Source organism: Theropithecus gelada, chromosome 19 (assembly GCF_003255815.1).
Source record: "Theropithecus gelada isolate Dixy chromosome 19, Tgel_1.0, whole genome shotgun sequence".
Classification (NCBI taxonomy): domain Eukaryota; kingdom Metazoa; phylum Chordata; class Mammalia; order Primates; family Cercopithecidae; genus Theropithecus; species Theropithecus gelada.
Window position 1 is genome coordinate 30364032 of NC_037687.1, and position 71663 is coordinate 30435694.

Here is a 71663-nt window from a genome sequence, read left to right on the forward strand (position 1 = left end):
TCAGGAGTTTGAGACCGGCCTGGCCAATATAGTGAACCCACGTACAAATATATAAAAATTAGACGGGCATGGTGGCACGCACATGTAATAGCAGCTACTCCGGAGGCTCAGGCAGGGGAATTGCTTGAACCCAGGAGGCAGAGGCTGCAGTGACCCCAGATCCCGCCACTGCACTCCAGCCTGGGTGACAGACAAATATTCTGTCTCAAAACAAAAGAAAAGAACTAAGTACATAAATAAGTAAAAGAAGGTAATAGATCTCTTCCACAAATGTGCTGGGACAACTAACTGGATATCCACATGGAATACTGTTGGATCTGTATCTCACACCACCAAAATTGTATTTTAAAACGTTAAAAGAAAACGAAGGGAAAAAAAAGAGAGACGAGGAAGGGGGCCCTGCCGGAGGGAGTGTTACTTTGTCGCCCAGGCTGGCCTGGACGCCCAGACTCAGTGATCCTCCCACCGCTGCTTCCTGAGTAGCTGGGACCTCAGGCTCCCGCCCCCGCCCCAGCATCCTTGCTGTGTTTATCCAACAAGCTGTAACCTCACACCTCTCTGGCCTGAGCACTCCGTCCTGCATCCCAAGCGGTGGCTTTAGGGAAATCTCTGAAGCTGAGCACAGGATGGACTCTCCCTCCCGAGTGAATGGAGAATAGAAAGGGAGAGGATTTCTATTCTGTTCTATGGGCCCTCAGCATGAAATCCTACCTTCCGCCCAGGCCAGGCCTTGCGTTTTACATTCTAGTTTGCATCCCCGTTCCAGACAATTCCAGGGCTTTTGAATCATGCCTCAGCCTTCCCGGCTGGTCTCGCCTCCAAAACCCGGAAACAGAGGTGCTGGGAACAAGGCTGAGAGGCGCACAGGTCCCGCCCCGGCCCCGCCCGCTGCGGGTTCTAAAGCGCAAGGTCTCTCCGCCTCGCGCCCCGCCCCTACCTCGCCCAGGCCCCGCCCACCTCCTCGCGGGTCCCGCCCAGGCCTGGCTTCTGTCCTGCGCGCGCAGATTCGCGCAGACCAGGAAGCGGATCTCGTGGAGTGACGGTTCCAACGCGGCGCGTGAGTTTCGCCCTGACTTCTATTGTCTGCGTTTCCCAGGTCCCCGGCGCTTCCGCAGCTGGGACCTGGGATCCCCACAAACCTGGAAATTCTCAGCCGTCGTCCTTCACCCAGAGCAAATTGAGACATCCCCGTGTGAGGCCGGGGGTCGCTTCCTTTTGGGTTTTAGGTCGCCCTGAGGCTGGTCCCATCCCGGGTCTTTCTGCTATAGAGCAACGTATACACTTTCTACGCGTAGTTTTCCTGCTCTAAACCTTTTTCTGACTCCTCCCGCCCCGCGCTTTTTAAAGTCCTCACCAGAGTGGTGGATTCTCACCCTTGTAGGCCCCTGGAGCGCAGCGCCGCTGCCCCAGTCCTGGGAAGGCCGCGTCCTCTGCCTTGTCCTGGGATCCTGCAGACCCCACCCCACATCTGTCTTAAGGCGCCATCGCCCCTTCACCCCCGTCCTCGTGCGGGGCCCTGCTGCTCCACAGGTCTCCGCTCCACAGTCACCGCTTCTCCTGAGCCCGCGTTGGGGAGGTGCCCGGGGCCTGTCCTGTGACACGGGGTGTTCTTGCCTGCCGAGCTCCAGCCCCTGGAAAATGTGCTCCACCGGGATGCAGGCGTCTTACTGCAAACCCTCCTGTGATTGTGTGGGCCAAAGGGATCAGGAGACAGAGCAGTAGAAAACCAGAGAGAGAGAAAAGAAGAATGAGAAAGACCCACAACAGATGGCAAAGTAGAGGATGGGTGAGGGATTTGCCGAGAGGCAGCAAAAGTGAAAAGAAAACGGTAAGAAAGCAGGAGGAGAAAAGCAGCTGGAGAAATGTAGAGAAAAGCTAGATGTACAGAGAGATGAAGGACAGAAAGGTAGGGAGAGGGGCAGCAAAGAGGGAGGCTCATCAGAGTGAGGGAGAGGAGGAGGGATTTGGAGCCGGGGCAGACAGAGTGGTGCTGGTGGCAAAGAGAACAGAAGGAGAACCACAGCAGGGAGGACACCTGGGGATCTAGGCTGCTAGAACCTAGGGTCAGGGCGGTATAACAGGGAAGAGAGAATGTAATGGAGACAGCAGAGAAGGCGCAGAGATGGTGTTGTGGGAAACTGAGAAGAGACTGATATGGGGGAGACAGGATGATGTTCATTTAAGGTACGCACCGGCTCCGTGGGTTTACATCAAAAAAGCTGAGCATTTCAACAAGCACAGAGTGGGGGTTTTTTGCTTTCAGAAGCTGAATACAAGCAGTTAATCATATATTGATAGGTCAGGTAATCTATAGCATAGCGTAACTTGTGTCCTTCCATCGCTGGTGGCCTTGTAGCTGCGTTGAAAGAAAAACAAGAACAGCTAAATACACAGATTTGTCCTTTTTTTTTTTTTTTTTCACCCTTGTTCTGAGAAGGTGGGGGGCTGTCTGGAGCCCGTTCCTTTGCCTTCGACTTCGCAAACAGTGTTATCTTATAACAGTTCTTGAAGTGAGCTTGCTAGGCAGAGGAAAACTGGTTCTTCTTTTCTTTTTAACCTTTGCCTTGCCCTTTACTTTTCTTGGAGTGAATGAATGCATATTTATTTTTTAATTGTCTGCCTCAGTTTCCTCCCTTAGATGCTTGTTATAAACAAGATTTTAACAGAAAGCATCACTGTTACTGGATTCTTCATGAAAGAGCAGGTTTTCTTCTTTAGGCACAGGCTGATATTCACATAGAGCTATTAGTTGAGTCGTAGTCTGCCTGGTTACAATTGCTTCTATCGTTGATTGAATGTTCTTAACAAGGAGAGGTAAGAGGCAAGGGAGTATTAAACAAATTCTTAGCATGGCTAGAACTACTCTTATTAAGGTTTTGAATATACTGAAGGAGGAAAACCAGCCTCTAAAGAGGGACTCAGGAGCCTACTTTTTCTAAGTGTGGACTGGAACTTGGGCTAATTTTTTCATTCTGGCAGTTCTTTTTTTTTTTTTTTTTTTTTGAGACGGAGTCTCGCTCTGCCGCCCAGGCTGGAGTGCAGTGGCCGGATCTCAGCTCACTGCAAGCTCCGCCTCCCGGGTTCACGCCATTCTCCTGCCTCAGCCTCCCGAGTAGTTGGGACTACAGGCGCCCGCCACCGCGCCCGGCTAGTTTTTTGTATTTCTTAGTAGAGACGGGGTTTCACCGTGTTAGCCAGGATGGTCTCGATCTCTTGACCTCGTGATCCGCCCGTCTCGGCCTCCCAAAGTGCTGGGATTACAGGCTTGAGCCACCGCGCCCAGCCAATGGCAGTTCTTTCTCTTTTTTTTTTTTTTTTTGTGAGACGGAGTCTCCCTCTGTCGCCCAGGCTGGAGTGCAGTGGCCGGATCTCAGCTCACTGCAAGCTCCGCCTCCCGGGTTTACACCATTCTCCTGCCTCAGCCTCCAGAGTAGCTGGGACTATACGCGCCCGCCACCTCGCCCGGCTAGTTTTTTTTGTATTTTTTAGTAGAGACGGGGTTTCACCGTGTCAGCTAGGATGGTCTCGATCTCCTGACCTCGTGATCCACCCGACTCGGCCTCCCAAAGTGCTGGGATTACAGGCTTGAGCCACCGCGCCCGGCCTCTGGCAGTTATTTCTATAATAGCCTTCCTATTGTCATGGATTTCTAGGCAGCAATTAGTTAGATTAAACTTTCTACATACTCCTCCTTCCTGGGCTAGGAGGTAGTCTAAAGTTAATCTATTTTGGTAGATGGCATTGCTCATTTTCGTGGCTTGCTGGGCCGGTAAGTCGAATGCATTTTCTGTTTCATTAGTGATGATTTCAGGTGCTGCTTGCAACTTTAGGATACGGTGAAGCGTGTAAATTGGGGTGTGGAAGGCTGCTTTCTCTTTTCACCACCCTGTCCTCCCCTGCGTCTTTTTTCTCAAACTCTTTCTGCCTCTTCCTGGAGATTCCAGCTGGGCTAGAGGCTGAGCAGCTTTGGAAACAATATTTAAGGGAATGTGAGCTTAATGCATAATGCCTTTAAAAAGCATGTTGTGCTTTTTAAAAGGCACTGTCCCTTTTCTCCTCGTTCAGGTCTAGGCTCAGAGCTGTCTCCCATGCCCTCCCACCACTATCTGAAGTTCACTCTGCCCATCAGTCTCTATCACGTTACTCAGGTTTTATTATCCCTGCATCAATCACATCAGAAACTTTTTTTTTTTTTTTTTTTTTTGAGACAGAGTCTCTGTTGTCCAGGCTGTGAGTGCAGTCTGATGATCTTGGCTCACTGCAACCTCTGTTTCCTGGGTTCAAATGATTCTTGTGCCTCAGCAACCCATGTAGCTGAGATTGCAGGTGTGTGCCACCACACCCAGCTAATTATTGTAGTTTTATTTTTATTTTATTTTATTTTATTTTATTTTTGAGTCTCACACTGTCACCTAGGCTGAAGTTCAGTGGCATGATCTTGGTTCAGTGCAACTGCCACCTCCTGGGTTCAAGCGATTCTCCTGCCTCTGCCTTCTGAGTAGCTGGGATTACAGACACCCACCAAGCCCACTTACTTTTTTTATATTTAGTAGAGATGGGGTTTCTCTACCATGTTGGCCAGGCTGGTCTTGAACTTCTGACCTCAAGTAATCCACCCTCCTCGGCCTTCCAGAGTGCTAGTACTACAGACATGAGCCACCATGCCTGCTCAGTTTTTCTATTTTTAGTAGAGACAGTATATCACCGTGTTGGCCAGACTGGTCTTGGACTCCTGAGCCCAAGTGATCCTCAGGGTCTGGGCTGAGGATTGGTCAGGGCTGGGTCTGTACCCTGAAGGGGAGCTCATTCCAGCCCAGCTCCCCACTGCAGGAGCGTGTGTGTGGGCTCCTCCAGGAGAGAAGTGGGAGTTTTCCTATAGGAGTTTATTGTCCCTTCTGCAGTGGGCAGTAGAGGGGACCACATTTCCTCAGGGTGAGGTCTCCTTTGTATGTTTCATTGTGTTACAGGGAGGGGGATGTGTTGATTCTGAGCAATAAACAACGTATTTTTAACTTTCAGGATTGACTGCTAAACACTCTTGATACATGAGGAAGAAACCCAGAAGAGGAAGAGGAAAGCAAAGGAGTCAGGGATGGCTCTTCCTCAGGTGAGATGATATTCTCGGTGGATTGTTCTGTCTCCTTCCTTTCAGAAATGCTGCTGGGCCTTGGAGTTGGGAATCTTCTCTGAGTCTGAAGCGTTCTGCCTGACAAGTTTGCTCACATTCACCCATGCCTTCCCTCAGTCCCTCTCATTGCGCTTAGATTTTATCTCTCGTGACCCAGTGACATGAACTTGGGAAGAGGCAGCACTGGGCATGGGCCTGGGAAGGGCTCACACCCAGACATGGATGGAGACGGGGTGAGGGTCCCGTGGTGTCAGTGCTGTTGGGCAGCAGGGATTGTTCAGGGGCCACATCTGGATGCTCTTGTCACCTCTCTGTGGACCAGGATTAGAGCAACTGCTGATGGAAGTCTATCAGGGGAACCTGGCCCCCAATATTTCAACGTGGGTTCTTTTCTATTTTCCTTAAGTGTCGGCCAGTCTGAGAAATAAAGGGAAAGAGTACAAAGAGAGAAAGTTTAAAGCTGTGTGTCTGGGAGACACATCACATGTTGGCAGGTTCTGTGATGCCCCCCAAGCTGCAAAACCAGCAAGTTTTTATTAGTGATTTTCAAAGGGGAGGGAGTGTACGAATAGGATATGCGTCAGAGAGATCAAATGCTTCACAAGGTAATCAAATATTACAAGGCAAATGGAGGCAGGGTGAGATCACAGGACCAGGGTGAAATTAAAATTGCTATTAAAGTTTCAGGCATGCATTGTCGTTGATAACATCTTATCAGGCGACAGGGTTTGAGAGCAGACAACCACTTTCACTAAAAATTTACTAGGTGGGAATTTCCTCATCCTGATAGACCTGGGAGCAGACGGGTGACCAGGGTTTACTTCATCCCTTATCTGCAACCGTAAAAGACAGACATTCCTACAGTGGCCATTTTAGAGGCCTACCCCTAGGAACGCATTCTCTTTCTCAGAGCTGTTCCTTACTGAGCAAAAGAATTCAGCGATATTTCTCCTATTTGCTTTTGAAAGAAGAGAAATATGGCTCTGTTCCACCCGGCTCTCAGGCATTCAGACCTAATGGTTATCTCCCTTGTTCCCTGAACATCACTATTATCCTGTTTTCTTTTCAAGGTGCCCAGATTTTATATTGTTTAAACACACATGGTTTAGGAACAATTAGTGTAGTTAACTCAATCATCACAGGGTCCTGAAGCAACATACATCCTCAGATTATGAAGATGATGGGATTAAAGAGATTAAAGTAAAGACAGGCATAGGAAATCACAAGAGTATTGACTGGGGAAATGATAAATGTCCATGAAATCTTCACAGTTTATGTTCAGAGATTGCAGTAAAGACAGGTGTAAGAAATTATAAAAGTATTAATTTGGGGAACTAATAAACGTCCATGAAATCTTCACAATTCATGTTCTTCTGCCGCAGCTTCAGCCGGTCCCTCCATTCGGGATCCCTGACTTCTTGCAACAGAAGTCATGTATTAATATGCACAAAGTATGTGGTAAATTCTAGAAAAGGCGACCAATATGGAGAAATGTTTCTGCCTGATTTTATACTACATTTTTAGGTAATTCAGTGAGTTGCTGTGTTTCTGACTCCAAAAATCTTACTAATTAGAATGGAAAGTTCATACATAGACATGAATGATAGATGATGTTTTATTCCATCATTATTTTAAGAATATGAAATCAACCTAAAAGCAGGAGATTCATTAAACCATTCTTAGCACATTAAGCTCATGGAGACTGTAGTGTTACTGTGGAGAGGCTTGTAAAACAGGTGTTTTCAGTAAAAATGGTGATAATTTTTATTATTATCATTATTATTATATTATGATAATATTATATTTCGAATATATGAAGTCTTGCTCTGTTGCCCAGGCTGAAGTGCAGTGGCATGATCTTGGCTCAAGGCAACCTCCATCTTCCGGGTCCAAGTAATTCTCATGCCTCAGCCTCCCGTGTAGCTGGGATTACAGGCACGTGTCACCATGCCCAGCTAATTTTGTTATATTTTTATTAGTGACGGGTATCACCATGTTGGCCAGGCTGGTCTCAAACTACTCACCTCAGGTGATCTGCCCACCTCAGCCTCCTGGAGGGCTGGGTTTACAGGTGCAAGCCACTGTGCCCAGCCCCAACAATATTATTAAATACATATTTTTATATTTAAACATCACATGTTGAATGTATTTATTTTGTGGTAAAACACCAAGCAAAACTGAAGCTTAGACCCTTGGCCATAAGGCATCTCCGTTCCCTGTCACATCCTCCACCCTCCTTCCAGCCTCACTGGGGAGTCACTACTGTCAGTTCCATGTCAGCTGTCAGAGCAAGTCTCGTACTTGTGTATTTCTGCATCATTATGAGACTTTAGAAAAAGGTCGGCAGTAAATTAAAAGAAGAAAAATCTTTTTACAAAAATTAGCTGGGTGTGATGGCATATGCCTGTAATCCAAGCTACTCAGGAAGCTGAGGCAAGAGAATCCCTTGAACCTGGGAGGCGGAGGTTACAGTGATCTGAGATTGTGTAACTGCACTGCATCCTGGGCACAGAGCAAGACTCGTCTCAAAAAAATAAAAAAGTTTGTATATTTCTGTTTTCACTTTAGATTTGGGGCTACATGTGAAGGTTTGTTACACAGGTAAACGAGTGTCTTCAGGGTTTGTTGTACAGATTATTTCATCACTCTGGTGTTAAGCCCCTTACCCAATAGTTATTTTTTATCTATTTATTTGTTTGAGACTGAGTTTTGCTCTTGTTGCCCAGGCTGGAGTATAATGGCATGATGTGAACTCGCTGCAACCTCTGCCTCCCAGGTCCAAGCAATTCTTCTGCCTCAGCTTCCCGAGTAGCTGGAATTACAGGGGCCTGCTACCACGCCTTGCTAATTTTTTTTTTTTTTTTTTTTTGAGACGGAGTCTCGCTCTGTCGCCCAGGCTGGAGTGCAGTGGCACGATCTCCGCTCACTGCAAGCTCCGTTGCCTCCCGGGTTCACGCCATTCTCCTGCCTCAGCCTCCCTAGAAGCTGGGACTACAGGCGCCCGCCACCACGCCCGGCTAATTTTTTTATATTTTTAGTAGAGACGGGGTTTCACCGTGTTCGCCAGGATGGTCTCGATCTCCTGACCTCGCGATCCACCCACCTCGGCCTCCCAAAGTGCTGGGATTACAGGTGTGAGCCACCGCGCCCGGCAACGCCTTGCTAATTTTTGTAGTTTCAGTGGAGACAGGGTTTCACCATGTTGGCCAGGCTGATCTTGAACCCCTGACAGGTGATCCACCTGCCTCGGCCTCCCAAAGTGGTGGGATTACAGGCGTGAGCCACCGCATCTGGCCCCCTATAATTATTATTTCTGCTCATCTCCTTCCTCCCACCCTCCACCCTCAAGTAGACCCCAGTGTCTGTTGTTTTCTTCTTTGTGTTCCAGGAAATATTTTACTTTGAGACTTGATCCTGCTGGTTGTGAACATTTACATGTTGTCTTGTTAGTAAACGTGGAGAGCTTGCTCTTTGCCATCTGCATTGGAAATTGGCTGAATGATAAGTGGGTTCTTTGCAATTTTTCTCTGTATAAAGAGTGCCATAGTGGCTGCCTCTGCGCACGCCTGCATTCCTACACATATCTGAAGCTTCCTCCAGGTCAGGCAGGTGAAAGGGTGATTGCTTCCTCTAGGATGGGGCATTTCCTGTTTTCTTAAATCCCACAAGATTCCCCCCTGCCCCCAACTGCCAAAGTGTCCTTTTCCAGCAAGATGAGATTCCTCTTCAGGTCAACAAAACTTGCTACTTTTTATATTTTTAAAGCCTTTATATATATATACACCCACACACACAATATACACGCACACATATACATATACATACATATATACACACACAAATGTATATATTTTGAACAGCTTTTCCATTTTGAAAATCTGGGGAAAATGACAAATCTTTGTATTAACATCTGGTTTTTTGTGTGTGTAGGTTTCATTATTTTGTTGACATACATATATATATGTATATATATGATTTTCATACTTTGAGTAATCTAGTTTTCATGCATTTTATTTTATTTTGAGACTAGGTCTCACTGTTTTGCCCAGGCTGGAGCACAGTGGCGCAATGTTAGCTCACTGCAACTTCTACTCTCAGTCTCAAGCCATCCTCCTACCTCAGGCTCCCAAGTAGCTGGAACCACAGGTGCCTGCCACCGTGCCCGGCTAATATATTAAAAAAATATATAAATAATATGTTATATATTTATATATATGTGTGTGTGTATATATATGTAATTTTTTTTTTTTTTTTTTTTTTTTTTTTGAGATGGGGTCTCTGTTGCCCAGGCTGGATTGGTGTGATTTCAGATCATTGCAACCTCTACCTCCCGGGATCAAGCAATTCTCCTTTGTCAGCCTCCCAGGTAGCTGGGATAACAGGCATGTGCCACTGCTCTCAGGCAGATATTAGTTTCTGATCTTTCACTGTGAACGTTGTCATCTCTGAAGACATCACTCATACTCTGTCATATCTAGATACTGAATGTCACTTGGTGTGTCAATAAAAGTTTCTGGGCTGGGCACAGTGGATCATGCATGTAATTCCAGAACTTGGAGAGGCTGAGGCAGGCGAATCAGGAGGTCAGGGGTTTGAGACCAACCTGGTGAATACGGTGAAAACCCATTTCTGCTAAAAATACAAAATTAACCGGTCCTGGTGGCACATGCCTGTAATTTCAGCTGCTCAGGAAGCTAAGGCAGGAGAATCGCTTGATCCTGGGAGGTGGAGATCCAGAGAGTGGAGACTGTGCCTTTGCACTCCACCCTGGGCAACAGAGTGAGACTCCACCTCAGGAAAAAAAAAAAAAGTTTGGTAAAACACAACTGGGAAGACAAAATGTGGTGAGAAATCCCTTACTCAGATTTGTTAGAATATTCACTGCATTTAAATCCATGCTTTCACCTCTCTTTTCTTCTCATTTTCTGTAAAGATAAGAACTCCGCCCATAACCATTTGGTTAAAATGTGTTTTCATTTCAGGGTCTGTTGACATTCAGGGATGTGGCCATAGAATTCTCTCAGGAGGAGTGGAAATGCCTGGACCCTGCTCAGAGGACTCTATACAGGGCTGTGATGTTGGAGAATTATAGGAACCTGGTCTCCCTGGGTGAGGATACCTTCCCTCCTGGGGATGTGCCCTTGCATATCTTTTTATTTGCTCTTCTTTTTTAGATACAGTGTCTCTCTCTGTCACCCAGGGTGGAGTGAAGTGGTGGGATCATGGTTCACTGCAGTCTTGAATTCCTGGGCTGATGTGATTGTCCCACCTCAGCCTCCCCTGGTAGCTGGTACAGGCACATGCCAGCATGTCGGGCAACTTTTTTAGTTTGTTTTTTTTCCACACAGGGTCTTGCTGTGTTGTTGAAATTCATCTTGATCTCCTGTGCTCAAGAGATCTTCCACAGTCTCCTGAGCAACTGGGATTACAGGCGCCAACCCCATACCTAATTATTGGCTTTTATTTTTAAAATTTTTGCATATGTGTGGCCAGGCATGGTGGCTTACGCCTGTAATCCCAGCACTTTGGGAGGCTGAGGTGGGTGGATCACAAGGTCAGAAGATTGAGACCAGTTTGGCCTACATGGTGAAACCCCGTCTCTACAAAAAATACAAAAATTAGCAGGGTTTGATGGCACATGCCTATAATCCCAGCTACTCCAGAGGCTGAGGCAGGAAAATCACATAAACCCAGGAATCAGAGGTTGCAGTGAGCCAAGATCACCGCTGCACTCCAGCCTGGCAACACAGCAAGACTCCATCTCAAAAACAAAACAAAAAAACAAACAAACAAACAAAAAACTTTGCATATGTGTGTCCTTTAGGCTAATATGAGTCTATGAGTCTCTTGTAGACAACATATAGTTGGTTCTTGTTGATTCAGCCAGTCTTTGCCTTCTGAGTGCAGAGTTAAGTACTTACAGCTGAAGTATTACTGATGGAGAAGACCTTATCTTTGTGATTTTGTTACATATTATCTGTATTTCTTGTAGGTTTTTTTTTGGTTCTTCATTTCTGATTTCCTACTTTTTGTGTTTAATTGCTTTTTTGTGTAGACATGCTTTGACCCCCTTATTTCCTTTTTTGTTTGTTTGTTTGTTTATGATGGAGTCTCACTCTGTCACCAAGGCTACAGTGCAGTGGGGATATTTGGCTCACCACAGCCAACTCCGCCTCTTGGGCTCAAATGATTCTTGTGACCCGTGCCTGTAATTCCAGAACTATGAGAGCCAAGGCAGGCAAATCACCTGAGGTCAGGAGTTCAAAACCAGCCTGGCTAACATGGCGAAACTCCATCTCTACCAAAAATACAAAAATTAGCTGGACACCATGGTGGGCGCCTGTAGTCCTGCTACTCAAGAGGCTAATGCAGGAGAGTCGCTTGAACCTGGGAGGTGGAGGTTGCAGTGAGCTGAGATTGCACCACTGCACTCCAGCCTGGGTGGCACACGAGACTGCCTGAAAAGAAAAAATTCATAACCTGCAGAAACTACTCTTTCTCCACTGGAATTCTTTATTTATGTCAGAATTATTTCTGTGTATGTTGCATTTTCATAAACATTTATGTACAATGTTTTTTCATGTTTTTTTCTTCTAAATAACAGAAAAAAAGTTGATTTATGGAGAAAATGTACACTAAACCAGTTTCTGTATCAGTCCTCTTATTTACCTATTCATGTATTTATTTATTTATTTGTTGATGAGATGAAGTTTTGTTCTTGTCGCCCATGCTGGAGTGCAATGGCACAATCTCGGGACACTCCAACCTCCCACGCCCGGGTTTAAGTGATTCTCCTGCCTCAGTGTCCCGAGTAGCTGGGATTACAGGCATGTGCCACCACGCCTGGCTAATTTCATATCTTAATAGACACAGGGTTTCTCCTTTTTGGTCAGGCTGGTCTTGAACCCCTGCGCTCTAGTGATCCACCAACCTCGGCCTTCTAAACTTCTGTGATTACAGGTGTGAACACCAGACAGACCCAGCCTGTCTGTCTTTTTAGATACCTTTACTGGAGAACTTTATATATATTTGTGGGTTGGAATTACTCTTTAGACTTCTTTCATTTCTTTCTTTTTTTTTTCTTTTCTTTCTTCTTCTTTTTTTTTTTAATACAGAGTCTCCTTCTCTCACCCAGGCTGGAGTGTGGTGGTGCAATCCTGGCTCACTGCAATCTCTACCTCCCAAGTTCAAGTGATTTTCCTGCTTCAGTTTCCCAAGCAGCTGGGACTACAGGCACATGCCACTGCACCCAGCTAATTTTTTTTTTTTTTTTTTTGGGTAGAAACAGGTTTCACCCTATTAGCCAGGATGGTCTCGATCTCCTGACCTTGTGTTCCTCCTGCCTCAGCCTCCCAAAGTGCTGGGATTACAGGCGTGAACCACCATGCCTGGCCAGCTTTAAAATTTTTAAAACATGTTATTGCTCTAGATGGCTTCAAGTATTGTGAGATTTATAGTACAGTCTCTAAACTTCCTTTGTTTAATCAGATCTGTCAGCCTTTGGTGATGTTGATAATGAGATGCTCCTTTTCCTGTCTCAGTCATTTCACTGACAGAAATAGCTTAGACTGGCCGGCCGAGGTGGCTCACGCCTCTAATCTCAGCAGTTTGGGATGCCAAGGTGGGCGGATCACTTGAAGTCAGGAGTTTGAGACCAGTCTGGCCAACATGGTGAAACCTCAAATCTACTAAATACAAGAAATTGACCAGGCGTGGTGGCTCAAGCCTATAATCCCAGCACTTTGGGAGGCCGAGAGGGGCAGATCACCTGAGTTCAGGAGTTCAAGGCCAGCCTGGCCAACATGGTGAAACCCTGTCTCTACTAACAATACAAAAATTAGCTGGACGTGGTGGCATACGGTTGTTATCCCAAGTACTTGAGAGGCTGAGGCAGGAGAATCACTTGAACATGGGAGGTGGAGGTTGCAGTGAGCCAAGATTGCCCCACTGCACTCCAGTCCAGGTGACAAAGTGAGACTCCGGGCTGAGGTAGGAGAATCTCTTGAGGCAGGAGAATCCTGCCACTACACTCCAGCCTGGGTGATAGAGCTTGAATTGGTCTCAAAAACAAACAAAAAAAGAAATAGCTTAAAGTGGGAGGCTTCAGACATAGACATTTATTTCTCATGAATTTGGAAAGTGGGAAACCCAAGAGCAAGATGCCAGCCAAATTGGTTCCTAGTGAGAGCCTTCTTTAGGGTTTAGCCCAGCCATCTTCCTGCTGTGTCCTGACATGGGAGAAAGAGGAACAGAAAACGAGCTCTTTTGTATCTCTTTTTATGAAAGCACTAGTCCTATTCATGAGTAGTCAACACCCATGACCAAATGCTCTCAAAGGCCCCATCTGCAGGAACATCCCATTGGAGAATAAAAACTCTGAACATGGCTTTTGGCCAATAAGAACATTCACACCAGGGAGGCTGCATCATATTGTTTATGTTTTTATTGTGCAATTTGAATGATAAAATGTTTTCTCTGATCTCAGTTTAAACATTTTCCCAGTACACATTCTGTGTTTTGTATTTTGTGCATAGTGAACTAGATAATTAAGGCCAACAATGCATATGTATCTATAGAATTGCTGTATTGCCTGGCTGTTTCATAAATGTAGTTGTGACATCATAATTGCACCCTCTGGCACTGTTAGTCAATTCTTTTTTTTTTTTTTTTTTTCGAGATGAAGTCTCACCCTCTCAATCAGGTTGGAATGCAGTGGTGCGATCTCAGCTCACTACAACCTCCACCTCCCAGGTTGAAATGATTCTCCTGCCTCAGCCTTCCAAGTAGCTGAGATTACAGGCACCCACCACCATACCCAGTTAATTTTTTTGTATTTTTAGTAGAGTTGGGATTTCACCATGTTGGCCAGGCTACTCTTGAACTCCTGACGTCATGATCCACCCGCCTCAGCCTCCCAAAGTGCTGGGATTACAGACCTGAGCCACCGTGCCTGGCCGTTAGTCAATTCTTATTCCTTATAATGCTGTGTACATTTTTGACTTCATAAATCAGAAGGTAGTGATCTTAACATGTATTTCCTTTCTTACATTGTACGCTGGTGGTAAGTAAAAGTTGTGGATTTTTTCTTAGCAGCGAATTGTTTAGAATTTTGCAGGTTGTATAAAGGTACTTATTTGCTTCCTGGTTTTGTGCATTACAATATTTTACTAATTAATTTTTATGATTGTACATAAGGCTTTTCGGTATGTATGCGGTATGCAGTATAACTGACACAGTCCACTAGTTAATGTCACAAAGTGCCACCGGATGCTGTGGCTCATGCATGCCATCCCAGGACTTTGGGAGGCTGAAGCAGGTAGAACACTTGAAGTTAACAGTTTAAGGCCAGCCTGGCCAACATGTTGAAACCCTGTCTCTACTAAAAATACAAAAATTAGCCAAGCATGGTGACGTGTACCTGTAATCCCAGGTACTCAGGAGGCTGAGGCAGGAGAATCGCTTGAACCCAAAAGGCGGAGGTTGCAGTGAGCCGAGATCAGGCCATTTAATTCCAGCCGGTTGCGAGAGAGTGAAACTTAACCTCAAAAATGTAAAAATAAAAAAATTATTTAAAATGTCACGAAGTGCCTTTTCTGCATGGATATAGGTAATTTTATGACAGTTATTCAGAAAAACATTGTATTAACTTTTTTTGTTTTTTGAGATGGAGTCTCACTTTGTCACCCAGGCTAAAGTACAGTGCAATCTTGGCTCACTGCTACCTCTGCCTCTCGGGTTCAAATGATTCTTGTGACTCACCCTCCCAAGTAGCTGGGACTACAGATGTGGGCCACCACGCCTGGCTAAATTTTGTAGTCTTTTCTTATCTTCTCAGTGCTGTGATTGTTTGACAATACAGAATTTCCATTGATTTTGGTTATCCTTACATAAGCTTGTTGTGGATTATTTACCAATATAGTATTTCCTGTGATCCTTTAGCATTTATTTCTATATAGCAAATATGAAGAATATATACTTTTCATTGATGTGACAGTGATATTTTTTGGAAACTGTTAGACACTTTAGGGTCCCAGTGGAAAAATATTCCTTACTTTAGGTGACACACAGTTGTGCCCTATCATTGTTTTGTCACAATATTGGAAATAGGCTTCTGTAAAAGTAATTTGAAGCACATGTAATAGCCCATTATTTGTTAAAGAATCTTACGCTTTTCTGTTCCTAAGCTTTGAGGGTCATTTTGGAAAGTTTAAAATAAGTATTGTTTTTTGTGTCATAGTTACACATTTCAGCATTGTTTACCATCTGTACTTAACTTGAAAATTTTGGTGTTTATATTTTGTAGCTATTTCTTCCAAGTGCATGATGAAGGAGTTCTCATCAACAGCGCAAGGCAATAGAGAAGTGCTCCACACAGGGACTTTGCAAAGACATGAAAGTCATCACATTGGAGATTTTTGCTTCCACGATATTGATGAAGATATTCATAACTTTGAGTTTCAGTGGCAAGAAGATGAAAGAAATGGCCATGAAGCACCCATTACAAAAATCAACAACTTGACAGGTAGTAGAGACCGATATGATCATAGTCATGCTGGAAACAAGCCTATTAAAGATCAGCTTGGATTAAGCTTTCATTCACATCTGCCCGAACTGCACATATTTCACACCAAAGGGAAAATTGATAATCAAGTTGAGAAGTCTATCAACGATGCTTCCTCATTTTCAACAGCCCAAAGAATTTCTTGTAGGCCCAAAACCCATATATCTAATAACTATGGGAATGATTTCCGGAATTCTTCATTACTCACACAAAAACAGGAAGTACACATGAGAGAAAAATCTTTCCCGTGTAATGAGAGTGGCAAAGCCTTTAATTATAGCTCACTCTTAAGGAAACGTCAGATAATCTATTTGGGACAGAAACAATATAAATGTGATGTGTGTGGCAAGGTCTTTAATCAGAAGCAATACCTTGCAGGCCATCATAGATGTCACACTGGTGAGAAACCTTACAGGTGTAATGAGTGTGGCAAGACTTTCAGTCAGATGTCATCCCTTACATGCCATTGTAGATTTCATACTGTTGAGAAACCTTACAAATGTGAGGAATGTGACAAAGCTTTCAGTTTCAAATCAATCCTTGAAAGACATAGGAGAATTCATAGTGCAGAGAAACCATACAAGTGTAATGAGTGTGGCAAGACCTTTAGTCAGGAGTTAACCCTTACATACCATCGTAGACTTCATACTGGAGAGAAACTTTACAAATGTGAAGAATGTCACAAAGCTTTCTGTTTCAAATCAAACTTTGAAACACATAGGAGAATTCATACTGGAGAGAAACCGTACAAGTGTAATGAGTGTGACAAGACCTTCAGTTCGAAGTCATACCTTACATGCCATCGTAGACTTCATACTGGAGAGAAACCTTACAAGTGTAATGAGTGTGGCAAGACCTTTAGTCAGAAGTCATCCCTTACATGGCATCGTAGACGTCATACTGGAGAGAAACTTTACAAGTGCAATGAGTGTGGCAAGACCTTCAGTCAGCAGTTAACCCTTAAATGCCATCGTAGACTTCATAGTAGAGAGAAACCTTACAAATGTGAAGAATGTGACAAAGCTTACAGTTTCAAATCAAACCTTGAAATACATCGGAAAATTCACACTGAAGAGAATCTTTACAAGTGTACTGAGTGTGGCAAGACCTTCAGCCGGATATCATCCCTTACGTGGCATCGTAGACTTCATACTGGAGAGAAACCGTACAAATGTGAAGAATGTGACAAAGCTTTCGGTTTGAAATCAAACCTTGAAAGACATAGGAGAGTTCATACTGGAGAGAAACTGTATAAGTGTAAGGAGTGTGGCAAGATCTTTAGTCAGAAGTCATCGCTTACATGCCATCGTAGACTTCATCCTGAAAAGAAACCTTACAAATGTGAAGGATGTGACAAAGCTTTCAGTTTCAAATCAAAGCTTGAAAGACACAGGAGAATTCACACTGGAGAGAAACCTTACAAGTGTAATGAGTGTGGCAAGACGTTTAGTCGGAAGTCATCCCTTACATACCATCGTAGACTTCACACTGGAGAGAAACCTTACAAATGTGAAGAATGTGACAAAGCTTTCGGTAGGAAATCAAACCTTGAAAGACATAGGAGAATTCATACTGGACAGAAACCATACAACTGTAATGAATGTGGCAAGACCTTTATTCAGAAGTCATCCCTTATATGCCATCGTACACTTCATACTGGAGAGAAACCTTACAAGTGTAATGAGTGTGACAAGACCTTCCGTCACAAGTCATCCCTCACATGCCATCGTAGACTTCATACTGGAGAGAAACCTTGCAAGTGTAATGAGGGTGGCAAGAACTTCAATCAACAGTTAACCCTTAAATGCTATTGTAGACTTCATACTGGAGAGAAACCTTACAAATGTGAAGAATGTGACAAAGCTTACAGTTTCAAATCAAACCTTGAAATACATCGGAAAAGTCATACTGGAGAGAATCTTTGCAAGTGTAATGAATGTGGCAAGACCTTTAGCCGGACATCATCCCTTACATACCATCGTAGAGTTCATACTGGAGAGAAACCTTACAAATGTGAAGAATGTGACAAAGCTTTCCGTTTCAAATCAAGCCTTGTAATACATAGGGGAATTCATACTGGAGAGAAACTGTACAAGTGTAATGAGTGTGGCAAGACCTTTAGTCAGAAGTCGTACCTTAGACGCCATCATAGTCTTCATACTGGAGAGAAACCTTACAAGTGTAATGAGTGTGGCAAAACGTTTAATCAGAAGTCATACCTTGCATACCATCGTAGACTTCATACTGGAGAGAAACCTTACAAGTGTAATGACTGTGGCAAGACCTTTGGTCAGAAGTCACACCTTACATGCCATCGTAGACTTCATACTGGAGAGAAACCTTACAAGTGTAATGAGTGTGGTAAGATGTTTAGTCGGAAGTCATACCTTACACGCCATCGTAGACTTCATACTGGAGAGAAACCTTACAAATGTAATGAGTGTGGCAAAGCCTTTCATGGGCAGTCAGCACTTCACAAATGTAGTGATTGTCACCATGTCTTCAGTAATGCTACAACTATTGCAAATCATTGGAGAATCCATAATGAAGAGAGATCTTAGAAGTGTGATAAAACCGGCAAACTTTTCAGACATCATTCATACCTTGAACTCATACTAGAGAGAAACCTTACAAATGTGAAGAATGTGATGAAGCTTTCAGATTCAAATCAAACGTTGATAGTCCTAGAAATCATATTAGAAAGAAACCTTACAAGTGTAGTGATTGTGAAAGGGTTTTGAATCGAAAAGCAAAGCTTGCACGTCATCATACAATTTATCCTGGAGATAAACCTTAGAAATGTAAATCATGAAAAAAGTTTGGTCACAAATCAAGCCTTGAAAGACAAGAAAATTCATATTGGAGAGAAACTTTACAAGTGGAATGAATATGGTGTGGTTTTTAATCAACAGGCACACCATGCACGTCATCACAGAATTCATACTGGAGAGAAACCTTAGAAATGTGAAGCACGTGACAAAGTTTACAGTTGCCAATCAAGCCTCGAGAGACAGGAGAATTCATACTGGAGAGAAAGCTTACAAATGTGAAGAATGTCACAAAGTTTTCAGTTGCACATCAAACCTTGAAAGACCTAGGTGAATTCATACTAGAGATAAACCATAAAAATGTAAGTTTGTGACAAGGCTTTCAGGTATGATTCGCACCTGGCACAACATCCTAGAATTCACACTGGAGAGAAACCTTACGAGTGTAACGAGTGTGACAGTCTTTAGTGGGCAGTCAACACCTGTTTACCATCAGGCAATTCATGTTGTAGGGAAACTTTACTGATGTAATGATTGTCACAAAGTCTTCAGTAATGCTACAACCATTGCAAATCATTGGAGAATCCATAATGAAGAGAGATCATACTAGTGTAATAAATTTGGGAGATTTTTTCAGACATCATTCATACCTTGCAGTTCATTGGTGAACTCATGCTGCAGAGAAACCTTACAAATGTCACGATTGTGGCAAGGTCTTCAGTCAAGTTTCATTCTATGCGAAACATAGGAGAGAAACCTCACAAGTGTGATGATTGTGGCAAAGCCTTTACTTCACGTTCACACATCATTAGGCATCAGAGAATGCATACTGGACAGAAATCTTACAAATGTCATCAATGTGCCAAGGTCTTCAGTCTGAGTTCACTCCTTGAAGAACATCAGAACATTTATTTTGGAGGTAGTTGTTCCAAATGCAATGAGTAGAGCAAACCGTTAAGCATTAATTAACATTACAGTCAATTCAGCATTGAGTTGAGTTGATTTAACATTGAGTTCAAGCATTAAGTGAAATTAAAGTGTTTATGTTAAAAGGATTAGGCTGGGCACTGGCTCCTGCCTGTACTCTCAGCATTTTGTGAGGCCAAGGGAGGTATATCACTTGAGGTCAGGAATTTGAGATCAACCTGGCCAACTGACGTGAGCCATTTTCCCAGCCTGTTTTCTCTTTCTTTAAAAAAAAAAAACTGATAGGGAGTTTTATGGGTATTGTGTTGAATCTAAATCACATTGGGTTATATAATCATTTAACAATATTTTTCCAAAACATCAATATGGGTTGTAGCTCTGTTTTTAATCATTTTGATCAATGTTTGTAGATTTCAAGGTACGAACTTCTGAGCTTTTTAAGTTTATTTCTAAGTATTTCTTACTTTACATTCTCCAGCAAATGGAAGTGTTTAAAAATTTTTAAATTTTTTATTGTTAAAGTATGGAAATTCAACTAATTTTTGGTGCTGATACTGTATTGTGCAAATCCACTGAATATGTTACTTAGTTCCAGTAGTATTTTGGTTGACTCTTTGTGATTTTCTACACAGAAGATCATTTCATCTATAAACAAATATAATTTTACTTCTTTCTTTCTGATTTGGATGAGTTTTATTTCTTCTGCTATTTCACTGCTCTGGCTAGGACAGCCAGTATTGATTGAATAGAAGGGGTGAGAGCATTCTTGCAGCATGTGAGATCCTACAGGAAAAGCATTCCATTTTCCCTGCTTGACTATTTACTCATTGGTCATTTCATAGATGGTCTTTCTATTGTTGAGGTACATTTCCTTTTCTATCTATTTTGTTTAGGATTTCTATGATGACTGGATTTTGAATTTTCTGAAATGCTTTTTCTCCATCTATTAAGATGATGTGGTTTTTATCTTTCTTTCTGTTCAAGTGGCATATCACATTGATTTGCTTGAATATGTTGAACCATCCTTGCATCCCAGAAATAAGTGTCACGTGAATATCTACATTTTTTTTTAATGTCCTCTTGAATACAGTTTTCTAGTGCAAGCAATCTTGGAGAAATTCATGGAAAAATAAGTATTTTGAGAAAATTGTGCATGAATTTCCCAGTTTTTGCACCAAAATAAACTGGTACAAATCTGTTATGACATGTCTGAACAGGTTCTAGTTTAAGGCACTCAGAAGGATAAGACATGAGTTTGAAAAGAGATTCTATCAAAGCAATATAAATTCTGCTAAAATGGAAACAAGAAGAAACATCAAATTTATGATGAGATCAGATGCAGTGTCTCAGGCCTGTAATCCCAGCACTTTCAGAGGCCAAGACAGGTGGGTCACGTGAGCCCAGGTATTTAAGACCAGCCTGGGCAACATGGTGAAACCACCTTGTCTACAGAAAATACAAAAATTAGCTGGTCATGGTGGCATATGACTGCAGGGCCAGCTACTGTGGAGTCTGTGGTGGGAGGATGGCTTCAGCCTGGGAGGTTGAGGCTGCAGTGAGCTGTGGTCATGCCACTGCACTCCAGCATGGGTGACGAGCAAGATACTGTCTCAATAAAGGAATAATTATGGGAAAGTTTGGGAAGAGGAATAATATAATCATTGACGCTTTATGAAAAGGTTATGGAGACGATGCCCAAAAGAAGTAAACAGTTTTTAAATCGATAACTCATTTGAATCGGGACAAGACAGTGTTGAAGGTGATGCAAGGAGCAGCAGGCACACCATCCACATCAGGTTTTTGTTTTCTTTTGTTTCTTTGTTTGTTTTGAGACAGTGTCTTGATCTGTTGACCAGGCTGGGGTGCAGTGGTGTGATCTCGGCTCACTGCAACCTCTGCTTCCTGGATTGAAGTGATTCTCCTGTCTCTACCTCCCTAGTGGGTTGGGAGTACAGGGGCACGCCACCACACACGGCTAATTTTTGTGTTTTTAGTAGAGATGGGGTTTCACCACATTGGCCAGATTGATCTTGAACTCCTGACCTTGTGATCCACCCACCTTGGCCTCCCAAAGTGCTGGGATTACAGGCATGAGCCACCACATCTGGCCCACATCAGTTTAAAAATAAAAATTAAAATTAAGCTTGTGTGTGCTGCAATGAAGAGGACTGACAGGTAACAGCAGAAATAGTATTCAGGAGTTCAAGAACAGGCTGGTTAAAATGGTGAAACCCCGTCTCTACTAAAAATACAAAAATTAGCTGGGTATGGTGGCAGGTGCCAGTAATCCCACTTACTCAGCAGGCTGAGGCTGGAGAATCGCTGGAACCTGGGTGGCGGAGGTTGCAGTGAGCTGAGATGGCACCATTGCACTCCAGCCTGGGCAACAAGAGCGAAATTTTGTCTCAAAAAGAAAAAAAAAAAAGATATCAAGCCCCTTCTCTTCCTCTCTCCTCTCGTGGTGTGTGTACTTGACTCTGCTTCTCACCAGATCTTCTTGTAAGACTTTCAGGATTAAGCGATTCCTGACCAAGAAACAAAAGCAAAATCGTTCCATGCCCCAGTGGATTCAGATCAAAACTGGTAAGAAAACAGGTACAACTTTAAAAGGAGACATTGGAGAAGAACCAAGCTAGGTCTATAAGGAATTGCATATGAGATGGCACACATATTTATGCTGTCTGAGTGTCTCAATCACGTTACCATATCAAGCCGAAAATGTCACCACCATCTGGAGAGTTGGACATGTTTTATTGGGAATATATTTTTTCTCTCTGAATCTGTTATGACATTGTTTGACTGGGGTCAGTAATGAATATATGAGACTTTTCATTTCAAAAAAAAGTCAAATAATGTAATTCCATAGAGTACCTTAATTTGTGTGTTGCTTTTTTTTTTTTTTTTTTTTTTTAAACTCCACTGGGTTCAGTGGATCACACCTGTGGTCCTCGCACTTTGGGAGGCTGAGGTGGGAGGATTGGTTGAGACCAGGAGTCTCCTGGGAATCTTCTCGTCTCCCATAACCCAGTTCATGACAGACCCTTGGACTTTACTAGTTTGGAAAAATCTAAACAAAACAATATCTGTGTCAGAGCATTATGTCAGTCACAAGCATGTGAAAGCAAAATAAAAATTACTAAGCCAAAGAGAAAAGTCAAGCTGGGAACTGTGTCAGAAATACCTGCCTTCCATTTTATTCCTAAATGAGATAGCTACAAGGATTTTTACAAAGCTACATAGAGGCCGGGCGCTGCGGCTCATGCCTCTAATCCCAGCACTTTGGGAGGCTGAGGTGGGCGAATCACCTGAGGTTGGGACTTTGAGACCAGGCTGACTAACGCAGAGATATCCCATCTTTACTAAAAATACAAAACTTTACAAGGCACGGTGGCGCATGCCTGTAATCCCAGCTACTCCTGAGGCCGAGGCAGGAGAATCGCTTGAGCCCGAGAGGCAGAAGTTGCAGTGAGCCGAGATCGCGCTACTGCACTCCATCCTGGGGGACAGAGTGAGACTCCGTCTCAAAAAAAAAAAACCCAAAAAACTTCCAGCAAACATCATATTTTATAATAATCCTTTGCCACAGGAGAGAATCAGGTATGAGAAGTTCCCACATGGAGAACAAAATGTGAGTTTCTACTCTGTCTTCAGGTGCCTTCCCAGAGATGCCCCCAGATTTTCCTACAGCAGTGGGGATATAGGGTGTACTGACCCCTCCCCAACACACACCCCCCTAACCACCCCATACCACCCTAACCCCGCAAAAAACCCAAATACGTTCCCATTTCCTGCCACAAACTGCGGGCTCCCAGTGAAAACTACCATAGATTTTCTTGTAAATCCCGTTCTTTTCGGGCCTTCTACAGGATGACAGGGGCCTAGAGGAGGCAGTACTAGGTGGAGTTACCTGGGTGCGCATTTGTTGGGATGTGATATTTTATGGCTACTCGCAAGGTCTGTTATCAGTTGTCTGTCTTGGGGAGAATGTGCAGTCACCATGGTGCAATAATAATCTATCCAAGGACCACACAGGTCACCACAGATGCTCAATCAGCGTGATCCACATGCTGTGATGTGTGCTCTGGCAGGACACAGACGGACCCACTCAGCTCTGTCGATGTGTGAACAAGGAGTGTTGCAATGCCATGGTTTATTCACAGTCACCATGGAATCTGATGTGGCGTTTTAAAAAATGCATAAATCGGCCGGGCGCGGTGGCTCAAGCCTGTAATCCCAGCACTTTGGGAGGCCGAGATGGGCGGATCACGAGGTCAGGAGATCGAGACCATCCTGGCGAACACAGTGAAACCCCGTCTCTACTAAGAAATACAAAAAATAGCCGGGCGAGATGGCGGGCGCCTGTAGTCCCAGCTACTCGGGAGGCTGAGGCAGGAGAATGGCGTGAACCCGGGAGGCGGAGCTTGCAGTGAGCAGAGATCCGGCCACTGCACTCCAGCCTGGGCTACAGAGCGAGACTCCGTCTCAAAAAAAAAAAAAAAAAAAAAAAATGCATAAATCTATTGAAACTGGTATGAAAACATCACTGATTGGCCAGACATAGTGGCTCAGGCCTGTAATCCCAGCACTTTGGGAGGTCGAGGCAGGCAGATCACCTGAGGTCAGGAGTTGGAGACCAGCCTGACCAACATGGTGAAACTCCATCTCTACTAAAAGTACAAAAGTAGCCGGGTGTGGTGGCGCATGCCTGTAATCCCAGCTTCTCCAGAGGCTGAGGCGGGAGAATCGCTTGAAGCCAGTTGGCAGAAGTTGAGGTGAGTTGAAATCACGCCATTGGACTCCAGCCTGGACAACAAGAATGAAACTCCATCTCAAAAAGAAAAAGAAAAAACATCACTGGTTGGTGAAAACTATTGAATTAGACAGAAATGTAAATCTGCAAATATATATTTAAATATTGAATAATGAACAGAATCTCTGAATGGTGTGTATATTCATACATATTTTGTATATGATTTCAGAAGCAATTTTAGATATTCTATGAAATTGTATAGGAAGGATACACCTCAAACTGGTGAATTTATGTTTAGATATAAATGACTACTTTTTATTTTAGTGTTTAAATATTTTATTACATTGTTCAGGTGTGCATTAATTTTGTGTTTATGAATTGCCATGGTATAGCCAGATGTTTACTACAGCACCCATTTATTTTCTCACAGTTCATAGATGAGAAATGTGTCAGGTTTTTCTGGGTACTCTGTCTGGTCTCACAAGGCCAAAATCAAGGTCAAAGCCATGGGATCGAGTCTTGAGGCTGTGGGGGCAGAATTTCCTTCTGAGCTCATTCAGAATGTTGTCAGAATTCATTTTTTTTCTCCTGGTTCCCATATATTCAAAATCCAGCACGTGAAATCACCCTCACGCTCCTGGGTCCTAACTTCCTCCTCTGTTGCATCTCTCTGACATACACTTCTGCTTCAAGGACACTTAGGACCCACCCAGATAATCCAGGATAACTTTATTTTCTTTTCTTTTCTTTTTTGAGACTGAGTCTTGCTCTGTCGACCAGTCTGGAGTGCAGTGGTGCAATCTATGCTCACTGCAACCTCCACTTCTAGGGTTAAAGTGGTTCTCCTGCCTCAGCCTTCCAAGTAGCTGGGATTACAAGCACAGACCACCACGCTGGCTGATTTTTGTATTTTTAGTAGAGATGGGGTTTCACCATGTTAGCCAGGTTGGTCTTGAACTCCTGACCGCAAGTCATCCACCCACCTCGGCCTTTCAAAATGCTGGGATTACACACAGTTTTCTCTTTCAAAGCTGAATGAGGCTAGGCATGGTGGCGGGTGCCTATAATCCCAGCTACTCAGGAGACTGAGGTAGGAGGATCGCTTGAACCAGAGAGGCGGAGGATGCAGTGAGCCGAGATCGCGCCATTGCACTGCAGCCTGGTCGACAGGGCGAAACTCAGTCTCAAAAAAAAAAATCAAATGACTAGTAACCTTCATTAATTAGGAAATTACCAGCCAAATTCCTTTTGGTAGGTAGCATAACAAACACAGGAGTAGCACCAGGAGTTGGAGACCTGCCTACAACATCATAGGACCAGTAAACTTTTTTGCACTGAGAAAAAAATTTGTCAGTCTAGCTAGAAAATTATTACCATTTGGGATATTTCTGTTAATTGAAATTGGTATACTATATATTGATAAACTATATTTGTAATACTATATTTTACATAGTTATATAACTATACATCAATATAATTAACTGTACATCAGTATAATTATATAGTAATATATATGTAAATATTGGTAAACTATATGTTTCTATGACATTTCTATATTATTTGGTATTCAGTTATGCTCACAAGTCCATTGCTTTCTTTCCTTTTTTTTTTTTTTTCTGAGACCAAATCTTGTTCTGTAGCCCAGATCTGGGGAGCAGTCTTGCGATTTCCGCTCACTGCAACTTCTGCCTCCCAGCTTCAAGCAATTCTCCTCTCTCAGCCTTCCAAGTAGCTGAGATTACAGGCGCGCACAACCATGCCCAGCTAATTTTTGTATTTTTAGTAGAGACGAGGTTTCACCATGTTGGCCAGGCCGGTCTCGAACTCCTGACCTCAGGTGATCTGCCTGCCTAGGCCTCTCAAAGTGCTAGGATTACAGGCATGAGCCACCGCGCCGGGCCATGATAATTTAATTTCTACCCTACTTTATTTGATCATCCTCTAGTGTTTCACGTCAGGTAGTTAGGACATGATATCAGAGTGTCCATTAATTCCTGTGGTAGGTGCCATTATACTTTCTTTCCTGGCATAAAAAGAAGTGAGTCTCTGTCTAGCTATCCTGATAGGGGGTCAATTGTTTAAATCTAATTTAGTCATGAGGCAGATTCCTATAATTTTATACTCCAATCAGGGTATCTACATTTAATCAAGGTCTTTAAAGATTTATTCATAACTGGTATCAGCCTCTGGGGTAATATTTGACACATCAGTGGAAACCGGTCAAAAACAAAATTATGAAATTAAATGTACCTGTGTAAAATATAGAGACAAGGTATAAAATAAAAATTAAATATGTATCTTCATTATTGGAAGAACTCTGCTAACTAGCTTTGGCAATAGAACATGGTGGTTAATGCACTCTGAAATCAGCCCAGACAAGATCAGTCCCCATTCCACCCCAAACACGGTGTGAATTTACACAAATCATGTCATCTCTCTGTGCTTGAGTCCTCTTGGTCTTTATAATGGTGGTGCCTGGCTCATAGATTATGAAGACTATGGAGGTGAATACATGTCTGTTCTTCAAAGCAAAGATCAATTCATTGCAAATACACTTAAAATAGGACACATCCAAAGATGGCAAACTCTTCATAATAGAAAGGAACTTTATGAACTATTTCTATTGCATTTCAGCTGACTGTATTTTTTATTTTTATTTATTTATTTTTTTCTTTTCTGAGACAGGGTGTCACTTTGTCATCCAGGCTGGTGGGCAGTGGCACGATCTCAGCTCACTGCAGCCTCAACCTCCTGGGCTCAAGGGATCCTCCCATCTCAGCCCCCCACCGACTACCAGCTGCCTTTTAAATCTCGCTCATGCATCACGTTCCCTGCAGGATCTTGTGTCTCTGAAGACAAGTAGCAGCCTGTGGGAAATGACAGAACGGCTGCCGGGATGGGGCAATGGGAAAGATGTTCTTATCGCAGACTACACTTAGAATCCTGGGGAATTTCTCTCTTATTTACCATTATCTGTTCTTTTACATCACTGGGTGCAGGTTAAGGTCCACAGATTTGATTATCACACACCTAATTGTAGCCAACACCTTATTCCTCCTCCCTAGAGGAGTCCCACAGACAATGGCAGCTTTTGGGTTTAGACATTTCCTGAATGATTCTGGAGGTAAATTTCTTTTTTGTGTCCACCGAGTGGGCAGGGGAGTGTCCATTGGCTGCAGTAAGCCCAGGTGGGATCTATCGGGCCACTGCCCTCTAGCCTGGGCGACAGAGAAATACTCTCTCAAACCAAAGAAAAGAAATAGTAAATAAATAAAAGAAAGTAACAGATCTCTTCCACAAATGTGCTGGGACAACTAACTGGATAACCACAAGGAAAAGAATAATGTTGGATCCCTATCTCACACCATCAAAATTTTATTTTAAAATGTTAAAAGAAAATGAAGAAAAAAAGAGAGAGAGACGAAGGGAGCCCTGCGGGAGGGGGTGTTACTTTGTCGCACAGGCTGGCCTGGACCCCCAGGCTCAGCAATCCTCCCGCCGCTGCTTCCTGAGTAGCTGGGACCTCAGGCTCCCGCCCCCGCGCCCGCATCTTTGCTGTGTTTATCTAGCAGATCGTCCCTAGCTGGCCCGAGCAGTCTGTCCTGCATCCCAAGTGGTGGCTTTAGGGAAATCTCTGAAGCTAAGCACAGGGTGGACTCTCCCTCCCGAGTGAATGGAGAATAGAAAGGGAGAGGATTTCTGTTCTGTTTTGTGGGTGGTCAGCATGAAATCGTACGTTCCGCCCAGGCCGGGCCTTGCGTTTTACATGCTAGTTTGCATCCCCGTTCCAGACAATTTCAGGGCTTTTGAATCGTGCCTCAGCCTTCCTGGCCGGTCTCGCCTCCAAAACCTGAAAACAGAGGTGCTGGGAACAAGGCTGAGAGGCGCACAGGTCCCTCCCCGGCCCCGCCAGCTGCGGGTTCTAAAGCGCAAGGTCTCTCCGCCTCGCGCCCCGCCCCTACCTCGCCCAGGCCCCGCCCACCTCCTCGCGGGTCCCGCCCAGGCCTGGCTTCTGTCCTGCGCGCGCAGATTCGCGCAGACCAGGAAGCGGATCGCGTGGAGTGACGGTTCCACCGCAGCGCGTGAGTTTCGCCCTGTCTTGTATTAAGTCTGCGTTTCCCAGGTTTCCGGCTCTTCTGTACCTGGGACTTGGGATCCCCACAAACCTGGAAATTCTCGCCCATCTTCCTTCACCCAGAGCAAATTGAGACATCCCCGTGTGAGGCCGGGGGTCGCTTCCTTTGGGTTTAAGGTCGCCCTGAGGCTGGTCCCGTCCCGGGTCTTTCTGCTATAGGGCAATGTATACACTTTCTAACGCGTAGTTTTCCTGCTCTAAATCTTTTTCTGACTCCTCCCGCCCCGCGCTTTTTAAAGTCCTCACCCGATAGGTGGATTCTCGCCCTCGTAGGCCCCTGGAGCGCAGCGCCGCTGCCCCAGTCCCGGGAAGGCCGCGTCCTCTGCCTTGTCCTGGGATCCTGCAGAACCCACCCTTGTCTTAAGGCGCCATCGCCGCTTCACCCCCATCCTCGTGCCGGGCCCTGCTGCTCCACAGGTCTCCCCACCACAGTCACCGCTTCTCCTGAGCCCGCGTTGGGGAGGTTCCCGGGGCCTATCCTGTGACACGGGGTGTTCTTGCCTGTCCACCCCAGCCCCTGGAAAATGCGCACCCCCGGGATGCAGGCGTCTTACTCCAAACCCTCCTGTGATTGTGTGGGCCAAAGGGATCAGGAGACAGAGAGAGCAATAGAAAACCTGAGACAGAAAAATGAGAAAGACCCACAACAGATGGCAAAGTAGAGGATGCTGAGGGATTTGCCGAGAGACAGCAAAAGTGAAAAGAAAACGATAAGAAAGCAGGAGGAGAAAAGCAACTGGAGAAATGTAGAGAAAAGCTAGATGTACAGAGAGATGAAGGACAGAAAGGTAGGGAGAGGGGCAGCAAAGAGGGAGGCTCATCAGGGTGAGGGAGAGGAGGAGGCATTTGGAGCCGGAGCAGACAGAGCAGAATGGTGCTGGTGGCAAAAAGAACAGAGGGAGAACCACAGCAGGGAGGACACCTGGGGATCTAGGCTGCCAGAGAGTGGGGTCAGGGCGGTATAACAGGGAAGAGGGAATTTAATGGAGAGAGCAGAGGAGGCGCAGAGATGGTGTTCTGGGAAACTCAGGACTAGAGAGACTGATATGGGGGAGACAGAAGGGTGTTTATTTAAGGTAGGCACTGGCTCAGTGGATTTACATCTAAAAAGCTGAGCATTTCAACAAACACAGAGTGGGGTTTTTTGGTTTCAAAACTGCAGAATAAAAGCAGTTAATCATATATTGATAGGTCAGGTAATCTATAGCATAGCGTAACTTGTGTCCTTCCATCACTGGTGGCCTTGTAGCTGCGTTGAAAGAAAAACAAAAACAGCTAAATACATATATTTGTCCTTTTTTTTTCTTCACTCTTGTTCTGGGAAGGTGGGGGGCTGTCTGGAGCCCGTTCCTTTGGCTTCGACTTTGCAAACAGCGTTATCTTATAACTGTCCTTGAAGTGAGCTTGCTAGGCAGAGGAAAACTGGTTCTTCTTTTCTTTTTAACCCTTGCCTTGCCCGTTACTTTTCTTGGAGTGAAGGAATGCATATTTATTTTTTAATTTTCTGCCTCAGTTTCCTCCCTTGGATGCTTGTTATAAATAAGATTTTAATAGAAAGCATCACTGTTACTGGATTCTTCATGAAAGAGCAGGTTTTCTTCTTTAGGCACAGGCTGATATTCACATAGAGCTATTAGCTGAGTGGTAGTCTGCCTGGTTGCAATTGCTTCTGTAGTTGATTGAATGTTCTTAACAAGGAGAGGTAAGAGGCAAGGGAGTATTAAACAAATTCTTAGTATGGCTAGAACCATTTCTATTAAGGTTTTGAATATACTGAAGGAGGAAAACCAGCCTCTAAAGAGGGACTCAGAAGTCTACTTTGTCTAAGTGTGGACTGAAACATGGGCTAATTTTTTAATTCTGTCAGTTATTTCTATAATAGCTTTCCTATTGTCATGGATTTCTAGGCAGCAATTAGTTAGATTAAACTTGCTACATACTCCTCCTTCCTGGGCTAGGAGGTAGTCTAAAGTTAATCTATGTTGGTAGATGGCATTTCTCATTTTTGTGGCTTGCTGGGCCAGTAAGTCGATGCATTTGCTGTTTCATTACTGATGATTTCATGTACTGCTTGCAACTTTGTGATGCAGTTAGAATGTAAATTGGGGTGTGGTAGCTTTATGACTTACCCTGTGCCCAGGTAGCTGGCCTAGAGTACTGAATTAGTCTTTCAGGGGGGTCAATTTGTATCTTTCTAATCTTCTATTTTTATGTCTTGTCTTATGTCTATACCTCTTTTGTTTTTTTCTTTAATGTTATTGTAGACAGGATACCTTCAAGTTTCTCCCTGTTGCAGTGGGAGTGAGAAGAAACATGGTCTAATGGTTTCAAGTACACAAGCCCGTGTCCACTTTCCTGGCAACTGTCGGTAGTCGCGAGGCCCACAGATCTAATAGAGACCGGAGGGTGCTTGCCAGGTATTTGGAGCTTCAGGCTGATACTAGATGCGGTTTAGAGAAACGGGAGAATGGATTTGGATGAGGTGATCTGGAGTCATCCTTGCCTTGCCACGAAGTTTTCTTTAGTGTTTTATTATAATACTGCTGTCTTAAACAAGTTAATTCTTTTTTTTTTTTTTTTTTTGAGACTGAGTCTGGCTCTGTCGCCCAGGCTGGAGTGCGGTGGCCGGATCTCAGCTCACTGCAAGCTCCGCCTCCCGGGTTCACGCCATTCTCCTGCCTCAGCCTCCCGAGTAGCTGGGACCACAGGCGCCCGCCACTTCGCCCGGCTAGTTTTTGTATTTTTTAGTAGAGACGGGGTTTCACCGTGTTAGCCAGGATGGTCTCGATCTCCTGACCTCGTGATCCGCCCGTCTCGGCCTCCCAAAGTGCTGGGATTACAGGCTTGAGCCACCGCGCCCGGCCAACAAGTTAATTCTTCTACTGAGTCTGTAAAAGCTTTTCCTTAGCGAACAGCACAGTATCTCCTGATAATGGAAGTTTTTAAGAGCGAGGCACTTGAACATGACAGCATTGGTTCGGGGGAAGAGTCAGAGTTAAATTTTCTTGTGACATTAACTCTTTTGCTTCTTAGGGCCACTGGTCTCCTATGTTAGTCCTTCTACAAACAATGTGAGGAAATGCTTAAGCTGCTAGCAATGTTTTCAGCTACCTGAGCAAATAGGTTTTTAGCTAAAAGAGGAGACTGTGGTAAGTTCTGGTCTACGTGCTTATGGAATGATTTGAAGACTCGGAATCATTGGTGTGGAGACATGTATGGGGTAACCCGCAGTCCGCATGGGTAGGTCTGGCTTTAGAATGGTGCAGTTTACAGGACGACAGGTTTTTGTTTCACAATCTGGTTTTGCCGGCATTTCGGTAAAGCATGATTGGCCTTTGTTGTGTGCTGGGGTTGCCACGATATGCAATACTCACCATCTTTTTCTGGGTCCCAGGGGGTATGCATAGGTATTTGTAGTCATTTCTATAGTATCTCTGTACAGGTGGGTTACCACAGACGGGTGAGTCTAGGTCTGCTGCTGGACCAGCATCAAAATACAGAGAAATAGGCCCTCGGTAAAAGGGAGGGACCTTGGTTTGGTTTAAGAGAGGACTTTCTTTTGACCTTGCATGAATTTTAAACTATTCACCAGGTGAAAACTTGAGGTTGTAACATACATCAGGTTGGTTATTTCCTGGTCACAAATTGAGTAATTGAGTGGGTGGTCTGGTTATAAGTAAAAGTCTTTTTTTTTTTTTTTTTTTTTTTTTAAAGATGGAGTTTTGCTCTTGCCTGACTTGGTGGCTCATCCCTGTGATCCCAGCTACTCAGGAAGCTGAGGTAGGAGGATCGCTTGAGCCCAGGAGCTATAAGGTATTAAGTGCATGCTTCCCTCAAGGCCCTCTGGTCCCTTCTGGACTAATGTTGAATGATGGGATGGATTGGCATGGAACTGTTGGGGTGGCCAGACCCAACACCAGGCCGCAGGGGCTACGAAGTCCGGTGGAGTCAAAGGAATGAGAAAAGACAAGTTAAGGATGCATAAGGTGGGTCCAGGGGGCCAACGCTAGTATGGAGGCTACAAAAGACCCGAACTCTGGAAGCCCACACTATTTATTGGTGGTCAAACAAAGAAGCAGGTGGTACGACTGTGGAGGTTGAAAGGAAGTGGTGCATCCAGCACATGATCTACAGGTGTGTGGTTTAGCATTTATATGGAACATGTTCTGCTACTTGAGATCATGGGGAACATGTTATTCTAGTTTAAGATACAACCGTTTTCTGAGCCTGGAAGTGCTAGAAGCAAGGAACCAGCAAGTCTAGGCACATTCCAGAGGCCATGAGAGATTTTATTTCCTGAGCCCTGGATTCCATCCAAGCCATGAGGGGTTTGTGGGGAAAAGAATGAGAGATCAGACTGTGGCTGTGTCTATGTAGAAAGAAGAAGACATAAGAAACTCCATTTTTTTCTGTGCTAAGAAAAATTCTTCTGCCTTGAGATGCCATTAATCTGTAACCCTAGCCCCAACCCTGTGCTCACAGAAACATGTGCTGTGTTGACTCAAGGTTTAATGGATTTAGGGCTGTTCAGGTTGTGCTTTGTTAAAAATGTGTTTGCAAGTAGTATGCTTGGTAAAAGTCATTGCCATTCTCCAGTCTCAAATACCCAGGGACGCAATGCACTGCAGAAGGCTGCAGGCACCTCTGCCCAAGAAAGCCTGTGTATTGTCCAAGGTTTCCCCCCACTGAGACAGCCTGAGATATGGCCTCATGGGAAGGGAAAGACCTGACCGTCCCCCAGCCCGACACCCATAAAGGTTCTTTGCTGAGGAGGATTAGTGAAAGAGGGAGGTCTCTTTGCAGTTGAGATAAGAGGAAGGCATCTGTCTCTTGCTTATCCCTGGGAATTGAATGTCTCAGTGTAAAACCCAATGGTACATTCCATTTTCTGAGATGGGAGAAAACCACCTTATGGCTGGAGGTGAGACATGCTGGCGGCAATACTGCTCTTTACTGCACTGAGATGTTTGTGTAAAGTCAAACATAAATCTAGCCCACGTGCACATCAAGGCACAGCACTTTCCTTAAATTTATTTATGACACATAGACCTTTGTTCACGTTTTCCTGCTGACCCTCTCCCCACCATTACCCTGTAGTCCTGCCACATCCCCCTCCCTGAGATAGCAGAGATAGTGATGAGTAAATACTGAGGGAACTCAGAGACCAGTGCTGGCGCAGCTCCTCCGTACGCTGAGTGCCGGTCCCCTGGGCCCCCTGTTCTTTCTTTTTACTTTGTCTCTGTGTCTTATTTCTTTTTTTTTTTTTTTTGAGACAGAGTCTCGCTCTGCCGCCCAGGCTGGAGTGCAGTGGCGTGATCTTGGCTCACTGCAAGCTCCGCCTCCCGGGTTCATGCCATTCTCCTGCCTCAGCCTCCGGAGTAGCTGGGACTACAGGCGCCCGCCACCTCGCCCGGCTAGTTTTTTTGTATTTTTTTTAGTGGAGACGGGGTTTCACCGTGTTAGCCAGGATAGTTTGGATCTCCTGACCTCGTGATCTGCCCGTCTCGGCCTCCCAAAGTGCTGGGATTACAGGCTTGAGCTACCGCGCCCGGCCACTGTGTCTTATTTCTTTTCTCAGTCTCTCATCCCACCAGATGAGAAATACCCACAGGTGTGGAGGGGCCGGCCCCATTCAGGGTTTTCTGCCTTGGGCTTAGATTGTAATGCGGAGGGCAGCCTTCCACCCTTTGGCACAGAGCTTGGAGTTCCAAAGGCCACAGGGGGTTTTAGACCCTGGACTCCTTCATGTTCCAAGACTCTTTTTATATTATGTCAGACTAGCAAGCCCTGCCTCAGCTTTTCTCCAACACTCAGCTTTTCCCCAACATGGAACGCTATTGTAAAAGCACCCATGTATTCTTTTTTCTTTTCTTTTCTTTTTCTTTTTTTTTTTCAGCTGGAATTTCCTTCTTCTTGCACAGGGTGGAGTGCAATGGTGTGATCTCGGCTCACATGGAACCTGGCCACCCATGTATTCTTGGTTGAAAAAATTTGCTTATGTCTTAGTTCCACAGATGACCCTCTTTCCCCGTTTTCAAGGTCAATAGCTGTGTATTCGCACTTCTGCATTTTATAAACGTTACTGTGCTTTTCTTATAAGGCAAAATTAAATGTTGGGAATCAGTGGCATCAGAACCTTGTAAAGAAGTTTCTTTGGCCCAGGCATGTGAAAGAGGCTTCTCTAATTTTCAAAGACAGGGGTGATAAAGACCAACCCTTCCCATTTGCCCTTCCAGGCCCCGTGTAAGAATTCAGGCACACCTCACTCATCTATCACATGAGAAACGTGTTTTTTTTTTTTTTTTTTTTTTTGAGACAGAGTCTCTGTTATCTAGGCTGTGAATGCAGTCTGATGATCTAGGCTCACTGCAACCTCTGTTTCCTGGGTTCCAGTGATTTTTGTGCCTCAGCATCCCAAGTAGCTAAGATTACAGGAGTGTGCCACCACACCCGGCTAATTATTATATTTTTATTTTATTTTGTTTTTGAGTCTCACATTGTCACCCCAGACTGAAGTACAGTGGCATGATCTTGGCTCAGTGCACCTGCCACCTCCTGGGTTCAAGCGATTCTCCTGCCTCTGCCTCCTGAGTAGCTGGGATTACAGACACCCACCAAGCCCAATTCCTTTTTTTAGTTTTAGTAGAGATGGGGTTTCACCATGTTGGCCAGGCTGGTCTCAAACTTCTTTTTTTTGAGATGGAGTCTCGCTCTGTTGCCCAGGCTGGAGTGCAGTGGCAGGATCTCAGCTCACTGCAAGCTCCGCCTCCCAGGCTTACGCCATTCTTCTGCCTCAGCCTCCCAAGTAGCTGTGACTACAGGCGCCTGCCACCTCATCTGGCTAGTTTTTTGTATTTTTTTTTAGTAGAGACGGGGTTTCAACATGTTAGCCAGGATGGCCTCGATCTCCTGACCTTGTGATCCGCCCATCTCAGCCTCCCAAAGTGCTGGGATTACAGGCTTGAGCCACCACGCCCGGCCTGGTCTCAAACTTCTGACCTCAAATAATCCACCCTCCTTGACCTTGAATAATCCAGAGTGCTAGTATTACAGACATGAGCCACGGTGCCTGGCTCAGTTTTTATTTTTAGTAGAGACAGGGTATCACTGTGTTGACCAGGCTGGTCTTGAACTCCTGAGCCCAAGTGATCCTCACACCTCCGCCTCCTAAGTAGCTGGGACCATGAACACACATGTGCACAACCATGCCTGGCTAAGTTTTTGTATTTTTGGTAGAGATGGGGTTTCACCATGTTGCCCAGGCTGGTCTCAAACTCCTGAGTTCAAAAGATCTATCTGCCTCAGCCTCCCAGAGTACTGGGATGACAGGCATGAGTCACCACACCCAGCATCTGCATGGGGTTTGGTCAGGGCTGGGTATGGGGACCCAGGGCTGGGTCAGGCAGCAGAGCTCATTCCAGCCCAGCTCCCCACTGCTGCAGCATATATGTGGGCTCCTTCAGGAGAGAAGTGGGAGTTTTCTTTTTTTTTTTTTTTTTTTTGAGATGGAGTCTCGCTCTGTCGCCCAGGCTGGAGTGCAGTGGCGCAATCTCGGCTCACTGCAAGCTCCGCCTCCCGGGTTCATGCCATTCTCCTGCCTCAGCCTCCTGAGTAGCTGGGACTACAGGCGCCTGCCACCGCGCCCGGCTAATTTTTTGTATTTTTAGTAGAGACGGGGTTTCACCGTGGTCTCGATCTCCTGAGCTTGTGATCCGCCCGCCTCGGCCTCCCAAAGTGCTGGGATTACAGGCGTGAGCCACCGCGCCCGGCCTGGGAGTTTTCCTGTAGGAGTTTATCATCCTTGGTGCGGTAGGCAGCACAGGGGACCATATTTCCCAGGGTGAGGTCTCCTTTGTATGTTTCATTGCATTACAGGGAGGGGGTTTCTTGATTCTGAGCAATAAACAACATATTTCTAACATTCAGGATTGACTTCTAAACACTCTTGTTATGTGAGGAAGAAACCCGGAAGAGGAACAGGAAAGCAAAGGAGTCAGGGATGGCTCTTCCTCAGGTGAGATGATATTTCGGTGGATTGTTCTGTCTCCTTCCTTTCAGAAACGCTGGGCCTTGGAGTTGGGAATCTTCTCTGAGTCTGAAGCGTCCTGCCTGACAGGTTTGCTCACACTCACCCATGCCTTCCCTCAGTCCCTCTCGTCTCGCTTAGATTCCATGTCTCGTGACCCAGTGACATGAAGTTGGGAAGAGGCTGCCCTGGGCATGGTCCTGGGAAGGGCTCACACCAGACATGGATGGAGACGGGGTGAGGGTCCCGTGGCGTCAGTGCTGTTGGGCAGCAGGGATTGTTCAGGGGCCACATCTGGATGCTCTGTCTGGTCTCTGTGGACCAGGATTAGAGCAGCTGCCACTGGAAGTCACATATTAATGTGCACAAAGTGGTAAATTCCAGAAAAGAAGACCAATATGGAGAAATGTTTTCTGCCTGATTTTTTACTACACTTTTAGGTAATTGAGTGAGTTACTGTGTTTCTGACTCCAAAAATCTTACTAATTAGAATGGAAAGTTTGTACACAGACACGAATGATACAAAGTGTTTTATTCCATCATTATTTTAAGAATATGAAATCAACCTAAATAATAGCAGGAGATTCATTAAACCATTCTTAGCATATTAAGCTCATGGAGACTGTGGTGTTACTGTGGAGAGGCTTGTGAAACAGGTGTTTTCAGTAAAAATGGTTATAATTTTTATTATTGTTATTATATTATGATAATGTTATTATATTTCAAATATACATAGTCTTGCTGTATCGCCCAGGCTGAAGTGCAGTGACATGATTGTGGCTCACGGCCACCTCCACCTTCGAGGTTCGAGCAATTCTCCTGCCTCAACCTCCCGAGTAGCTGGGATTATAAACACACGTCACCATGCCCAGCTAATGTTGTTGTATTTTTATTAGTGATGGGTATCACTATGTTGGCCAGGCTGGTCTCAAACTGCTGACCTCAGGTGATCTGCCCACCTCAGCCTCCTGGAGTGCTGGGATTACAGGTGCAAGCCACCGTGCCCAGCCCCAACAATTATTATTAAATATATATTTTTTCTATTTAAACATCACATGATGAGTATATTTGTTTTGTGGTAAAACTCCAAGCAAAGCTGCAGCTTAGATCCTTGGCCATAAGGCATCTCCGTTCCCAGTCACGTCCTCCACCCTCCTTCCAGCCTCACTGGGGAGCCACTACTGTCAGTTTTTTGCCAGGCATCAGAGCAAGTCTTGTACACGTGTATTTCTGCATCATTATGAGACTTTAGAAAAAATTCTACAATAAATTTTTTTTAAAAAGTTACAAAAATTAGTTGGGCGTGGCGGCACGTGCCTGTAATCCAAGCTACTCAGGAAGCTGAGGCAGGAGAATTGCTTGAACCTGGGAGGTGCACGTTGCAGTAGACATTGCAGTAGGGCATTGCAGAGATTGTGCTACTGCACTCCAGCCTGGGCACAGAGCAAGACTCCGTCTCAAAAAAAAAAGAAAAAAAGTTTTTATATTTCTGTTTTCACTTTAGATTTGGGGCTACATGTGAAGGTTTGTTAAACAGGTAAACTAGTGTCATCGGGGTTTGTTGTACAGATTATTTCATCACTCTGGTGTTAAGCCCCGTACCCAAAAGTTATTTTTAATTAATTTAGTTTTTTGAGACTGAGTTTTGCTCTTGTTGCCCAGGCTGGAGTATAATGGCATGATCTCAACTCGCTGCAACCTCTGCCTCCCGGGTTCAAGTGATTCTTCTGCCTCAGCTTCCCGAGTAGCTGAAATTACAGAGGCCTGCTACCATGCCTTGCTAATTTTTGTATTTTTACTAGAGACAGGTTTCACCATGTTGGCCAGGCTGATCTTGAACTCCTGACAGGTGATTCACCTGCCTGGGCCTCCCAAAGTGGTGGGATTACAGGCGTGAGCCACCGCGTCTGGCCCCCAATAGTTATTTTTTCTGCTGCCTCCTTCCTCCCACACTTCACCCTCAAGTAGACCCCAGTGTCTGTTGTTTTCTTCTTTGTGTTTTAGTAAACATTTTGCTTTGATATTTGATTCTGCTGGTTGTGAATTTACATGTTGTCCTGTTAGTAAACATGGCTACCTTGCTCTTTGCCATCTGCATTGGAAATTGGCTGAATGACAAGTGGGTCCTTTGTGATTTTTCCCTGTATAAAGAGTGCCGTAGTGGCTGCCTCTGCGCACGCCTGCATTCCTACACATATCTGAAGATTCCTCCAGGTCAGGCAGGTGAAAGGTGATTGCTTCCTCTAGGATGGGGCATTTCCTGTTTTCTTAGATACCACAAGATTCCCCCCGCCCCCAATTGCCGAAGTGTCCTTTTCCAGCAAGATGAGATTCCTCTTCAGTTAAACAAAACTTGCTACTTTTTATATTTTTAAAGCCTTTATATATATAAACACACACACACATATACATATACATACATACACACACACAAATGTATATATTTTGAACAACTTTTACAGTTTGAAAATCTGGGGAAAATGACAACCCTTAGTATTAACATCTAGTTTTTTGTGAGTCTGTGTAGGCTTCATTATTTTGTTATATATATATAACATACATATATAACATAGTGTATATAATGGATATTTATATATTTGTTATACTATTATTATTTATTTATATTTGTTATGTATATATAGAATATACATATATCTAACAAATATATTTATATATTTGTTATATATAACATATATATTTATATTATATACATATATAAAATGGATTTTCATGCTTTGAGTAATCTAGTTTTCATGTATTTTCTTTTATTTTGAGACTCGGTCTCACTGTGTTGCCCAGGCTGGAGCACAGTGGCATGATCTTAGCTCACTGCAACTTCCACCCTCAGGCTCAAACCACCTTCCTACCTCAGGCTCCCCAGTAGCTGGAACCAGAGGTGCCTGCCACCATGCCTGGCTGATTTTTTTTTTTTTTTTTTTTTTTTGAGATGGAGTCTCTGTTCCCCAGGCTGGAGTGCAGTGGCACAGTTTTGGATCATTGCAACCTCTACCTCCCAGGATCAAGCAATTCTGCTGTGTCAGCCTCCCAGGGAGCTGGGATAACAGGCATGTGCCACTGTGCCCAGCCAGATACTAGTTTCTGATCTTTCATTGTGAATGTTGTCATCTCTGAATACATCATTCATACTCTGTCTCATCTAGATACTGAATGTCACTTGGTGTGTCAATAAAAGTTTCTTGGCCAGGCACGGTGGATCACACCTGTAATTCCAGCACTTTGAGAGGCTGAGTCAGGTGGATCAGGAGGTCAGGGATTTGAGGCCAACCTGGCCAATGTGGTGAAACCCCATTTCTGCTAAAAATACAAAAGTTAACTAGTCGTGGTGGCATGTGCCTGTAATTTCAGCTACTCAGGAGGCTAAGGCAGGAGAATCGTTTGATCCTGGGAGGTGGAGGTTGCAGTGAGAGGAGATTGCACCATTGCACTCCAGCCTGAGTGACAGACCGAGACTCCACCTCAAAAAAAAAATAAAATTTTAGTAAAACACAACTGGGAGGACAAAGTGTGGTGAGAAATCCCTTACTCAGATTTGTTAGAATATTCACTGCATTTAAATCCATGCTTTCACCTTTCTTTCTTCTCGTTTTCTGTAAAGATAAGAATTCCGCCCATAACCATTTGGTTAAAATTTGTTTTCCTTTCAGGGTCTGTTGACATTCAGGGATGTGGCCATAGAATTCTCTCAGGAGGAGTGGAAATGCCTGGACCCTGCTCAGAGGACTCTGTACAGGGACGTGATGGTGGAGAATTATAGGAACCTGGTCTCCCTGGGTGAGGATAATTTCCTTCCAGAAGTGGGGATGTGCCCTTGCGTATCTTTGTGTTTTGTCTTTTTTTTAGATACAAAGTCTTGCTCTGTCCCCCCAGGGTGGAGTGAAGTGGTGGGATCATAGCTCACTGCAATCTTGAATTCCTGGGCTCAGGTGATTGTCCCACCTCAGCCTCCACCAGTAGCTGGTACAGGTGTATGCCACCATGTTGGGCAAATTTTTAGTTGTTTTTTTTCCAGACGGGGTCTTCCTGTGTTGTTGAAATCCGTCTTGATCTCCTGAGCTCAAGAAATCCTCCTCAGTCTCCCGAGTAGCTGGGATTACAGGCACCAACCCCCATACCTAATTATTGGCTTTTATTTTTAAGATTTTTGCATATGTGCGGCCGGGTGTGGTGGCTCACGCCTGTAATCTCAGCACTTTGGGAGTCCGAGGTGGGCGGATCACGAGGTCAGGAGATCAAGACCAGCTTGGCCAACACCGTAAAACCTGGTCTCTACTAAAAATACAAAAATTAGCCGTGTGTGGTGGCACTGGCCTGTAATGCCAGCTACTTAGGAGGCTGAGGCAGGAGAATTGCATGAACCTGGGAATCAGTTTGCAGTGAGCCAAGATTGCCAGTGCACTGCAGCCTGGCGACAAGTGAGACTCCGTCTCAAAAAAATAAATAAAATAAAATAAAATATTTGCATGTGTGTGTCCTTAAGGCTAATATGAGTCTATGAGTTTCTTGTAGACAACACATAGTTGGTTCCTGTTCATTGAGCCAGACTTTGCCTTCTGAGTGCAGAGTTAAATACTTACAGCTGAAGTATTACTGATGGAGAAGACCTTACCTTTGTGATTTTGTTACATATTATCTGTATTTCTTGTAGGTTTTTTTGGTTCTTCATTTCTGATTTCCTACTTTTTGTGTTTAATTGCTTTTTTGTGTAGACTTGCTTTGACTCCCTTCTTATTTCCTTTTTGTTTGTTTATTTATGATGGAGTCTTACTCTGTCACCAAGGCTACAGTTCAGCGGTACGGTCTTGGCTCACCACAGTGAGCTCCGCCTCTCGGGCTCAAACGATCCTTGTGCCCCATTGGCTCACCCCTATAATCCCAGCACTTTGGGAGGCCGAGACGGGCGGATCACAAGGTCAGGAGATCGAGACCATCCTGGCTAACACGGTGAAACTCCGTCTCTACTAAAAAATACAAAAAACTAGCCGGACGAGGTGGTGGGCGCCTGTAGTCCCGGCTACTCGGGAGGCTGAGGCAGGAGAATGGTGTAAACCCGGGAGGCAGAGCTTGCAGTGAGCTGAGATCCGGCCACTGCACTCCAGCCTGGGCGACAAAGCGAGACTCTGTCTCAAAAAAAAAAAAAAAACCAGCCTGGCTAACATGGCGAAACTCCGTCTCTACTAAAATACAAAAATTGGCTGGACACTGTGGTGGGCGCCTATAATCCTGCTACTCAAGAGTCTAACCCAGGAGAGTAACTTGAACCCGGGAGGTAGAGGTTGCAGTGAGCCGAGATTGCGCCACTGCACTCCAGCCTGGATGACAGCACGAGCCTCTGTCTCAAAGAAGAAAAAAAAAAATCCATAACCTGCAAAAACTACTCTTTCTCTACTAGACCTGTGTTTATGTCAGAATTATTTCTGTGTATGTTGCATTTTCATTAACATATATGTACAGTGTTTTTTCATGCTTTTTTCTTCTAAACAACAGAAAAAAAGTTGAATTACGAAGAAAAGGTATACTTACACCAGTTTCTGTATCTGTCCTTTTATTTTCCTATTCATTTATTTATTTGTTGATGAGATGAAGTTTTGTTCTTATCGCCCAGGCTGGGGTGCAATGGCACAATCTCGGGTCACTCCAACCTCCAACTCCTGGGTTCAGGTGATTCTCCTGCCTCAGTATCCCGTGTAGCTGGCATTACAGGCGTGTGCCACCATGCCTGGCTAATTTTGTTTTTTTTTTTGAGACGGAGTCTTGCTCTGTCGACCAGGCTGGATCGCAGTGGCGCGATCTCGGCTCCACGCCATTCTCCTGCCTTAGCCTCCCGAGTAGCTGGGACTACAGGCACCCGCCACTACACCCGGCTAATTTTTTGTATTTTTAGTGGAGACGAGGTTTTGCCGTGTTAACCAGAATGGTCTCGACCTCCTGACCACATGATCCACCTGCCTTGGCCTCCCAAAGTGCTGGGATTACAGGCATGAACCACCGCGCCCAGCCATAATTTTGTATTTTAATAGACACAGGGTTTCTCCTTTTTGGTCAGGCTGGTCTGGAGCCCCTGCCCTCGAGTGATCCACCAACCTCGGACTCCTAAACTGCTGGGATTACAGGTGTGAACCACCGTGCCTGGCCTCTCTGTCTTTTTATTTACCTTTACTGGAAAACTTTATATATATTTGTGGGTTGGAGTTACTCTTTGGACTTCTTTCATTTCTTTCTTTTTTTGTTTTTTAAGACAGAGTCTTGGTCTGTCACCCAGGCCGGAGTGTGGTGGTACGATCTTGGCCAACTGCAACCTCTGCCTCTCAGGTTCAAGTGATTCTGCTGCTTCAGTCTCCCAAGTAGCGGGGACTACAGGCACATGACACCACACCCGGCTAATTTTTTCTTTTTTTCTTTTTTGTAGAAATGGGGTTTCACTGTGTGAGCCAGGATGGTCTCAGTCTCCTGACCTCCTGATCCTCCTGTGTCAGCCTCCCAAAATGCTGGGATTACAGGTGTGAACCACCATGCCTGGCCAGCCTCAAAGTTTTTAAAACATGTTATTGCTATAGATGCCTTCAAGCATTGGAAGATTTATAGTACAGGCTCTAAACTTCCTTTGTTTAATCAGATTTGTCAGTCTTCGGTGATGTTGATGATGAGATGCTCCTGTTCCTGTCTCAGTCATTTCACTGTCCTGTCAGAAGTAGCTTAGACTGGCCAGCCGAGGTGACTCATGCCTCTAATCCCAGCAGTTCGGGGTGTCAAGGTGGGCGGATCACTGGAAATCACGAGTTTGAGACCAGTCTGGCCAACATGATCAAACCTCGAATCTACTAAATACAAGAAATTGGCCGGGTGCGGTGGCTCAAACCTGTAATCCCAGCACTTTGGGAGGCCGAGAGGGGCAGATCTCCTGAGTTTAGGGGTTCGAGGCCAGCCTGGCCAACATGGTGAAACCCCGTTGCTACCAAAAATACAAAAATTAGCTGGGCATGGTGGCGCATGGCTGTTATCCCAAGTACTTGAGAGGCTGAGGCAGGAGAATCACTTGAACCCGGGAGGTGGAGGTTGCAGTGAGCCAAGATTGCCCCACTGCACTCCAGTCCAGGTGACAAAGTGAGACTCCGGGCTGAGGTGGGAGAATCTCTTGAGGCAGGAGAATCCTGCCACTACACTCCAGGCTGGGTGACAGAGCATGACTCGGTCTCAAAAACAAACAGGAAAAGAAACAGCTTAAACTAGGAGGCTTCAGACATAGAAATTTATTTCTCATGAATTTGGAAAGTGAAAAATCCAAGAGCAAGGTGCCAGCCAAATTGGTTGCTGGTGAGAGCCTTCTTCATGGTTTAGTCCAGCCATCTTCCTGCTGTGTCCTGACACGGGGGAAAGAGGAACAGAAAACGAGCTCTTTAATATCTCTTCTTATGAAAGCACAAGTCCTATTCATGAGTAGTCAACACCCATGACCAAATTCTCTCAAAGGCCCCATCTGCTGGAAAATCCTATTGGAGAATAAGAACTCTGAACATGGCTTTTGGCCAAGAAGAACATTCATACCAGGGAGCCTGCATCATATTTTTTATGTTTTTATTGTGCAATTTGATTTATAAAATGTTTTCTCTGATCTCAGTTTAAACATTTTCCCAGCACACATTCTATGTTTTATATTTTGTGCATAGTGAACTAGATAATTAAGGCCAACAGTGCATATATATATAGAATTGCTGTATTGCCTGGCTGTTTCATAAATATAGTTGTGACATGGTAATTGCACCCTCTGACAGTGTTAGTCATTCTTTTTTTTTTTTTTTTTTTTGAGATGAAGTCTCACCCTGTCACTCAGGCTGGAGTGCAATGGTGCGATCTCGGCTCACTACAACCTCCACTTCCCGTGTTCAAATGATTCTCCTGCGTCAGCCTCCCAAGTAGCTGAGATTACAGGCACCCACCACCATGACCAGCTAATTTTTTTGTATTTTTAGTAGAGTTGGGATTTCACCATGTTGGCCAGGCTCCTCTCGAACTCCTGACTTCATGATCTGCCCGCCTCAGCCTCCCAAAGTGCTGGCATTACAGACCTGAGCCACCGTGCCCGACCGTTAGTCAATTGTTATTCCTTATAATGCTGTGTAGTTTTTTGACCTCATAAATCAGAAGGTAGTGATCTTAACATGTATTTCAGTTCTTATATTGTTTGCTCATTGTAAGTAGAAGTTTGGCATTTTTCTTAACAGGGAATTGTTTAGAATTTTGCAGTTTGTATAAATCTACTTATTATTTGCTTGCTGGTTTTATGGATTACAATATTTTACTAATTAAATTTTATGACCGTACATAAGGCTTTTCAGTATGGGTATACAACATAACTGACACAGTCCACTAGTTAATGTCACAAAGTGCCACTGGACGCTGTGGCTCACGCATGCCATCCCAGGACTTTGGGAGGCTGAGGCAGGTGGATCACTTGAGGTCAAAAGTTCGAGGCCAGCCTGGCCACATGTTGAAACCTTATGTCCGCTAAAAATACAAAAATTAGCCAAGCATGGTGGTGTGTGCCTTGAACCTAAAAGGTGGAGGTTGCAATGAGCCAAGATCAGGCAGCATTGAACTCCAGCCCATTGTGACACAGCAAACCTTTGTCTCAAAAATATAAAAACTAAAAAAAAATTTCAAATGTCACGACATGCATTTTCTGCATGGATTTAGGTAATTTTATGACAGTTTTTCAGAAAAACGTTTTTTTTTTTGTTTGAGACGGAGTCTTGCTCTGTCGCCCAGGCTGGAGTGCAGTGGCCGGATCTCAGCTCACTGCAAGCTCCATCTCCCGGGTTTACGCCATTCTCCTGCCTCAGCCTCCCGAGTAGCCGGGACTACAGAAAAACATTGTATTAACTTTTTTTTTGAGATGGAGTCTTACTTTGTCTCCCAGACTGAAGTACAGTGGTGCAATCTCAGCTCACTGCAACCTCTACCTCTTGGGTTCAAACGATTCTTGTGCCTCAGCCTCCCAAGTAGCTGGGACTACAGACATGGGCCATCATACCTGGCTAAATTTTGTAATCTTTTCTTATCTTCTCAGTGCTATGATTGTTTGACAACATAGAATTGCCATTGATTTTGGTTATCCTTATATGAGGTTGTTGTGGATTATTTACCAATATAGTATATCATGTGGTCCTTTAGCATTTTTTTGTATACAGTAAATATGCCGTAAATATGAAGAATATATACTTTTCATTGATGTGACAGTGATGTTTTTTGCAAACTGTTAGACACTTTAGGGTCACAATGGAAAAATATTTCTTACTTTAGGCTACACATGTTTGTGCCCTGTCAGTGTTTTGTCATGATATTGGAAATAGGCTTCTGTAAAAATAATCTGAAGCACATGTAATTGCCCTTTATTTGTTAAAAAATCTTATGCTTTTCTGTTCCTAAACTTTGAGGGTCACGTTTGGAAAGTTTAAAATAAGTATTGTTTTTTGTGTCGTATTTACACATTTCAGCATTATTTGCCATCTGTACTTAATTTGAAACCTTTTGGTGTTTATGTTTTGTAGATATCTCTTCCAAATGCAAGATGAAGGAGTTCTTGTCAACAGCGCAAAGCAATAGAGAAGTGTTCCACACAGGGACATTGCAAAGACATGAAAGTTATCAAATTGGAGATTATTGCTTCCAGGATGTTGATAAAGATATTCATGACTTAGAGTTTCAGTGGCAAGAAGATGAAAGAAATGGCCATGAAGCACCCATGACAAAAATCAAAAAGTTGACAGGTAGTACAGACCGATATGATCAAAGACATGCTGGAAACAAGCCTATTAAAGATCAGCTTGGATTAAGCTTTCATTCACATTTGCCTGAACTACACATATTTCACACCGAAGAGAAAATTGATAATCAACTTGAGAGGTCTGTCAATGATGCTTCCTCGGTTTCAACAACCCAAAGAAATTGTTGTAGGCCCAAAACCCATATATCTAATAACTATGGGAATAATTTCCAGAATTCTTCATTATTTACACAGAAACAGGAAGTACATATGAGAGAAAAATCTTTCCAATGTAATGAGAGTGGCAAAGCCTTTAGTAATAGATCACTCTTAAGGAAACATCAGATAATCCATTTAGGAGAGAAACAATATAAATGTGATATATGTGGCAAGCTCTTTAATCAGAAACAATACCTTGTAGACCATCGTAGATGTCACACTGGTGAGAAACGTTACAGTTGTAATGAGTGTGGCAAGACCTTCAGTCAGACGTCATCCCTTACATACCATCGTAGACTTCATACTGGAGAGAAACCTTACAATTGTGAAGAATGTGACAAAGCTTTCCATTTCAAATCAAACCTTGAAAGACATAGGAGAATTCATACTGAAGAGAAACCATATGAGTGTAATGAGTGTGGCAAGACATTTAGGCAGAAGTCAATCCTTACATGCCATCGTAGACTTCATACTAAAGAGAAACCATACAAGTGTAATGAGTGTGGCAAGACATTTAGGCAGAAGTCATCCCTTACATGCCATCGTAGACTTCATACTGGAGAGAAACCTTATAAGTGTAATGAGTGTGGCAAGAACTTTAGGCACAAGTCATCTCTTACATGCCATCGTAGACTTCATACTGGAGAGAAACCTTACAAATGTGAAGAATGTGACAGAGCTTACAGTTTCAAATCAAACCTTGAAATACATCAGAAGCTTCATACTGAAGACAATCCTTACAAGTGTAATGAGTGTGGCAAGACCTTTAGCCGAACGTCATCCCTTACATGCCATCGTAGACGTCATACTGGAGAGAAACCTTACAAATGTGAAGAATGTGACAAAGCATTCCGTTTCAAATCAAATCTTGAAAGACATAGGAGAATTCATACTGGAGAGAAACCATACAAGTGTAATGAGTGTGGCAAGACCTTTAGTCGGAAGTCATACCTTACATGCCATCGTAGACTTCATACTGGAGAGAAACCCTACAAGTGTAATGAGTGTGACAAGACATTTAGTCACAAGTCATCCCTCACATGCCATCGTAGACTTCATTCTGCAGAGAAACCTTACAAGTGTAATGAGTGCGGCAAGACCTTCAATCAGCAGTTAACCTTTAGACACCATCGTAGACTTCATACTGGAGAGAAACCTTACAAATGTGAAGAATGTGACAAAGCTTACAGTTTCAAATCAAACCTTGAAATCCAACAGAAAATTCATACTGAAGAGAATCCTTACAAGTGTAATGAATGTGGCAAGACCTTCAGCCGGACGTCATCCCTTACATGCCATCGTAGACTTCATACTGGAGAGAAACCTTACAAATGTGAAGAATGTGACAAAGCTTTCCGTGTGAAATCAAACCTTGAAGGACATAGGAGAATTCATACTGGAGAGAAACCATACAAGTGTAATGAGTGTGGCAAGACTTTTAGTCGGAAGTCATATTTTACATGCCATCATAGACTTCATACTGGAGAGAAACCTTACAAGTGTAATGAATGTGACAAGACCTTTAGTCAGAAGTCATCCCTTATATGCCATCGTAGACTTCATACTGGAGAGAAACCTTACAAGTGTAATGAGTGTGGCAAGACATTTAGTCAGAAGTCAAACCTTACATGCCATCGTAGACTTCATACTGGAGAGAAACCTTACAAATGTAATGAATGTGGCAAGAACTTTAGTCAGAAGTCATACCTTACATGCCATCGTAGACTTCATACTGGAGAAAAACCTTACAAGTGTAATGAATGTGGTGAGATTTTTAATCAACAAGCACACCTTGCAGGTCATCATAGAATTCACACTGGAGAGAAGACTTAGAAATGTGAAGCATGTGACAAAGTTTACAGTCGCAAATCAAGCCTTGAAAGACAGGAGAATTCATACTGTAGAGAGAGCTTACAAATGTGAAGAATGTCACAAAGTTTTTAGTCGCACATCAAACCTTGAAAGACGTAGGAGAATTCCTACTGGAGAAAAACAGTAAATATGTAAGAGTTTGTGGCAAGGCTTTCAGGCGTGATTCGCACCTGGCACAGCATCCTAGAATTCACACTGGAGAGAAGCCTTACAAGTGTAATGAGTGTGACAGAGTCTTTAGTGGGCAGTCAACACTTGTTTACCGTCAGGCACTTCGTAGTGTAGGTAAACTTTACTGATGTAATGATTGTCACAAAGTCTTCAGTAATGCTACAACCATTGTGAATCATTGGAGAATCCATAATGAAGAGAGATCATACTAGTGTAATAAATTTGGCAGATTTTTCAGATGTTGTTCATACCTTGCAGTTCATTGGTGAACTCATGCTGGAGAGAAACCTTACAAATGTCATGATTGTGGCAATGTCTTCAGTCAAGCTTCATCCTATGCAAAACATAGGATAATTCATACAGGAGAGAAACCTCACAAGTGTGATGATTGTGGCAAAGCCTTTACTTCACACCTCATTAGACATCAGAGAATGCATACTGGACAGAAATCTTACAAATGTCATCACGGTGCCAAGGTCTTCAGTCTGAGTTCACTTCTTGCAGAATATTAGAAAATTCATTTTGGAGGTAGTTGTTCCAAATGCAATGAGTAGAGCAAACAATCAAGCATTAATTGACATTAGAGTCAATTCAGCGTTGACTTGAGTTTGAGTTGACTTAACGTTGAGGTCAAGCATTAATTGACATTGAAGTGTTTATGTTAAGAGGATTGGGCCAGGCGCAGTGGCTCACACCTGTAATCCGAGCGCTTTGGGAGGCCAAGGTGGGTATATCACTTGAGGTCAGGAGTTTGAGATCAGCCTGGCCAACAGATGTGAGCCATTTTCCCTGCGTGTTTTTCATTTATTTAACAAAAACTGATAGGGATTTTTATGGGTATTGTGTTGAATCTAAATCACCTTGGGTTATATAATCATTTAACAATATTAATTTTTCCAAACCATCAATATGGGTTGTAGCTCTATGTTTTTAATCATTTCAATCAATGTTTGTAGATGTCAAGGTACAAATTTCTGACCTTTTTATGTTTGTTTCTTTTTTTTTTTTTTTTTGAGATGGAGTCTTGCTCTGTCACCCGGGCTGGAGTGCAGTGGCCGGATCTCAGCTCACTGCAAGCTCCACCTCCTGGGTTCATGCCATTCTCCTGCCTCAGCCTCCCGAGTAGCTAGGACTATAGGCACCGGCCACCTTGCCCGGCTAGTTTTTTGTATTTTTTTTTTTAGTAGAGACGGGGTTTCACCATGTTAGCCAGGATGGTCTCGATCTTCTGACCTCGTGATCCGCCCGTCTCGGCCTCCCAAAGTGCTGGGATTACAGGCTTGAGCCACCGCTCCTGGCCGTTTATTTCTAAGTATTTCTTAATTTAAGTTCTCCAGCAAATGGAAGTGTTTTAAAATTTTCTTTCAAAATTGTTTATTGTTAAACTGTGGAAATTCAACTAATTTTTTGGTGCTAATACGGTATTGTGCAAATCCACTGAATATGTTACTTAGTTCCAATAGTATTTTGGTTGACTCTGTGATTTTCTACACAGAAGATCATGTCATCTACAAACAAATATAATTTTACTTCTTTCTTTCTGACTTGGATGAGTTTTATTTCCTCTGCTATTTAATTGCTCTGTCTAGGACAGCCAGTATTGATTGAATAGAAGGGGTGAGCGCATTCTAGCATCATGTGAGGTCCTACAGGAAGAGCATTCCATTTTCCCTGTTTGGTTATTTATTCATTTGTCATTTCATGGATGGTCTTTCTATTGTTGAGGCAAATTTCCTTTTCTATCTATTTTGTTTAGGATTTCTGTGATGACTGGATTTTGAATTTTGTGAAATACTTTTTTCCATCTATTTAGATGATGTGGTTTTCATCTTTCATTCTGTTCAAGTGGTATATCACATTGATTTGCTTGAATATGTTGAACCATCCTTGCATTCCAGAAATAAGTGGCACTCGAATATCTACGTTTTTTAAATGTCCTCTTGAATACAGTTTTCTAGTACAAGGGATCTTGAAGAAGTTCATGGAAAAATACATATTATGAGAAAATTGTGCATGAATTTCACAGTTTTTGCACCAAAATAACCGGGTGCATGCCTGTAATCTCAGCTTCTCTGGAGGCTGAGGCAGGAGAATCACTTGAAGCCATTTGGCAGAGATTGAGGTGAGTTGAAATCACGCCATTGGACTCCAGCCTGGGCAACAAGAGTGAAACTCCATCTCAAAAAAAAAAAAAAATAGAAAAAGAAATAGAAAACATCACTGATTGGTGAAAGCTATTGAATTAGACAGAAATGTAACTCTGAAAATATATATTTAGGCCGGGCGCGGTGGCTCAAGCCTGTAATCCCAGCACTTTGGGAGGCCGAGACGGGCGGATCACGAGGTCAGGAGATCGAGACCATCCTGGCTAACACGGTGAAACCCCGTCTCTACTAAAAAATACAAAAAACTAGCTGGGCGAGGTGGCGGGCGCCTGTAGTCCCAGCTGCTTGGGAGGCTGAGGCAGGAGAATGGCATAAACCCGGGAGGCGGAGCTTGCAGTGAGCTGAGATCCGGCCACTGTACTCCAGCCTGGGCGACAGAGTGAGACTCCATCTCAAAAAAGAAAAAGAAAGAAAATATATATTTAAATATTGAATAATGAAGAGCATTTCTGAATGGTGTGTATATACATATATATTTTGTATGTGATTTCAGATGCAATTTTAGATATTGTATGAAATTGTATAGGCAGAAGGATACAGCACAAACTGGTAAAAATTATGTCTAGATATAAATGACTACTTTTTATTTTAGTGTTTAAATATTTTATTACATTTGTTCAGGTGAGTGTTAATTTTCTATTTATGCATTGCCACGGTATAGCCAGCAGTTTACTACAACACTCATTTATTTTCTCACAGTTCATAGATGAAAAATGTGTCAAGTTTTTGTGGGTACTCTGGTTTCACAAGGCCAAAATCAAGGTCAAAGCCATGGGATCGAGTCTTGAGATTGTGGGGGCAGAATTTCCTTCTAAGCCCATTCAGATTGTTGTCAGAATTCATTTCTTTCTCCTGGTCCCCATATATTCAAAATCCAGCACGTGAAATCACCCTCGCGCTCCTGGGTCCTAACTTCCTCTGCTTTTGCAGCTCTCTGACATACATTTCTGCTGCAAGGACACATAGGACCTACCCAGATAATCCAGGATAACTTTATTTATTTATTTATTTATTTTTTTTTTTTTGAGACGGAGTCTTGCTCTGTCACCCAGGCTGGAGTGCTGTGGCCGGGTCTCAGCTCACTGCAAGCTCCGCCTCCCGGGTTCCCGCCATTCTCCTGCCTCAGCCTCCCGAGTAGCTGGGACTACAGGCGCCCGCCACCTCGCCCGGCTAGTTTTTTGTATGTGTTTAGTAGAGACAGGGTTTCACCGTGTTAGCCAGGATGGTCTCGATCTCCTGACCTCGTGATCCGCCCGTCTCGGCCTCCCAAAGTGCTGGGATTACAGGCTTGAGCCACCGCGCCCGGCCTGTTTTTCTTTTTTTTGTGTGTGAGACTGAGTCTTGCTCTGTTGACCAGTCTGAAGTGCAGTGGTGCTATCTCTGCTCACTGCAACCAGTGCCTCCCGGGTTAAAGCGATTCTCCTGCCTCAGCCTCCCGAGTAGCTGGGATTACAGGCACACACCGCCGTGCTGGCTAATTTTTGTATTTTTAGTAGAGACGGGGTTTCACCATGTTAGCCGGGCTGGTCTTGAACTCTTGACCTCAAGTGATCCACCCACCTCGGCCTTTCAAAATGCTGGGATTACACACAGTTTTCTCTTTCAAAGTCAGATGAGGTCAGGCATGGTGGGGGGTGCCTATAATCCCAGCTACTCGGGAGACTGAGGTAGGAGGATCGCTTGAACTAGAGCGGCGAGGATGCGGTGAGCCGAGATCGCGCCACTGCACTCCAGCCTGGTTGACAGAGCAAAACTGAGTCTCAAAAAAAAAAAAAAAAAATTCAAATGACTAGTAACTTTCATTAATTAGGAAATTACCAGCCAAATTCCTTTTGATAGGTAACATAACATAAACACAGGAGTAGCACCAGGAGTTGGAGACCTGCCTACAACATCATAGGACCAGTAAACTTTTTTGCACTGAGAAAAAAATTAGTCTAGCTAGAAAATTATTAACATTTGGAATATTTCTGTAAAGAGAAATTGGTATACTATGTATTGATAAACTACATTTGTAATACTATAGTTTACATAGTAAAATATTACATAGTAAAATATATTTTATTTATTTCATATATTTATATTAATTATATTTATATAAAATATAGTATTTTATAGTAAAGTATGGTATTTTACAATACTGTATTTTACATGATCTCATACCATTTTATGGCTGCATAGGCCATGATGTATGGGTACCACAATAACTATACATCAATATAATTAACTATACATCAATATAATTGTATAGTAATATATATTTAAATATTGGTAAACTATATGTTTCTATGAAATTTCTATATTATTTGGTATTCAGTTGTGCTCACGAGTCGATTGATTTCTTTTTTTTTTTTTTCCCTGAGACCAAATCTTGTTCTGTAGCCCAGATCTGGGGAGCAGTGTTGCAATCTCGGCTCACTGCAACCTCTGCCTCCCAGGTTCAAGCAATTCTCCTCTCTCAGCCTTCCAAGTAGTTGGGATTACAGGCGTGCACAACCACGCCCAGCTAATTTTTGTATTTTTAGTAGAGACGAGGTTTCACCATGTTGGCCAGGCCGGTCTGGAACTCCTAACCTCAGGTGATCTGCCTGCCTAGGCCTCCCAAAGTGCTAGGATTACAGGCATGAGCCACCGTGCCCGACCAGGTTTCTTTCATTTTTAAAAGACTTTTAAGTTCAAACAGGTGCAGGTTTGTTACATAGGTAAACATGTGTCATGGAGTTTGTTGTACAGATCACTTCGTCATCAGGGTATAAATTCTAGAGCCCACTAATCATATTTCCTGATCCTCTCCCTTCTCCCACCCTTTACCCTCCAGTAGGCCCCAGTGTGTGTTGTTCCCCTCTATGTATCTGTCTTCTCATCATTTACCTCCGTCTTATAAGTGAGAACATGTGGCATTTGGGTTTGTGTTCCTGTGTTAGTTTGCTAAGGAAAATGGTCTCCAGCTCCATCCATGTCCCTGCAAAGGACATGGTCTCATTCTTTTTTATGGCTGCATAGTCCGTGAGGTATAGGTACCACATTTTCTTTATCCAGTGCACCAGTGATGGGCATTTAAATTTCTTCATGTTTGCTGTCATGAATATGGCTGCAAAGAACATATATGCACATGTGTCTTTATGATAGAACAATTTATATTCCTTTAGGCATGTATCCAGTAATGAGATTGCTCGGTCAAATGATATATCTGTCTTTAGGTCTATTTTATGGAAGGCAGAGTGACAAGTTCAAAAAGTTTTAATTTAAACTAATGGCTTTATGTTCTTCCTTTCACTTCCTTTCATGTCTTTCAAAATCCATCTTAAGCACTTTGTCTGATTCCAATCATCTGCCTATAGCTTAAACTATCAAAGATCTAAATATTATAAGGAAATCTACTTTGGGTGGAAAGGCTTCTCTGGGAGGCAGAGAATCCACTGAGACATACGTAGCGTGTGTTAGGTGCCTGACATACCAGACCTCAGTGTTTCCTGCTTCCTTCTTGTGAGACCCTCTCTGCCTCCAGGGATCAAAGAGAAGAATCTCCCCAGACACTCTAAAATCCCTTTGGAGATGCTACCTAGGAATTAGTAAATGTTTTGTTCGTAATTACAACAGGGAAATAAAGTTTTAAAAATATAATAGCGTCCTAGGACTGCACTGTTACCTGTGACAGGAAAAATGATCATTGCAGTTGTGAGAGCAGGTCAGTACACAGAACCACAAGCCCATATCTAGCAGCCTGGCTGCTGCCCTCTAATATAATACTGACTGGCATGACCAGGTCACTGAGCTCACCATCCAGACAGAAGGATGGGTCAGGTGAGTGTTTTATGCTTCAGTTTGACAGGTAGAGTCTGGAATAGAAGGAGGTATATAAGAAGTCCAGATATGGCCGGGCGTGGTGGCTCACGCCTGTAATCCTAGCACTTTGGGAGGCCAAGGGGGGCGTGGATTGCCTGAGGCCAGGAGTTCAAGACCAGCCTGGCCAACATGGCTAAACCCATCTCTACTAAAAATACAAAAATTACCGGGCTTGGTGGCGGGCGCCTATAATCCCAACTACTCTGGAGGCTGAGGCAGGAGAATCGCTTCAACCTGGGGAGCGGAGGTTATCATGAGCCGAGATCATGCTGCTTCACTCCATCCTGGGTGTAGGAGCAAAACTCCATCTTGGGAGAAAAAAAAAGGTCCAGATAAGTGATCACATCAAGAAAAGGGAATCTTAGGGGTTTGAAACTAGTCTAATGTCAAAACCACACAGGAAGGAGGAATAATTCCTGGAGCATGAGCTGAGCCAGGAAGGAGAGTTGGGGACTGTAGACCCTATCCCAGTCCCTGATAGCTCCTAATGTAGTTTAGTTTAATCCTTCCATAATAATGATTTTTTGGTATTTACTCCACATGATGATGAAACCTGGGTTTTAAGGTCCTTGAAGACTGGAACTCTAAAATCTATCTGTGGTTCAGCCACTTTACACAAATCATAGAAAGACTATTAAGGATAATTAGAAGTATGCCCTTATGACCCTAATGCTGGAAATCATTGGGATAAATCTACAAGAATTATCTAATTCTGTGCAGAATCTGCGCCCTCAAGTGGCAGTTGCTGGCGTAGAAATGTTATCTCAAAGTTCTCCTCTGAAGGGCTAAATGGAGAGTCATTGTTTCTCTGTTGAAAACATAAGGAGTCTGTTGATTATGGTGAGACTGTTTTCAGTCTTGAAGTTAGGAAGGCAACGTTTAGGGAACAGAAAAGTTTCTAATAATCAGTTTTAGATAGCAGTTGTCAGTCTTGGATTATCTTGTAATGCTGTTGTCTGGCTTAAAAGAAACTCTAATCTCCAGTTCTCATCACAATACAGTAAGTTGGTGAGGTGATGCATATGTTAATTAGCTTGATTGAATCTTTCTACAATGTATACATAGATCTAAACATCCCATTATATCCCCTAAATAGACACAATTATTGGCCAGTTAAAAATAAATAAATGTGACCGGGCACAGTGGCTCACACCTGTAATCCCAGCATTTTGGGAGGCCGAGGCAGGTGGATCACTTGAGGTCAAGAATTCAAGACCAGCCTGGCCAACATGGCGAAACCCCATCTCTACTAAAAATACAAAAGATTACCGGGGCGTGGTGGCAGGCACCTGTAATCCCAGCTACTTGGAAGGATGAGGCAGGGAGAATTTCTTGAATCCGGGAGGTGGAGATTGTGGTGAGCCAAGACCACGCCACTGCACTCCAGCCTGGACAACAGAGCGAGGCTTGATCTCAAAAATAATAATAAATAAATAAATAGGGCCATGTGCAGTGGCTCACACCTGTAATCCCAGCACTTTGGGAGACCGAGGTGGGCGGATCATGAAGTCAGGAGATTGAGACCATCCTGGCCAACATGGTGAATCCCCATCTCTACTAAAAATACAAAAATTAGCTGGGCGTGGTGGCGCATGCCTGTAATCCCAGCTACTCAGGAGGCTGAGGCAGGAGAAATGCTTAAACCAGGGAGTCAGAGGTTGCAGTGAGCCAAGATCACGCCACTGCACTCCAGCCTGGCTACAGTGAGTATCCATCTCAAAAAATAAAATAAAAAAATAATCAAATCCAAATCTACCACTTCAATTTATCAAATGCACAAGATTCCATGCCTTACAGATTTAATTTTTGTATATGTTCTATATTCACACCTTTTACAAATCTCACCTCAACACTTACTGTTTTACTCATTGTATGTATTCATTAATTGATGAGTATATATAGAGATCAGACTGTTACTGTGTCTATGTAGAAAGAAGTAGACATAAGAGACTCCATTTTGTTCTGTACTAAGAGGAATTCCTCTGCCTTGAGATGCTGTTAATCTGTAACCCTAGCCCCAACCCTGTGCTTGCAGAGACATGTGCTGTGTTGACTCAAGGTTTAATGGATTTAGGGCTGTGCAGGATGTGCTTTGTTAAACAAGTGCTTGAAGGCAGTATGCTTGGTAAAAGTCATCGCCATTCTCTATCTCGAGTACCCAGGGACACAATACACTGTGGAAGGCCACAGGGACCTCTGCCCAGGAAAGCCAGGTATTGTCCAAGCTTTCTTCCCATGTGATAGCCTGAAATATGGCCTCATGGGAAGGGAAAGACCTGACTGTCCCCCAGCCCGACATCCAGAAAGGGTCTGTGCTGAGGAGGATGAGTGAAAGAGGAAGGCCTCTTTGCAGTTGAGATAAGAGGAAGGCATCTGTCTCTTGCTCATCCCTGGGAATGGAATGTCTCCGTGTAAAACCTGATTGTATGTTCTATTTACTGAGATAGGCGAAAATCACCTTAGGGCTGGAGGTGAGACATGCTGGCGGCAATACTGCCTTTTAATGCACCGAGATGTCTGTGTACGTGTACATCAAAGCACAGCACCTTTCCTTAAACTTATTTATGACACAGAGTCCTTTACTCACATGTTTTCCTGCTGACCCACCATTACCCTATAGTCCTGCCACATCCCCCTTTCCAAGAAGGTAGAGATAGTGTTCCATAAATGCTGAGGGAACTCAGCCACCAGTGCCGACGCGGGTCCTCCATATACTGAGTGCGGGTCCCCTGGGTCCACTGTTCTTTCTCTACGCTTTGTCTCTGTCTCTCATTTCTTTTCTCAGTCCCTCATCCCAACTGACAAGAAACACCCATAGATGTGGGGGGGCTGGCCCCCTTCGGAAAATAGAGACAATTAATTTTTTTTTTTTTTGAAATGATTTTGCTCTTATTATCCAGGCTGGAGTGCAGTGGCACTATCTCAGTTCACTGCTACATCTGCCTTCCAGTTTCAAGCAATTCTCCTGCCTCAGCCTCCCTAGTAGCTGTGATTACAGGCGCCCACCACTATTCCCGGCTAATTTTTGTATTTTAGTAGAGATGGGGTTTCTCCATGTTGGTCAGGCTGCTCTCAAACTCCCAACTTCAAGTGATCCGCCCACCTCGGCCTCCCAACGTGCTGGAATTACAGGCATGAGCCACCGCATTGGGCCATTATAATTTAATTTCTACCCTACTTTATTTTATGATCCTCTAGTGTTTCATGTCATGTAGGTAGGACATGATATCAGAATGTCCATTAATGCCTGTGGTAGGTGCCACCGTACTTTCTTTCCTGGTATAAAAGGAAGTGAGTGTCTCTGTAGCTATCCTGATATGGGGCCAATCTTTTAAATCTAATTTAGTCATGAGGCAGATTCCTGTAATTTTATACTCCAATCAGTGGATCTACATTTTATCAAAGTCTTTAAAGATTTATTCAAAATTGGTATTAGCCTCTGGGGTAATATTGTACACATCAATGGAAACCGGTCAAAAACAAAATTATGAAATTAAATGTCACCTGTGTAAAATATACAGACAAGGTATAAAATAAAAATTAAATATGTATCTTCATTATTGGAAGAACTCCGCTAACTGGCTTTGACAGTAGAGCATGGTAGTTAATGCACTCTGAAATCAGCCCAGACAAGATCAGTCCCCATTCCACCCCAAACACGGTGTGAATTTACACAAATCATGTCGTCTCTCTGTGCTTGAGTCCTCTTGGTCTTTATAATGGTGGTGCCTGGCTCATAGATTATGAAGACTATGGAGGTGAATACATGTCTGTTCTTCATAGCAAAGAGCAATTCATTGCAAATACACTTAAAATGGGACACATCCAAAGATGGCAAACTCTTCATAATAGAAAGTAACTTTATGAAGTGTTTCTATTTATTTTTTGATACAGGGTGTCACTTTGTCACCTAGGCTGGTGAAAATAACCAGTCAACTTGCTGCACTCTATGCACTGGTCTTGAATGGAAAATGTGGTGATTCTGCTAAAGCTTCTCTGTCTTTCCCTGTGTGTGAAACCTAACCATCTCTACTTGGGTACGCTCATCCCATTCATTTAGAGTTGATGTTTCCAGGTGGCTATCCTCACGCTTTGTGTTCACATAAACTCTATACTTAATCATATATTCTAAATTTTATTATTTACTATTGACATCAGTTTCTATCGGATTCTAGGAGCCTCACCAGAGAGGGCACCTGTCGCCATGTTGTAAAACTCACACTTGTCAAGAAGACATGGGTTAGGGTTTCTCCGCCTCCCTCAGGATGAAGCTAATTAGCTGACACAGATGGTCACCTCCACTACCATGTAGAGCCAGGATGAACTACGTGTGACCAAGAGTGTTAAGTCCTCTTCCCTGAGGACTGATTAATGTTTATCTTGAAAACATGTACTTAATGGGTTGTAGAGAAAAGTGAAGTTTCTTTCTCTTTTCAACCTCTCAGCTGTTTGCCTGTATGTCGCATCACAATCTGGTCTAAGGTTTATCTATCAGTGAAATGGTTTTTATTTCTTTCTCTATTATCGTCGTGGAGATGATTTGTCATTTGGGGAAGACTTTTTGTTTTCAATTATATTTTCTCAACAATTAGTAAAGTAAAAAGTATTTTTGGGGGGCCTGGCGCGGTGGCTCATGCCTGTAATCCCAGCACTTTGGGAGGCCGAGGCAGGTGGATCACTTGAAGTCAGGAGTTTGAGAGCAGCCTGGCCAACATGGTGAACCCGCCTACAAAAATACAAAAATAAGCCGGGCATGGCGGCACGCGCATGTAATGGCAGGTACTCTGGAGGCTGAGGCACGGAAATCGCTTGAACCCAGGAGGCAGAGGCTGCAGTGAGCCCAGATCCCGCCACTGCACTCCAGCCTGGGCGACAGAGAAATACTCTGTCTCAAACCAAAGAAAAGAAATAAAAGAAAGCAACAGATCTCTTCCACAAATGTGCTGGGACAACTAACTGGTTATCTACATGGAAAAGAATAATGTTGGATCCCTATCTCACACCATCAAAATTTTATTTTAAAACGTTAAAACAAAATGAAGAAAAAAAAAAGAGAGAGAGAGACAAGGAAGGGAGCCCTGCAGGACAGGGTGTTACTTTGTCGCACAGGCCCGCCTGGACCCCCAGGCCCAGCAATCCTCCCGCTGCTGCTTTTGAGTAGCTGGGACTTCAGGCTCCCGCCCCGGCGCCCGCATCTTTGCTGTGTTTATCTAGCAGATCGTCCCTAGCTGGCCCGAGCAGTCTGTCCTGCCTCCCAAGTGGTGGCTTTAGGGAAATCTCTGAAGCTGAACACAGGGTGCACTCTCCCTCCCGAGTGAATGGAGAATAGAAAGGGAGAGGATTTCTGTTCTGTTTTGTGGGTGGTCAGCATGAAATCGTACGTTCCGCCCAGGCCGGGCCTTGCGTTTTACATTCTAGTTTGCATCCCCGTTCCAGACAATTTCAGGGCTTTTGAATCATGCCTCAGCCTTCCTGGCTGGTCTCGCCTCCAACACCTGAAAACAGGTGCTGGGAACAAGGCTGAGAGGCGCACAGGTCCCGCCCCGGCCCCGCCCGCTGCGGGTTCTAAAGGCAAGGTCTCTCCGCCTCGCGCCCCGCCCCTACCTCGCCCAGGCCCCGCCCACCTCCTCGCGGGTCCCGCCCAGGCCTGGCTTCTGTCCTGCGCGCGCAGATTCGCGCAGACCAGGAAGCGGATCTCGTGGAGTGACGGTCTCGCCGCGGCGCGTGAGTTTCGCCCTGTCTTGTATTAACTCTGCGCTTCCCAGATGCCCAGCGCTTCTGAACCTGGGACTTGGGATCCCCACACACCTGGATATTCGCAGCCGTCGTCCTTCACCCAGAGCAAATTGAGACATCCCCGTGAGTGGCCGGGAGTCGCTTCCTTTTGGGTTTTAGGTCGCCCTGAGGCTGGTCCCGTCCCGGGTCTTTCTGCTGTAGGGCAATGTATACACTTTCTATCGGGTAGTTTTCCTGCTCTAAATCTTTTTCTGACTCCTCCAGCCCCGCGCTTTTTAAAGTCCTCACCCGATAGGTGGATTCTCGCCCTCGTAGGCCCCTGGAGCGCAGCGCCGCTGCCCCAGTCCCGGGAAGGCCGCGTCCTCTGCCTTGTCCTGGGATCCTGCAGACCCCACCCTTGTCTTAACGCGCCCACGCCCCTTCACCTCCCTCCTTGTGCCGGGCCCTGCAGTTCCCCAGGTGTCCCCTGCACAGTCACCGCTTCCCCGAGCCCGCGTTGGGGAGGTGCCCGGGGCCTGTCCTGTGACACGGGGTGTTCTTGCCTGCCCAGCTCCAGCCCCTGGAAAATGCGCTCCACCGGGATGCAGGCGTCTTACTGCAAACCCTCCTGTGATTGTGTGGGCCAAAGGGATCAGGAGACAGAGCAGTAGAAAACCAGAGAGAGAGAAAAGAAGAATGAGAAAGACCCATAACAGATGGCAAAGTAGAGGATGCTGAGGGATTTGTCGAGAGGCAGCAAAAGTGAAAAGAAAACGATAAGAAAGCAGGAGGAGAAAAGCAACTGGAGAAATGTAGAGAAAAGCTAGATGTACAGAGAGATGAAAGACAGCAAGGTAGGGAGAGGGGCAGCAAAGAGGGAGGCTCATCAGGGTGAGGGAGAGGAGGAGGGATTTGGAGCCGGAGCAGACAGAGCAGAGTGGTGCTAGTGGCGAAGAGAACAGAGGGTGAACCACAGCAGGGAGGAAGGACACCTGAAGATCTAGGCTGCCAGAGAGTGGGGGGACAAGGAGGTGTAACAGGGAAGAGAGAATTTAATGGGGAGAGCAGAGGAGGCGTAGAGATGGTGTTGCACCGGCTCAGTGGATTTACATCTAAAAAGCTGAGCATTTTAACAAAGACAGAGTGGGGTTTTTTGCTTTCAGAAGCAGAATAAAAGCAGTTAATCATATATTGATAGGTCACGTAATCTATAGCATAGCGTAACTTGTTTCCTTCCATAGCTGGTGGCCTTGTAGCTGCATTGAAAGGAAAACAAAAACAGCTAAATACACACATTTGTCCTTTTTTTTTTTTTCCCTTCACTCTTGTTCTGGAAAGGGTGGGAGTGTGGGGGGAGCTGTCTGGAGCCCATTCCTTTGGCTTCGACTTCACAAACAGCGTTATCTTATAACTGTCCTTGAAGTGAGCTTGCTAGGCAGAGGAAAACTGGTTCGTCTTTTCTTTTTAACCCTTGCCTTGCCCATTACTTTTCTTGGAGTGAAAGAATGCATATTTATTTTTTTAATTTCTGCCTCAGTTTCCTCCCTTAGATGCTTTTCATAAACAAGATTTTAATAAAAAGCATCACTGTTACTGGGTTCTTCATGAAAGAGCAGGTTTTCTTCTTTAGGCACAGGCTGATATTCACATAGAGCTATTAGCTGAGTGGTAGTCTGCCTGGTTGCAATTGCTTCTGTAGTTGATTGAATGTTCTTAACAACAAGAGGTCAGAGGCAAGGGAGTATTAAACAAATTCTTAGTATGGCTAGAGCCATTTCTATTAAGGTTTTGAATCTACTGAAGGAGGAAAACCAGCCTCTAAATAGGGACTCAGGAGCCTACTTTTTCTAAGTCTGGACTGGAACATGGGCTAATTTTTTCATTCTGGCGGTTATTTTTGTAATAGCCTTCCTATTGTCATGGATTTCTAGGCAGCAATTGGTTAGATTAAATTTTCTACGTACTCTTCCTTCCTGGGCTAGGAGGTAGTCTAAAGTTAATCTATGTTGGTAGATGGCATTTCTCATTTTTGTGGCTTGCTGGGCCAGTAAGTCGATGCATTTGGTGTTTCATTAGTGATGATTTTACGTACTGCTTGCAATTTTAGGATGCGGTTAAGTGTGTAAATTGGGGTGCAGTAGCTTTATGACTTACCTTGTGCCCAGGTAGCTGGCCTAGAGTACTGAATTAGTCTTTCGGGGGCCAATCTGTGTGTTTCTAATCTTCTATTTTTATGTCTTACGTCTATATCCCTTTTGTTTTTTTCTTTAATGTTATTGTAGACAGGATACCTTCAAGGTTCTCCCTGTTGCAGTGGGAGTAAGAAGAAAGATGGTCTAATGGTTTCAAGTACACAAGCCCTTGTCCACTTTCCTGGCAACTGTCGGTAGGCCCGTGGCCCACAGATCTAATAGAGACCGGAGGGTGCTTGCCAGGTATTTGGAGCTTCAAGCTGATACTAGATACGGTTTAGAGAAACGGGAGAATGGATTTGGATGAGGTGATCTGGAGTCATCCTTGCCTTGCCACGAAGTTTTCTTTAGTGTTTTATTATAATACTGCTGTCTTAAACAAGTTAATTCTTCTACTGAGTCTGTAAAAGCTTTTCCTTAGCGAACAGCACAGTATCTCCTGATAATGGAAGTTTTTAAGAGCTAGATGCGCCGGGTGCGGTGGTTCAAGCCTGTAATCCCAGCACTTTGGGAGGCCGAGACGGGCGGATCACGAGGTCAGGAGATCAAGACCATCCTGGCTAACACAGTGAAACCCCGTCTCTACTAAAAAATACAAAAAAACTAGCCAGACGAGGTGGCGGGCGCCTGTAGTCCCAGCTACTTGGGAGGCTGAGGCAGGAGAATGGCGTGAACCCGGGAGGTGGAGCTTGCAGTGAGCTGAGATCAGGCCACTGCATTATTCCAGCCTGGGCGACAGAGCAAGTCTCCGTCTCAAAAAAAAAAAAAAAAAAAAAGAGCTAGATGCTTGAACTTGTGGGCATCGGTTCGGGGGAAGAGTCAGTTAGAGTTAAATTATCTTGTGACATTAACGCTTTTGCTTCTTAAGGCCGTTGGTCTCCTATGTTAGTCCTTCTACAAACGTAACATGAGGAAATGCCTAAGCTGCTAGCAGTGTTTTCAGCTACCCGAGCAAACAGGTTTTTAGCTAAAGGAGGAGGCTCTGGTAACTTCTGGTCTACGGGCTTATGGAATGATTTAAAGACTCGGAATTGTTGCTGGTCCGGGTTCCTTTTTGATAACGTATAGGTAGGTTGCTGGGTAGGTGTGTGGAGACATGTATGGCGTAACCCGCAGTCCGCATGGGTAGGTCTGGCTTTAGAATGGTGCAGTTTACAGGACGACAGGTTTTTGTTTCACAATCTGGTTTCGCCGGCATTTCGGTAAAGCATGATTGGCCTTTGTTGTGTGCTGGGGTGCCACGATATGCAATACTCACCATCTTTTTCTGGGTCCCAGGGGGACAAGGTGCTATACATAGGTATTTGTAGTCATTTCTATAGTATCTCTGTACAGGTGGGTTACCACAGACGGGTGAGTCTAGGTCTGCTGCTGGACAAGCATCAAAATACAGAGAAATAGGCCCTCGGTAAAAGGGAGGGACCTTGGTTTTGTTTAAGAGGGGCCTTTCTTTTGACCTTGCACGAATTTTAAACTCTTCACCAGGTGAAAACTTCGGGTTATAACATACATAAGGTTGGTTATTTCCAGGGTCACAAATGGAGTAGGTGGTCTGATTATAAGTACAAGTTCTTCAGCAAGTCCTTATACACTCATAACAAGTATGGTTCAATAGAGTCTTAGTTATCCTCTTCCCTGACCAGGTAGTATGTGTACAGTGGGGACACGTTTCTATAGGGGCTTCTTCTAACATGGTTAAGGTGGGTAACAACAGCAAAACAATGGACAGCATATTCATATCCAGCAAGGACAGAAGAGGGCCTTGCCTGGGGGAGGAGGTTGGTCAGAACGACAGAACAGTAGGGAAACAGTTAGTATTACAAGGAAAACTACTAGTCTTAAGATTACTAACTACATTTACTTGCTTGACGTGTCGTCAAGCTTCGGCTGTGCATAGTCTAGTCGGCTTCCGGTATGTGACTAGAGCAGGGCTTGCTGTTTCTTCAAGCTTCAGCCATGTGTAGACTGGTCAGCCTCAGAAAGTGACCAGAGCAGGGCTGTCGTCCTCAGCAGCAGCTTGGTCTTGTCACAGGACCAGCCGAGCTGGATCATCTGGGTCTTGCTGGCCGGTCCACTTGTCCTGAGCTGCCGGTTTCGGCTGGCTGTGGTGGATCTAAGGCACGATTTGTCCACTCCCACTGCTGTTTAACTCACAGGAATTGTGCATGCTGGGTATGCAGTGGTAACATTAGACTCGGTAGTAGAGGCTCAGCCTCTGCCTACTGGAACATCAATCAATTAATTAATATTTTGGGACAGGGCCTGGTTGTATTGCCAAGGATGGAGTGCAGTGGCGTGATCTCCTCTAACTGCAGCCTCGACCTGCTGGGCTCCAGCAATCCTCCTACCTTGGCCTCCCGAGTAGCTGGGACCACAGCCGTGAGCCACCAATCCCAGCTACTTTTTCTTTTTGTTTTGTTTTGTTTTGTTTTGTTTTTTGTGGAAATGGGGTTTCACTATGTTTCCCAGGCCAGTCTCAAAATCCTGGGCTCAAAGGATCTTTCTGCGTAGGCCCCTCAAAGTACTAGGATTACAGGGATGAGCCACCGCACCTGGCCTACATAGTACTTTTTAAAAGGGACATCAAAGCATGGTGGCTCACACCAGTAATCCCAGCACTTTGGGAGACTGAGGTGAGTGAGTCACCTAACGTCAGGAGTTCAAGACCAGCCTGGCCAACATGGTGAAACCTGGTCTCTATTAAAAATATGAAAGTTAGCCAGGTATGGTGGTGTGCACCTGTAGTCACAGCTACTCAGGAGGCCGAGGCACGAGAATCACATGAACCTGGGAGGCAGAGGTTGCGGTGAGCCAAAACTGTGCCCCTGCACTGCAGCCTGGGTGGCAGAGTGAGTCTCCATCTCACAAAAACAAACAAAAAATAAAATAAAAAACAAAAAGAGACATCAAAAGTACTTGTGTTCTCATGTGTAATACGTTTACTTTATTTTCTTTCTGTTTCCTCTTCATTTCTTTCTTTTTTTTTTTTTTTTTTCCAATTTGAGTTTGAGATAAATCTTAGTTTTGTTTTTGTTTTTGTTTTTTGGTTTTTTTTGGCAGAATCTCACTCAGTCACCCAGGCTGGAGTGCAGTGGCATGATCTCAGCTCACTGCAACCTCCGCCTCCTGGGTTCAAGCGATTCTTTTGCCTCAACCTCCCGAGTAGGCGGGACTACAGGCGTGCACCAACATGCCCAGCTAATTTTTGTACTTTTAGTAGACATGGGGTTTCACCATGTTGGCCATTGTCAGGCTGGCCTTGAACTCCTGACCTCAGGTGATCCGCCCACCTCGGCTTCCCAAAATGCTGGGATTACAGGCATGAGCAACCACGCCTAGCGGAGATAAATCTTAGTTTTCAGAATTTCTTTGTTAATACATAAGCACTTCTGAAAGATGCCTTTGTCACATCCGATAATCAGCTGACATCATTTTTTTCTGTACATGTATGTTTTCCGGTTATTTTCCCCTTGACCCCAGAATTTGTTAGAGTTTTTTTAAAAACAATTTCAAAATAGTTTCTTTTTGAAATCAGTTGCGTCCAGTTCAGATCGAGGTCTGCATGCTTTCTAGTCTTTATTATTTGTTGAAAACCTTTGGAACCTAATACAGAAGTTTGATTGTTTCCGTGTGTACCTGGTAATGATGTCAGTGACCTTTTATCTTAACATCAAAGTGTAGTTCAACCAGTTAGTCTGTTTTTCAGTTTTCTTTCCTTCTATCATTTGTTAAAATCTTGAGCTGTGAGCTATTAAGTGTATGTTTCCCTCAAGGCACCTCTGGTCCGTTCTGGACTGATGTTGAAAGACGGGCTGGATTGGCATGAAACTCTGTTCCGAAAGCTCCCGTGTATTCTTTTTTTTTTTTCTCTGAGATGGAGTTTCGCTCTTGTCGCCCAGACTGGAGTGCAATGGTGCAATCTCAGCTCACTGCAACCTCTGCCTCCCGGGTTCAAGCTATTATCCTGCCTCAGCCTCCCAGGTCGATGGGATTACAGGTGCCTGCCTCCACGGCTGGCTAATTTTTTGTATTTTTAGTAGAGATGGGTTTCATCATGTTGGCTAGGCTGGTTTCAAACTCCAGACCTCAGGTGATCCACCCACCTCGACCTCCCAAAGTGCTGGGATTGCGGGTGTGATCCATTGTGCCTGGCCACCCATGTATTCTTGTTTGAAAAAATTTGCTTATGTCTTACTTCTACAGCTGACCTTCTTTTCACCGTTTTCAAGGTCAATAGCTGTGTGTTCACACTTCTGCATTTTATAACTGTAAGTGTGACTTTCTTGTAAGGAAGAATTAAATGTCGGGAATCAATGGCATCAGAACCTTGCAAAAGAAGTTTCTTTAGCCCAGGTGTGTGAAAGATGCTTCTCTAAGTTTCAAGGATAGGGGTGATAAAGACCAACCCTCCCATTAGCCCTTCCAGCCCCCATGTAAGAATTCAGACACACGTTTTCACTCACCTCAGACCTTCTCAGGGTAACATGGTGAAAATGTTCCCGCTCTGAGCCCAGTGAGCCTCCCTGCAACTTGGAAATGAGGGGCTAGACCAGAAAAGCTCAACCTGAGTGACCCTGACCCCTGAAATGATTGGCAAAATAGAGTGTGTGTCTGGGTGTGGCTTTTCTTCTGGGAGAGGGGAGTGACCAGTTGTAATTAGAATTTTAAATGGGATGCAGTACCCCCCTCCAAAAAAAGCAGAAGAATGGAAGAAACAGAAGTGTAGACTCAGACACAGAGACCATCTTCGGGGCCTTTTTCTGTATGAGGATATCACAGTGAAATCTAAAGCAGGTCATCTCAGTGCCTGGCAGGGAACCCTCCACCAGCTTCCCGTGTTCCCCAGGACAAAAGCCCAATGCCTCACTGTGGCTCCACAGCCCTGTGTCCAGGGCCCCTGCCAGTGTCCAGCCTCCTCCTGGGAGCTTGCCCTCCTCTCCCGACTCCCTCTGCCCCAGTCACATTTGCTTTTCTCTTTTCCCAAATGTCAAAACCCTTCCTGTCTCTGGTCACTGTCCCTGCTCTTACCCTATGTCCCTAAATGATCACGACACTGTCCCTTTTCTCCTCGTTCAGGTCTAGGCTCAGAGCTGTCTCCCATGCCCTCCCACCGCCATCTGAAGTTCCCTCTGCCCATCAGTCTCTATCACGTTACTCAGGTTTTATTATTTCTGCATCAATCATATCAGAAATGCTTTTTTTTCTTTTTTCTGTACAGAGTCTCGCTCCATCGCTCAGGCTGTGAGTGCGGTCTCATGATCTTGGCTCACCGTGACCTCTGTCTCCTGGGTTCAAGTGATTCTTATGCCTCACCCTCCCAAGTAGCTGAGATTGCAGGTGTGTGCCACCACACCCAGCTAATTATTGTATTTTTATTTTTATTTTATTTTATTTTTGAGTCTCACACTGTCACCCAGGCTGGAGTGCAGTGGCATGATCTCGGCTCACTTGCAACCACCACCTCCCGGGTTCAAGCGATTCTCCTGCCTCAGCCTCCTGAGTAGCTGGGACAGACACCCACCAAGCCCAGTTACTTTTTATATTTTTAATAGAGACAGGGTTTCACCATGTTGGCCAGGCTGGTCTGGAACTCCTGACGTCAAGTAGTTAACCCACCTCGGCTTTCCAGAGTGCTAGTATTAGAAGCACGAGCCACCGCGCCTGGCCCAATTTTTTTATTTTTAGTAAAGACAGAGCTTCACCATGTTGGCCAGGCTGATCTCAAACTCCTGAGCTCAAGCGATCCTCCCACCTCAGCCTCTTAAGTAGCTGGGACCACAGACACACAGATGTGCGCCATCATGCCTGGCTAAGTTTTTGTATTTTTGGTAGAGATGGGGTTTCACCATGTTGCCCAGGCTGGTCTCAAACTCCTGAGCTCAAGGGATCTACCCACCTTAGCCTCCTACAGTGCTGAGATGACAGGCATGAGTCACCTCACCCAGCCTCTGCATGGGGTTTGGTCAGGTCTGGGTCTCTTCCCTGAAGGGGAGCTCATTCCAGCCCAGCTCCCCACTGCTGCAGCGTGTGTGGGGGCTTCTCAGGAGGCGAGCGGGAGTTTTCCTTTAGGAGTTTATTGTCCCTGGTGCGGTGGGCAGCAGAGGGGACCGTATTTCCTCAGGGTGAGGTGTCCTTTGTATGTGTCGTTGTGTTACAGGGATGGGGTTTACTGATTCTATGCAATAAACATCATATTTTTAACATTCAGGATTGAATTCTAAAGACTCTTGGTCCATGAGGAAGAAACCCGGAAGAGGAAGAGGAAAGCAGAGGAGTCAGGGATGGCTCTTCCTCAGGTGAGATGATATTCTCGGTGGATTGTTCTGTCTCCTTCCTTTCAGAAACGCTGGGCCTTGGAGTTGGGAATCTTCTCTGAGTCTGAAGCGTCCTGCCTGACAGGTTTGCTCACACTCACCCATGTCTTCCCTCAGTCCCTCTCATCTCACTTAGATTTTATCTCTTGTGACCCAGTGACATGAACTTGGGAAGAGGCTGCACTGGGCATGGGCCTGGGAAGGGCTCACACCAGACATGGATGGAGACGGGGTGAGGGTCCCGTGGTGTCAGTGCTGTTGGGCAGCAGGGATTATTCAGGGGCCACATCTGGATGCTCTGTCAGGTCTCTGTGGACCAGGATTAGAGCAGCTGCCACTGGAAGTCACGTATTCATGTGCACAAAGTACGTGGTAAATTCTAGAAAAGGAGCCCAGTATGAGGAAATGTTTTCTGCCTGATTTTATACTACATTTTTTTGTAATTGAGTGCATTACTGTGTTTCTGGCTCCAAAAATCTTACTAATTAGAATGGAAAGTGTATACACAGACATGAATGATAGAAGACGTTTTATTCCCTCATTATTTTAAGAATATGAAATTGGCCAGGCGCGATGGCTCACGCAGGTAATCCCAGTACTTAGGGAAGCCGAGATGGGTGGATCATGAGGTCAAGAGTTCAAGACCAGCCTGGCCAAGACGGTGAAACTCTCTCCTAAAGCTACAAAAATCAGCCAGGCACAGTAGCATGTGCCTGTAATCCCAACGACTTGGGAGGCTAAGGGAGAAGAAGCACTTAAACCTGGGAGATGCAGGTTGCAGTAAGCTGAGATCATACCACTGTGCTCCAGCCTGGGTAACAGAGCAAGACTCTGTCTCAAAAAAAAAAAAAAAAAAAAATTAGCCAGGCGTGGTGGCATGCCATCTGTAACCCCAGCTACGCAGGAGGCTGAGGCAGGAGAATCACTTGAACCTGGGAGGCGGAAGTTGCAGTGAGCTGAGATTGCACCACTGCACTCCACCCTGGGTGACAGAGCAAGACTCCATCTTAAAAAAAAAAATTTATATTTATGTTTTTACTTTAGGTTTGGGGCACATGTGAAGGTTTGTTACACAGGTAAACTAGTGCCATCGGGGTCTGTTGTACAGATTATTTCATCGCTCTGGTATTAAGCCCTGTACCCAATAGTTATGTTTTATTTATTTTTTTTTTCGAGACTAAGTTTTGCTCTTGTTGCCCAGGCTAGAGTATATTGGCATGATCTCAGCTCACTGCAATAATACTGCCAAAGTATCATTTTCCAGCAAGATGAGATTCCTCTTCAGGTCAACAAAACTTGCCACTTTTGATATTTTTAAAAACTTTATATATGTAAACACCCACACACACAATATACACACACACATATACATATACATACATATACACACACAAATGTATATATTTTGAACAACTTTTACAGTTTGAAAATCTAGGGAAAATGACAACCCTTTGTATTAACATCTAGTTTTTTGTGAGTCTGTGTAGGCTTCATTATTTTGTTTTTTTTATATATATATATATTTATATATATATATATAAAATGAATTTTCATACTCTGAGTAATCTAGTTTTCATGTATTTTATTTTATTTTGAGACTGGGTCTCACTGTGTTGCCCAGGCTGGAGCACAGTGGCACGATCTTAGCTCACTGCAACTTCCACCCTCAGGCTTAAGCCATCCTCCTACTTCAGGCTCCCAAGTAGCTGGAACCACAGGTGCCTGCCACCATGCCCGGCTAATTTTTTTTTTTTTTTTGAGATGGAGTCTCTGTTGCCCAGGCTGGAGTGTGGCACAATTTCGGATCACTGCCACCTCTGCCTCCCAGGATCAAGCAATTCTGCTGTGTCAGCCTCCCGGGTAGCTGGGATAACAGGCATGTGCCACCGTGCCCAGCCGGATTTTAGTTTCTGATCTTTCACTGTGGACGTTGTCATCTCTGAAGACATCACTCATACTCTGTCTCATCTAGATACTGAATATCACTTGGTGCGTCAATAAAAGTTTCTGGGCCGGGCATGGTGGATCACGCCTGTAATTCCAGCACTTTGAGAGGCTGCGGCAGGCGGATCACAAGGTCCAGAGTTTCAGGCCAATATGGTGAAACCCTGTTTCTACTAAAAATAGAAAAATTAACTGGTCATGGGGGCACACACCTGTAATTTCAGCTATTCAGGAGGCTAAGGCAAGAGAATCGCTTGATCCTGGGAGGTGGAGGTTGCAGTGCACCGAGAACACGCCACTGCACTCCAGCCTGGGCAACTCAGTGAGACTCCACCTCAAAAAAAAAAGTATAATAAAACACAACTGGGAAGACAAAACGTGGTGGAAAATCCCTCACTCAGATTTGTCAGAACATTCACTGCAATTAAATCCACGCTTTCCCCTCTCTCCTCTTCTCATTTTCGGTAAAGATAAGAACTCCTCCCATAAGCATTTGGTTAAAATGTGTTTTCATTTCAGGGTCTACTGACATTCAGGGATGTGGCCATAGAATTCTCTCAGGAGGAGTGGAAATGCCTGGACCCTGCTCAGAGGACTCTGTACAGAGATGTGATGTTGGAGAATTATAGGAACCTGGTCTCCCTGGGTGAGGATACCTTCCCTCCAGAAGTGGGGATGTGCCCTTGTGTATCTTTGTATTTTCTCTTTTTTTTTTTTTCAGATACAGTGTCTCTCTCTGTCCCCCAGGGTGGAGTGTAATGGTGTGATCAGGGCTCGCTGCAATCTTGAATTCCTGGGCTCAAGTGATTGTCCCACCTCAGCCTCCCCCAGTAGCTGGTACAGGTGCATGCCACCATGCCGGGCTACTTTTTTAGTTTTATTTTTTTTTAGAGACAGATTCTTCCCATGTTGTTGAAGTTGGTCTTTTTTTTTTTTTTTTTTTTTGAGACGGAGTCTTGCTCTGTTGGCCAGGCTGGAGTGCAGTGGCGCAATCTCGGCTCACTGCAAGCTGCGCCTCCCGGGTTCACGCCATTCTCCTGCCTCAGCCTCCCGAGTAGCTGGGACTACAGGCGCCCGCCGCTGCGCCCGGCTAATTTTTTCTATTTTTAGTAGAGACGGGGTTTCACCATGGTCTTGATCTCCTGACCT

The 71663-nt window shown here is 44.3% G+C and overlaps 3 protein-coding genes and 2 pseudogenes across 5 annotated transcripts in view; all 5 read left to right on the plus strand.

The window, feature by feature from the left end:
* The first annotated feature begins 5018 nt into the window (after positions 1-5018).
* LOC112613434 (zinc finger protein 761-like) lies at positions 5019-18432 on the plus strand. The gene is given in 5 exon segments (XM_025368929.1): positions 5019-5107; positions 10111-10237; positions 15432-18070; positions 18072-18291; positions 18294-18432. Coding segments are annotated over 5 exon segments (3138 nt in total). The 5' UTR covers positions 5019-5092; the 3' UTR covers positions 18431-18432.
* Positions 18433-18540: 108 nt separating this feature from the next.
* Positions 18541-20065, plus strand: LOC112611922 (annotated as a pseudogene).
* An 8091-nt stretch (positions 20066-28156) lies between these two features.
* On the plus strand, positions 28157-48219 carry LOC112612397 (zinc finger protein 761). The gene is made up of 4 exons (XM_025366861.1): positions 28157-28216; positions 36196-36283; positions 39961-40087; positions 45862-48219. Exons 2-4 carry the CDS (start codon positions 36269-36271, stop codon positions 48126-48128), a joined length of 2409 nt encoding a protein of 802 aa, XP_025222646.1. The 5' UTR covers positions 28157-28216; positions 36196-36268; the 3' UTR covers positions 48129-48219.
* Positions 48212-48892, plus strand: LOC112611924 (annotated as a pseudogene).
* A 19581-nt stretch (positions 48893-68473) lies between these two features.
* Positions 68474-71663, plus strand: part of LOC112612396 (zinc finger protein 813-like) — a 9481-nt gene continuing 6291 nt past the window's right edge. For 2 of the 3 annotated variants that reach the window (XM_025366858.1, XM_025366859.1), the window contains exons 1-2: positions 68474-68552; positions 71034-71160. In XM_025366858.1, the coding sequence (XP_025222643.1) occupies positions 68538-68552; positions 71034-71160 (142 nt within the window). In that variant the 5' untranslated portion in view covers positions 68474-68537. The remainder of the gene's footprint in view (positions 68553-71033; positions 71161-71663) is intronic. The other variant, XM_025366860.1, reaches the window with a different exon arrangement.

Coding starts and splice junctions, on each gene's coding strand:
- LOC112612397 (XM_025366861.1), top strand. Junction 40,088..45,861: donor TAGGAACCTGGTCTCCCTGG/GTGAGGATAATT, acceptor TATGTTTTGTAG/ATATCTCTTCCAAATGCAAG.